This window comes from Lucilia cuprina, chromosome 4 (genome assembly GCF_022045245.1).
Source record: "Lucilia cuprina isolate Lc7/37 chromosome 4, ASM2204524v1, whole genome shotgun sequence".
In the NCBI taxonomy this organism is placed as follows: domain Eukaryota; kingdom Metazoa; phylum Arthropoda; class Insecta; order Diptera; family Calliphoridae; genus Lucilia; species Lucilia cuprina.
This window is the reverse complement of record NC_060952.1, coordinates 98435519-98507607: the sequence shown is the minus strand read 5'-3', so window position 1 is coordinate 98507607 and position 72089 is coordinate 98435519. Positions and strand designations below refer to the sequence as shown.

The 72089-nt window shown below is 28.7% G+C and overlaps 1 protein-coding gene across 4 annotated transcripts; it reads left to right on the top strand.

The window, feature by feature from the left end:
- The first annotated feature begins 21766 nt into the window (after positions 1-21766).
- Positions 21767-63902, top strand: LOC111677709 (insulin-like receptor). 4 transcript variants are annotated; one of them, XM_046949194.1, is made up of 18 exons: positions 21767-22332; positions 30921-31486; positions 52220-53580; positions 55868-56283; positions 56351-56492; positions 56554-56720; positions 56789-57068; positions 57139-57286; positions 57346-57566; positions 57712-57889; positions 57968-58290; positions 58461-58641; positions 58706-59145; positions 59212-59531; positions 59604-60479; positions 60558-60798; positions 60864-61047; positions 61194-63902. In XM_046949194.1, exons 3-18 carry the CDS (start codon positions 52260-52262, stop codon positions 62938-62940), a joined length of 7185 nt encoding a protein of 2394 aa, XP_046805150.1. In that variant the 5' UTR covers positions 21767-22332; positions 30921-31486; positions 52220-52259; the 3' UTR covers positions 62941-63902. The 4 variants fall into 4 exon arrangements, with proteins under 4 accessions (XP_046805150.1, XP_046805149.1, XP_046805148.1 ...); XM_046949193.1 differs by having other exon boundaries at positions 30918-31486; XM_046949192.1 differs by having other exon boundaries at positions 21767-22442; positions 30918-31486.
- Positions 63903-72089: the final 8187 nt, after the last annotated feature.

Genomic DNA, 72089 nt, shown 5'->3' with positions numbered 1-72089 from the left:
ATATTAAAACTCAGCTTTTCCACAAAAACACAATTATTAAACAAATACAGTTTTTAAAAAACTTATTTTTAACACTATAATTTTGTTTTACACCAAATTCAGGTTTTGCACAAGTGCTTTGTTTTGTACACAAAATCACAGCGTTTTAGACAAAATCTCATTTTTTACATAAAAACTTAGTTTTTACAAAAATATTCTGTTCCTTTACACAAATGTTGTTCTTACTCAAACTCAATTTAAACACAAAAACTCAATTATACTTAAAAATTCACAAATACTTAGTTACTACCTAAAATTCCAGTTTTTATACAAAAACTATTTTTCACACAAAATCTCAGTTTTAACACAAAATCACAGTTTTTACACAAATTCACACTTTTTCATAAAAACCCCGTTTCTAAAGCATATAAACAATAGAATACAACAATAGTCAATATTACCCCTTTTTTAGGTACTTTTTAAAAACTCTAATTGTACCAAAAACTATCCCAGATTGTTATGCCTGATTTACACAACAGCTATTAAAAGTTTAACAAACATACTCTCACTTCTACTTACATACATATATACATACATACGTTTTTGTATGAGTTAGTATGTGTTTATGTATTTGTATCACTTTTATGAATGTGAGTATGTATGTGTGATTGTGTGCATTTGTATATATGTATGTATAAGTGGTATGTTTATATGCATTTATACTTAATATAGATAATTTATATCACATGTACATTTGTTTATATGAATCAATGTATTGTTCTACATAACTGTCATTTACAGTATTAACGATGCTTTCCTATCATACTGTGTAGATACATATTTACTCATGTATGTATATATGTATGTACATATATTTGTACAAAATAATACACATAATCAATACATATATACACATATACATATATATGTATATGAACATAGGCCACACACTTCTATACATATGTATGTACAAAAGGATATACATATTTATAGTTATAAATAAATATAATACATTTTTACTTGTATGTATATGTATATACAAACCTACATACATATACATTTTAACATAAATACAAAAATAATATACACATACATACGTTTTTATGTTTAATATGTAATATATTAAAAGTTTTTCCAACTTTTTTTTATATTTTTTCTTACTTGGAACTTTACTTCTTTTTGTTCCTTCCTTTTATTCACTCACTTAATACTCATTCGTTCGTTTATTGTAAAAGTACTTTTTGGTTATGTGTTGTGTAAGTTCATATGTACATGCATAACTATATACATATGTATGAAGTTTTTTTTAAATTTGTCTTTTTTTTTCTTCATATGTATGTATTTATGTATATGGATATGATTGTAATTGTGTTATCATAGTTAATTCTTATAACTATAACTTTAACTTATTCTTATACATACAATAACGCCTTACACAAAAAGGTTATACAAAAAAAAGAACAATACATACAAACAAACTTACATACATACATACATACATATAACTATATGTGTAGTTTGTTTATATAGTTTCCTTTGTAAATGTATGTCTATTTGTTAAGTTAAGTTTATGTTATTTTTTCTTCTTTATTCGAGAAAACAATTGCGAATAGTTTATTGCATATTTATGCATACACATATAAAATTTGTATCTGACTAGTTTTGCATTACACTTGGGCACAGTGTTTAGAATCTTTTCATCTCTTACATATGTACACACATACATACATATGTATGCATATAATTTGTATGTTATGTTAGGTATATTTCAAGTATATAAACACCAGTTTTTTAATTATGAAATATTGTTTAAAAATTATTTAAATCCTTTTTTAAAATTATGTTTATATTCTAGAGAGTTATAAAGATAAATAAATATAAATAAATGCTATCTTACTTTGGTTTTATTAAAAAAAAACATGTAACTATTATAGAGTAGAACTTAAGCTTTTAGAGACTTAAAATAGTTAACTTCAGGTTTGTTTGAAAATGGACCACTGGTGATAAATGATGATAAACTCTTTGGTGATGAAGAGACAATAAATATTTAAGAAAACAAAATATCATGTCTTATGAGTATGAGTCTTGTGTTAAAACTATTTTTTTTTTTAATTGTCAATTTCAAAAAATATAGGGGAACTGTTCATATAGAAAACGTGAAACGGTTATCGTAACGGTTATAGAAAATGAGATCCTTTTTGTAAAGAAAAAGTTTTCTCAAGAGAGACAGCATTCATATGAAAATGTTCTTTTTGGAGATTATGTTATCGTAAAGAAAAAGTTCAAGAGAGACTGCTCTCTCTAGAGAGTCTCAAGAGAGACTGTCTCCTATAGAAAAATTTCTTTCAGTAGAGACAGTTTTCGTATAGAAAAAGTTCTCTTAAGAGATATTGTTTTTGTATAGAAAAAAGTTCTGTCTACAAAAACAGTTATCGTATAGAAAAAGTTCTCCCTAGAGAGACTGTTGACGTACAGAAAAAGTACTTTGTGGAGAGGCTGTTTACGTGTAGAAAAAGTAGAGAAACTGTTTTCGTATGGAAAAAGTTCTCTCTAGAGAGACTGTTTACGTATAGAGAAAGTTCTCTCAGGAGAGGCCGTTTTCTTATAGAATAAGTTCAATCTGGGGAGACTGTTTTGGTATAGAAAATGCACTCTCTACAGAGTCTGTTATCGTAAAGAAAAAGTTCTCTCAAGAGAGACTGTTTTTGTTTAGAAAAAGTTATCTTTAGGGAGACAGTTTTTATATAGTGAAAGTTTTTCTAAAGATACTTTTTTCGTTTAGAAAAAGTAATCTCTACAGAGTCTATATTTGTAAAGAAAAAGTTTTCTGAAGGGAGAGCTTTCATATGAAAATGTTCTCTCTGGATACACTGTTACTTGTTGTTGTTCAAAGATCTTTCTCTTAAGAGAGCAATCTCTAAAGAGACTTTTTTCTTTTAGAAAAAGTTATCTCTACAGAGTCTGTATTTGTAAAGAAAAAGTTTTCTGAACGGAGAGCTTTCATATAAAAATGTTCTCTCTGAATACACTGATACTTGTTGTTGTTCAAAGATCTCTCTCTTGAGAGAGCTATCTCTTAGACAGACTTTTTTCAAATAAAAAAGATCTTTCATGAGATTATAAAAATGTAGTTTCAATCTCTTAAAGAGAAATTTTCTTATAGAGAAATTCTCCCTATCATTTTTATTGCTTGAAAGCTCTTTTTCTTTTAGAAAAAGTTCTTACAATGAAAGCCGCTTTATCGAATTCTTTCTCTCACTTAAATTTAATTTTCTATAGTATTTCTACAAAAACTGTAAAAAATGTGTTATCTTAATTTCACTCCACATAAATATTTTCCTACAAGTTAATTTTCATGACATATTGATTTATTTTCACAAAATTTAACTGCTGGAAACTTATTAAAATTTAAATACAATTCACACAATAAACTTTAAGAATAAAACCAACTCTTGCATAAGTTTTTGTGAAAATTAATCACTACTGTTGTATATGAAACAACAACAAGTAATTAATTGAAATCTTTATTAATCTGTAACACTGTGCTCAGATCATTGAGTGAAAATGTACAGACATACACGCATACAGACACTTGTATATTATAATGATATTGTTGGATTTTTGTATGTCAGTTTGATTATGTGCTCAGGCATACAAATGTAATCCTTGCATGTAATTTATAGATCGGCAAGCAGAGTAAGCAGGAGTCGAGTGCGATTAAACAGACATAAGGCAAATGTTAATAAAGAGTTAACAATATATGTGCCCAAGTTTGTTTTTGTTTTCATTAAATGTGATTTTTAAGAACTCATTAAGTCTATCACAGCTGTAAATGTTTCTAGATATAAATGGGATTATTGCATGTGTGTATGTAGGAATGTATTTCTTCTATATATGTATATTCTCACTTACTTTTAACATTTAAACACAAGAAGAATAATACATACAATCATATTGTGCTCATCGCTGTTATCAGTTTCAGGTGTCAGTTACATACAAATACATACATGCTACACTCATATTTTCTTTTTTTATATATGAATGTTTAAATGTTCAAATATATGTTTTAAGTATAAATTCTTTACAACAATTCTCAATGCATAACCATGGATTTGCGTGAAAGAGCGTATGTGTGTGTATGTGTATGTATGTTTGTCTATATCTATCTATTATATTTTATACACATAAAGTAAACGTATTAAGATTTAAGCGAACTTTGCATGTGGAATCTTATTAAACTCTAGCTAAAAGAACTTTATAAATTGTACCTATCATCGCCCTAAGTTTTATTTCTTTTGTTTTCTTCACCAGGTTTCAGTTTTTTTTTTTGTTCTTTGACGCTTTAGATTTCTTTTGTTTTAACACTTTCTGACACATTTGTGTGTCAGTTTGTGGCGCTTAGGTTGTTTCGTTGTTGTAGTTTCTTTGCCAAACTCTAGTCATTTTTGCCAGCATAACAAAGGGTTAACTACAAATTATACAACCAGAAGGGAACAACTACGAAAAAAAAAAATGAAACGAAAACAAACACATACTCAAGCTCCTTGATCTACTTATTTGCTAGAAAATTTACCACGATTTATTGTGTGCAATTAATTTGTTAAAATTTCACGAAAAAGGAAACAATGCTTGTCTAGAACCTCCCATACACATACATACACATAGTTATGTATATAAATTTTAAGTGAAAGACACTTAAAGAAATTGTCTTGCTCTCATTAAGAGGGATTTTCTTCGTTAAGAAGAAAGTTTTCCCTTTAACGGACACTTTTTTCGTACAGAATAAAGTTCTCTTTTTATAGTTATTCGTAAAGAAGAGAATTTTCTCTTAAACTGACTTTTTGTACCAAAAGGAGAGATATATAGATAATATATAGTTTTTTTTATATAGAAGAGTATTTTTTGCCTATCTAAGAGAGATTTTTTTCGTATAGAAAATGATTCTTCTAGTATAAGAGAATATTTTCATATAGAAAAGAGTTCTTTCTAGTAGATAGATATTAAAATTAGTTCTCTCTAAGAGAGATTTATCTATTTAGATAAAAGTTTTCTCTAAGAGAAATTTTTTCATATAGATCTTTCTTGGTATCAATAAAGTTTTCTCTAAGTATGACTTTTTTCGTAATGAAAAACTTCTCTCAAAGAGAGACCTTTTTATATAGAAAAACTTCTCTCTAATATAGACTTTCTCACATAGAAAAACATATCTCTAAGAGAAATCTTTTTGTCCAAGACAGTATAGAAAAAGTCTCTTTTAAAGGATCTTTTTTCGATTCTCTTAGAAAATATTCTCTCCATTGATACTTTTTTAGTTAAAATTTTTTCAAATTAACAAGAAATTTTTGTTATAGAAAATAATACTCTCATTCTAATAAATACCTTTATATAAAAGTATGAGAGTAAGATACTTTTATATTTCTCTAAGAGGGACTTCATTCATATAAAAAAGCTATATCTCAATTCGTATGAAAGAAATTTGTTTTTCTTTTAGAAAAAACTTTCTGACTTTAAGACGTTTCGTATAATTTCTCGTTTAAAAATAAAGTAATTTCTTAAAGTGTGTCATATCTTCCCCTATATATCTCTAAATCTATTGTTTTACTTCAAACACTCACTGGTATTTATTCATTCTCTTGTATATCACTTGGTATTTAAAATGTATCTATGACTTCAATTGCCTCGCTGTAGCAGAAAGTGAGTAAGTCAGTGTTTCTTTGTGTGTGTTGTTGTGTAGCAAACAAACACATGCATTTAAGCTAAAAGATAGTATAATCAATTTCAATTGAAAATTGAATTAAATTTTTGTGCAAAAATAAAAAAACTCATATAAAAAACATTAATTGATCCATTTGTTTTGGTAAAAACCCACGATTTTTTCAAAAAAAAAAACATAAAATAAACTAGAAATAAATACAAGAAAAATTTAGCTACAACAACAGCAATAACAATCATACAGCTCTAAAAAATTAAGAATTAGAAATACACGTGTGAAAAACTAATAAATAAAACACGTTAAGAGTGGTGAGAGTTGTTGCTGTTGTAGATGTTGGTTTTTTTCCTCCTCCTACTACAAGAGGAATCTAAAGTAGTTGATGTTGGAATTTGTTAAGGGAATGTATGTATGTATGTATGTATGTATGTATGTATGTGTTTATGTACCTACATTCTTATACACACAGATGTACAAATATTTAGATATACATGTCTGCACATACATACATATTTCTAAACAAACTTTACCACAACATAACTTATGCCACAAAACACATATATACAACGTACACACACACAACTTATGTACTAGTAAATTTTACAAAAACTACAAAAAAACAAGAACAACAAATTAACTAAGTGGGCTAAAGATCAAATATCAGGTTAAATTATTATATTTTGAATTTTCTAAAAATATTTATTTCATAGTTTCAAAGTTTTAACAGCTTAAAATGTTAAAAAAAGAACCTTTAATATATGTTAACAAAATTTAAATGCGGGTGAAAATTTATGACTTATTTAAATAAATAATAAACATATTTGACAAAAATAGTGTCAAAAAATAACATTTATTTATAAGATTAAATAAAAACTAATAAAAAATATTTAAAATATATAATAATAATGAAAACAACTACCAAATGCACTAGAGCGTATGAGTGTTTTTATTGTTATGTGGTGGTTAAAATATCACTCATATGTCTAGGGGAGACAAAATTTGACTGTAGATGGAAAAACTAAAACTTTTCTATTACTAGTCTGATGAAACCTTTATCTACAAGGGAATTAAAGTGCAGTCGTTAAACTTTGAGAAAATTTCCTTTATAAAAAAATCTTAAATTTTATTTTATTATTAACTTTTCATCCTTAATAAATTATGTTGTTTATAGCTCTATTTTCTCTAATTAAATATTAAATTTAAACATTTATTTTTGGGGTAAAAATTAAAAAAAATAAAGATTAATTCTTTCTTATTACACAAAAAGATGTCTAAAATTTCTTACCCACATGTCAAATAAATGGCAACAAACTTAAACTCATGCGTAAAATTGGACTTGTCATTTATACTAGATATATGAATGTATGTGGAAAAAAGAATGAAAATTTAATATACTTTTCCAAAAAAAAAAATATATAAATTAACTTTAAACGTTTTACTTTATTTATATTAACGAGTAGAAGTGATTTTAATCGTAGACAATTTCGGAAAAAAATATTTTATTTTTACAAAGGTTAGGTAAAGTTTAAACTTTATTTCAAAGGATGGATAAGATTTTAAATTGTTTTATTGTACTATTGATCAATCTATGAACATGTTTATTGATTAACCAATTTATTAGTTCATTTTTAGTCTATTGTCTAGTTCATTACCTAGTTCACATATTGCCTTAACTATTGGATAATGCACTAGCCTATTGATTAATCTATAGTCCATTCTCTTGCCTGGCATATTGTATAGTCTACAGTATCGACTACTGTCTACCCTTTTGTCTATAGTCTTGACTATTGTCTAACCTGTTGTCTAGTTATTGACTATGCACTTGTACATTGATTAGCCAAAGGACTGCTGTATTGACTAGCCAATAGACTAGTCTATTGATTATTTAATAGACTACTCTATTGTGTAGCCAGTAGTCTAGTTCATTGACTATCCTATTGATTAATATATGGACTAGCTTATTGAATATTATATAGGCTAGTATATTGTCTATTCTTTTCTCTAGTCTATTGTCCAGGATATTTTTTATCCTAATCTATTTAATCTATTGACTAGCCCATTGACTAATCTCTTCACTAGCCAATAGATAAGTTTATGAACTTGTCTCTTCTGTTGTGTAGTGTTTTGTCTAGTCTCTTGTCTGGTCTCTTGCTTTAGTCCTTTATCTAGTCTCTTGTCCAGTACTCTAGTATATTTTCTGTCCTATGAATTAATGTATTGACTAGACCACTGACTAATCTATTCACTAGCCTATAGATAAGTTTATAAACTTGTCTCTTTATTTGCCAAGTCTCTTGTCTGGTCTCTTGTTTTAGTCTATATTTAGTCTCATGTCCAGTACTGGTCTATTACCTAATCTATCGTCCTGACTATTGTCTTATCTATCTAGACTAGTTTATTGACAATCCTAAGTACTAGTGGACTAGGCAATTGATTAGTTTATAGACTAGTCTATTTTCTCTTATATTGTCCAGTCTGTTGTTTAGTCTTTTGTCTTATATATTGCCAGTCTATTATCTAGTTCATTAACTATTATCCAATGGACTAGTCTATTGCTAGATTATTGACTAATGTATTTACCATCTTATTGACTTGTTTATTTACTATTCTATTATTTTGTCTAATTTTTTATTTATTCTCTCCTATACTGACTAGTATATGAACTAGTCTATTGACAAGCCTATGAAATAAGAGAACAATCTATTAAATAGTCTCTTGACTGGTTTATGGACTAGTCTATTATCTGGCCAATTTACTAGTCAATTGAATTGACTCTAAACTAGTCTATTTACTACTTCATTAACTAACCTATAGACTAGTCTATTGACAAACCTTTAGAGAAGTCTATTGACTAGCTTATACACATAGGGAAACAAGATATTTAAAAATTTAACATGCTTGGTGCCAAATTGACACTAAAATGTTTATGATTTTTAATTTACAAAGTGTTATCAAAGTGACAACGCTATGTTGTCAAACAGATCATTGCTGTTTTCGAAATTATGTGAAACGCAGTAACAATGATGCATTATCAAAATTGTGGTTGTCAAAAATGTCAAAATGATAACTGGTTGTTATTCAAAATGTATACACATCCCTTATCTTAATATTAACAAATGTGAAATGCTCACTTTTGACAACGAATTGTATCAATTACGTTACTTTTCTATCGATTTTTCACCCTTTTGTAGACATGTTTATTGTTTAGTTTATTGACTAGCCTATTAAGTATTCAATAAACAAGTCTATGGGTTAGCCTATTGATTAGTCTTTTGACTAGACTCTAGAATAATAAATAGACTAGAAATTTTAAAAAAAATTACTTAAATCAAACCAAAAATTAAAAAAATTGTTTAATGAAGTATAAAATTTTCAATTCATTTAACAAATTATCACTAAAATTTTTTAATATTAAAGTATAAATTTAGCAAAATGTAATAATTTTCTGTAAGTACTTACAATAATTTAAATGCTAAATTCTAAAAATTTATTAAGTGAAAAAAAGAAATTGATTATAACAATTTTGACATTTGCACATTGTTTAAAATCCCTCACCCAACTATAACATCACACATAACTAATACATATATATTATATATATTTTTTTTATAAATTTTATTTTAACAAAACAGCAACATGTCAATTCAATTATTTGACCGTTTATTGTTTTTCATAAAACATACGTAAAAATATAAAATAAAAGTCGTCATCATATGAAAACATAAATGTCAGGGTTTGTATATGTTAGTGAGTGATTGAGTTAGTGTATGTCGTTTTTTTCTTGTTTCCAACAACAGAGTAACACAAAAATTTGAAAACATTTCACATTATGGCAAAACATACAAAACACATTTAAAATTACGAGTTCGGCCACAATCACCTTTATTTTACTCATGAATAGTCAACCACTTTTGTGGTTTGACTCCCACTTTAGTTTGTAAATTTAATGTTTAAAATGTTTTGTTGTTTTATAACATTTGTGGCATAAACACTCTAATTGACACACACATGGAATTTTTATGTATGTATGTATGTGTGTGTGCAACAGCAATATCAAATCCGCCACACAATACCATACAAGTCAAATCATATTATGTCAATCATGACTTTTTATGATTCGCACTTTAATGTTTTTATTATATCATTTACTAACTAACTACTCTGGTTACTAGTGGGTGCCGATTTTTTTCCACGTTTTTTTTTGCGCTTTATAATGTTTTTATACCCTTTTAGAAGTGTGTGTGTATGGTTAGTATGTGTTGTGTGCGTTTTATCAGAAAAAAAGTCTACAAGGTGCGAATATGTGTCATAATCCAGTTAAATTTCTATTTGAAGGACGTTTATGATCCCCGGTTGACATTTATTGTTATAAATGTTAAAAAAGATTTTAACTGACAAAATAAGAAACATTAAAATTGCGTTTACAGGGTATTTAATGAATTATATTTTTCTTGTAATTTTATTAAGATTAATTAAATTTTAGGATTTCTTTTAAAGAAGGTCTTAATAAATTTAAAAAGGCTTTCTGACAAAATAACACTTGTAACTTTTAGCAAAATATAAAATGTAATAACTTTCACTTAACTGAAAAAAAGCTTTGTCTGTACATAATACATTCCTTGATTTAGAGAAAACTTTTCACCTAAACAAAATTCACACATATATAGATAGTTTCTCTATTTAGAAGAAACTAAAATAAAAGAGTTTTTCAATAAATGAAACGTTATTTGCTAAAGAAGTTTATTTGCTAAAGAAGTTTTAGCTCATAAAAATATTCTTTGTAAACAAGTTTTTAAAAACTTTTTTTAATTAAGGGTTTTGTTTTTATTTTTATTGAAAAAGAACCATTTTCTCTTAAAAACGATTTCCTTAAATAAATATCTCTAAATATATCTTTATTTATATTGAAATCGCTTTTCTGGAAAGATTTTTTGGATTAACAAGCTTTTTTTACTAAAAACAGCTTTTCCAAATAAATTTTTTTAAAAAAGTTTTTGCAAAAAAAATCTTTTATAAATTCATTAAAAAAAAGCTTTTATTAAAGAAAATAAAAATAGCTTTCATTAAAAAAATATGAAAAACACTTTTCCAACTTTCCTTAAAAAAAGTTTTTGTTTGTTTTGTTTAACAAAAATGCATTTCTTAGAAAGCTTTTTTTCTAATACAAGCTTTTCTCAAAAAAAAAACTTTTTTTACAAAAAAAGTTCACAAAAGCTAATTGCAAAAACGTTCTTATAATTTCTTGAAAAGAGGACTTTTTTACAAAAGAAAAATTAAACTCATTTGTTCATCAAAAAGCACAAAAAGCTTTAAATAAAATATTTTAAAAAAAAATCTTTAGAAAAAATATGTAGCTTTGTAAGTTTTTGCACAAAACATTTGCTTTGTATGAAATACGAATTTTTAATATAAAAATAGATTTTTTAAAACCTATTTTTACTACAAAAAAGCTTTTCTAAAAAAAGCTTTTTTTATACAAAAAAAGTTTTTTAAACAAATTTCTACAAAAGTAAAAATTAAAGCTTTTTTCATAAATGAGTCGATTTTAACAATGGAAGAAATTTTATTAAATTAATTTGGAATCTAGCGGATAGTAAGACTTATATATCTTAAACGACACAGCCGATCTTTATAGTGGGTGAATGACGAAGTGTTTCAGCACTGGGTGAGCTTCTGTGACAACTCACCACCACTGTGCTTCTTACCCGCAGGTCGCAATTTACCATGACCATTGCTGTCCCGTTGCTTAACTTCCGAAATGCAAAAACATCACTTCCGTTTACAACCACTCAGATGGATGGCCTCTGTAAAGTCGGCAATAACACCTAGAGATGTAACCGCTAGACCAAGGTACGAATCCATCAAATAAGCCGAAGACATTGTATGAATTCAGAGAGCACACATTAAGATAATTCTGGTATAAACAGAGTTTACTCTGAACACACCTGAACAAGAAAAGACAATTTTTTGGCATCACTAGCAACGTAATTCAATCAGTACACTTCTCATTTATCCGACACTTATATAGAGAAAAGCATCCGACACACTCACACTAGGTAACGAGCTGGCAAGACCCCTTTATTGATCCTGTATCATATACATTTAACATGAACTCATCTCAGTCGCCCAGTAACTTCTCTATGGAGTACCGAACTTATTCAGAAATATAAACATTAGTATTTTAACCGCAACATACTTCCCGAATTTGAGTTTAAACCACAGCCACTGCGTAGATACCGAAGAAACCTTAACCAGGACAAGTCCTGCGACAACTGGCCACAGGTTCTCTGGTTCGACTCCAGAGATTCTAAGGAATATCCGAGTAGTAAACGCACAACACCTGTGCTGTTAGAATCTCTTTACCCCGGAATTGCAATATACCAAAATGAAGGTTTTTTATCAAGGAAAGTGGAACTAAAAAATTATAAAATTGTTTATTGAATGAATTTTTGAATCAACAGCTACAACAATTTTTCCTTGAAATATTCAATTAAGTTCGCTGAAGTATGATTAATAACTAATTTCAACAACTAAAAAATATTACTCATGCGTTCCAATTTAAAATGGTGAAAATTTTATTGTTTTCATTAGATTATGCTATTTTTCAAAAATAAAAATTGTAACATTTTTTTATATATACACAAGAAAATGAACTAAAGCAACCTTTTTGCTGTGTTTTAAAACCCCTGCATAACAACCACTTATAAAATCCAATATCCCTGTGGAATTTCTTCCGTTCGTCCTTTGTTCTAGCATTACGTTTAAGTGAGAAATAGAGTTTTGCAGTTTTGTTGTTGTTGTTTTTCAGTTTTTTTTTTTCATAAATATTCTTATTTAGTGTAAATTTGTTGTAGTGCTGTGCAATTGTTAACTTGAGTTGAGCACTTAACCCCACAATTTTACTTTCAAACTTTAGTTGCAGTGTACAAGTGAAAGCCGTTCAGGTTTTTTCTTTTTTATTTCAATTTTAGTAGTGGCAGTTTTTTTTTTTGTAGAGTTTTGCTCTTTTTTACCCTGGTAGTTTTTTTCCGAATATGGCCCCTAGTCATAAAGTTTTACACCCTGTATTTAACACTGTATCATATTGTATTGTAGTCGTAGTCGCACTTGTGTTTGTGTTTGTGGATTTGTATAAAAAAATGTTTAAAACAAAAAGTTACTTTTGTTTAATGCAAACCAATATTGTATTGCTGTTGTTATTGTTCTAGTTGTTGTTGTTGTTGCTGTGTTCTAACAACATTTTTGTTGCTGTTGTTGTATGTATGTTTGTTTTTTCTGACTTTTTTTTTTGAAAACAATTAAAACAGTTTTACATTCTTTCTTTGTGTTTGTTGTAGTTGTAGCTGATTTTCCCCTTGTTTATACGAACAGCAACAACAACAATAAGAAAAATTATATATTTTTTTCTACTTTACTTTTCACTCTATGTATTTTTTTTTTAATTGTTTTATTTTTGTTCTTTTTGTTTCCGCTTTTGCAATTGTCTAGTGAAAAGCAAAGACTTTTCATCGTTAGCCAGTTTAGCTTAATGTTAAATGTGAAAATTAGTTTTGTGTAACTGTATGGGTTACTATTTTATCTATGTAGTATAAATGAATGTTAATTGTATGTGTGTGTATGTTTGTGTTTGTTAGAATAAATCGCTACAATAGTAATCTATGTCTGTACGCGCTCAGTTCCTTAATGGACGCCTATTACAACCAGAAACGGAAGTAAAATGTAAAGCAACGTCAACAACACGAAATTAAATCACTTTGTTTTTTTTTTTGTTTGCCACTCTCCTTTTATTTATTTTTGTGGGTTTTTGTTGTTGCCATTTTTTTGTTGTTTCTCTTTTATTATTGTCGTTGTTGTTGCTGGATTTTTTTTTGCCATTCTTACAGCTGTTAATTAGAAGAACTCACGCAAACAAATGGTAGATTTTATGCTTCATTTTACCTTTACACGTTACCACTACAAATGTTTTACGTTTTACAAATACACCCATTAGAAAAACTTAGTGGAAATGGCTTCGTTTAATATAAAATCTCTGTCTTTAGTTCAATTTTATGTTTTTGCTGTTTTCATACTCCCTATTCAAAGAAGTAACAATTAATAATAACAGTTTATGACATATTTAATAAATGATCTTTGAAGTGCACACAGGCAAATGTAATTAGTGAGATGATCCATGTATGTATGTTTTTGAAACACAGTGGGAGATAAATAAGGGATATTGTATTACTATTAAAAAGTACTTGACTTAAAGTTTTAGATTTTTAAAGTACATACATTTGTATTTAGAAAATACATTTTTATATCAGAAACTTCTGGTACTATTCTTGGTTTAAATTAAAAAAACTACAAAGAAAGAATCAAAGTGAGAGAAAATTCCAATAATTACATATACAAAAGTCTTTTGTTTACATTCTATTCTATAGTCTTGTCAATAGACTAGACTATAGTCTAGTCTAAAGTCTAGTCTACAGTGTAGACTAGACTATGGACTCGATTATAGTGAATAGTCTAGTCTGAGGTCTAGTCTATAGTGTAGTCTAAATTCTAGTCGATAGTTTAGTTTAGTTTTTAGGCTCGATTATAGTCTATAGTCTAGTCTATAGTCTAGTCTATAGTCTAGTCTATAGTCTAGTCTATAGTCTAGTCTAGTCTATAGTCTAGTCTAGTCTATAGTCTAGTCTAGTCTAGTTTATAGTCTAGTCTATAGTCTAGTCTATAGTCTATAGTCTAGTCTATAGTCTAAAGTCTAGTCTATAGTCTAGTCTATAGTCTAGTCTATAGTCTAGTCTATAGTCTAGTCTATAGTCTAGTCTATAGTCTAGTCTATAGTCTAGTCTATAGTCTATAGTCTAATCTATAGTCTATAGTCTAGTCTATAGTCTAGTCTATAGTCTAGTCTATAGTCTAGTCTATAGTCTATAGTCTAGTCTATAGTCTAGTCTATAGTCTAGTCTATAGTCTAGTCTATAGTCTAGTCTATAGTCTAGTCTATAGTCTAGTCTATAGTCTAATCTATAGTCTAGTCTATAGTTTCGTCTATAGTCTAGTCTATAGTTTAGTCTATAGTCTAGTCTATAGTGTAGTCTTTTATGGTGTGGTTTAATTGGAAATGATTGACAACAGTTCCTTAGTATGAGTAATAATTAATAAGAACAACAGATATATATTACTCATACGTCCCAAAATAACTAAAATTTTTGTGTAACTTTGTTTTTAAAATAAATTTAAGCTAAATTTGTGATCACTTATGAAGTTATTGAAGAATCTAAACAGCTATTTATTAAATTTAAACAAAAAATAATAATTTCAAAAGTTTTTAATCGACTATAATATTTCGTTGAGTGTAATCTACATACTACCTTTACAAACGTAAGAATACCTTAAAATAAATCTAAAATATAAATAAAATGAAAAAATGGGATAACAAAAAAAACTTTTAAATGTTTCCAACATACGCTTTATTTTCAGCTCAATAGAAATAAAGTAAGAAGTAGTATTTTGTAGTGAATGCATTTAATTCTTTTATACGTTTTCACTCACGTACATATACTTTAAATGATAATGAGAATTTAATTAAATTAAATTTAAACAAAACAACAACACCAGCTACACCAGTAACTACCAAACAACGAAAATATATTTAAACAGGAATACATTGATATAAAACTAATTAAATTAAAATAAAATTTAAAAAAAAATAAAATAAAGTGAGAAAACAACATGGAAAAAATGTTATATTTAATTGCATTTAATTTTTCTGTAATTATACAATAAAATATATGTCAATGTATAACATGTACAATCTCATTGCTGTTGCCACAGATAGACAAACGTATAACAGCCTCTTAGTTTTAATGTAACTTTTACAAGCAAATAGACACGAGTAAATATACATACATATGTATGTATATATGTATGTATGTAGGTATGTATGTGAACAATTTGTATGGTTATTGAAATTGTAAAGGGTTCTAACAAACAAAACAACAATATTTCAAAAGAAAGTGATTAAATGTCTTGATAAAATGTCAAAAAAATTATTAATTACATTTTGTATAACTACAAATACATATGTATATCTATGTATGTTTCGTTAATGTCCTTTTAATTAACATATTATTATAAAGAAAGCTTTTATACTAATTAAAAGCTTTTTACTTGTTAAGTGTCTATATTTATGACGACATTACAAATGCATAGAATACCGTTAAATTCAAAAAAAACACACACATACTCAACTTAACTTACGCACTCAAATGCGTGCATTGTATGTGAATATATGTATGTATGTATGAATGAATACATCCGTGTAAGTTACATTATTAATATATTCGTACATTCTACGAATAACTTCATCTAATTACACATACATAATTAATAATCAGCCACCATGTGTGTGTGTGTGTAAATGTATGTATGTAGATTTAAATATCTAGGTACATATGGATGTAATAATTTTGTATTTATGTGAATGTTGAGGGAGTGTAGCTGTTACGATAAGTAGTGGTAGTAGTAGTAGTAGAGCAGCAAATGAAGTCTTACAATATAATTTCGCTGTCATTTGTATAATAATTTACCAGAAAAGAAAATAAAGACATATTTATGAATATGTATTATAATAAATATACATATGTATGTGTATATGTTGCTTACACTAGCAATAGAAATGAGGGAAATTTCATATTAAATATTCGATATTTTTCTTTAATTTTCATTCATTTTAAGTACTTGCTTCCTATTGATAAGGATGCGTTCGAAAAGTGTTGCATACTTTAAAGAAAAACTTATTTAGTTTTTTTTTATAAAATTGATTTATTGTGGAAAAATTATCAAAATTTTATAAATTTGAACCTTTTTTTCGATAATCTACCGCCACTTTTAGTTTGTTTATTCAAAATTAAATTTTTAATGAAAGATCACAGATTATTGCTATTTTCTCCTGATTGAAACATTATTGAAGGATCTTCAACGGAGTATTTAACAGAGTATTCTATTTTCCTAAGAAAATATAAGTGATCAGAGCTTTAGAGAAAATTTTAAGTTTTTCAAACAAAACTCTATTTTTATAGGAAAATTTTTGTGATCAATGATTTTAGAGTTTTTCTTAATTGGATCGTTATATTCTTAACTACAGCCAACTAGATTTCTTATACAGAAATCGATTTTTGATGGTAAATATAAACTATCACAAATTTTCGTGGCTCGATCGTTTTTTAATGATCTATAGGCAATTTTTAATTTTTTATATTTGGATTATTTTGATCTATAATTGATCTATAATTGATTTAAAGGTTTTCACTCAAAAATCTATATTTTAGAAAAATGTGACAGATCATAGATTAGGGAATGTTGTTTCTAAATTGGGTCTACAGCCGATATCTATGTATATTTGTATAAAAATCAATGTATGTTTGTTTGTTTTTTGTACCTTATAGGAGGCTAAACTACTGAACCGATCTTTTTGAAATTTTCACTGTGTATTCCTCTATAGCTGGAAGGAACAATGGGCTAAGTGGGCGTGATTCCACGCCTATATTAAGAAAATATTAAATCCGTATATTAAATCCGTATATAAGAGTAAATTTTGTCGGAGCGACTTTAGTGTCAATATGATTATTTAGGGCAAAAAGTGGGCGGAATACCATTAGGGGGCATTCATGTGAACATTTAGAGAAAAACGGGAGGACCATCGTTTATCTGCGTAACTAATAGAACATGATTCTTAAAATTTTGCAAGAAAAACTTTATTATATATCTGAACATTTTAGGTGGAGTGTGAGTCCACATATGAATTAATCAGAAAAATTCCTATATCTGGGAAGCTATAAGTGCTAAAATTCTACATGGAGAACATTGACATTCATATGAACATTTAGAGAATAATGGTCGGACTTTCAAATGATTCTTGGCACTTTCTATATGAATTAAATACAAAATTTTGTTTATCTGAAAAACTATAAGATTTTTTAAAATTTTTCATCGATTACATTAAAGTTTTAATAAACATCATAAAAATCTAATTTTTGTTATTTTTAACATACTGACTGGTGTAGGGTATCATATGGTCTGCCATGCTTTTAAATACTTTCCTATTTGTTTTTATACAAAAATCGATTTTAAATGAAAAACGTGAATGATCATAGTTTTTCGCTATTCTCGTAACTAGAAAGTTATTTTCAGATCTACATACGATTTTAGAATTTTTATATTAAAATTTTTTTGAAAAGAAAATATTTAAATACATATTTTCTTTACAACGATTTTCATGTTTAGATTACAAAACTTAGTTTTTTAGGAAAATACAAGTGATCACAGATTATTACCATTTTCTGAGCCGAGCGCTATTTAAAGATCTTTCCAAATCCGGTGTTTAATGGAAAATATGATTTGTTACATATATTTCCCTATTTTATTGAAATAACGGGAAATATACATAAGTGATCACAGAATGAATGATCTACAAAACGATTTTTTTGAAAAAATGAAAATAGTGAATACTGATTTTTAAATTTTTTTCATACAAAATTCGATTTTAATGGAATTTTGCATCGTGAAGAAGTGATCGTAGATTTCATATCACTAATTTATATTCTATACATTCAAAAGATTACCAGCTTTATTGGACTGCATAGTTTTAGGCTGCTAAATTTTAAACCATATTAAAGTAAAAAATTGAAATGTTACACTTAAATAATGCTCCATAATTTCCTCCCTTTCATTAATGAAAGTTTTAATATTGTTTATCCTTTAAAATCCTTGTTCTTAAATCCTTTATAAAACTTGTCATACGTATAATTAAATGTTCTACAAATGCATACCGGCAATGTATGTATGTATGTATGTATGTTTGTATGTATGTGTGTATGTATGTATGTATGTATGTATGTATGTATGTATGTATGTATGTATGTATGTATGTATGTATGTATGTATGTATGTATGTATGTATGTATGGATATATGTTTAGCTGTAAATGTAATTAATTGTATATGAATCAAAATAGCTCTGCAAGTAAAACATGTAAATATGTACATATGCATGTATGTTTGTATGTATGTATTCAGCTATAATATTATCAGAATATACTACCTTGAAACAATTTTCATAGCTTATTAATATTAGGTTCTTTTATCTAGCTTTTTGGTGATGTCTTCTGGTGCTTCTTTCTCTTTTTCGTTGTTATCGTTGTCATTAAATATGTACATATGTATGTATGCGAGCTTATGCATGTTCATAAATAAATGTATGTATGTTTAGGTATGTCTATATGTTTGTATATAAGTTAGCAAGAATATTCATTTATTTAAGTATATTTCGTATATTTTATGCATGCAAAAGTATTTTCATTTGTTTATTTGTATTTATGTATGTACATGTGTAAGAAATCTGTTAAAGGAGTTACAATGTAACACAATTTCTAGTCGCTACTCTAACCCACCTCGACCCACTCTTACACTTAATGACCACCATTTTAGTAAATGTCCCCCTTCTCGTAAACTATATGATACTCTTTCACTTTTGTATTTTATTGTGTGTTCATTTAAGTGGAGATTTATGAGCAGGTCACACTATAGGAAAATTAATTATTTTTGAGAAAATATGCATGTTTACGTGATGAGAGAACAAAATTGTTATAATTCTTTTGTCATTAGTTATACACACAATTTTACATTACATACCTACAATTACACTTACACATGTATGTATGTAGTAGGTAGGTAGTTAAGTATGTATTCTACTTACAATATTACTTTTATGAGTGAATATTTGTGTTTATTCATTCATGTACCACTCGTTTACCTTTTAAATGCCAACTATTACAACAACCACAAGCACAACAACGACAACTATTAGCAATAACAATAACATTACCTATAATTATAATAATAAAGGAAGTAAATAAATGAATAAATTTTTCTTCAAGCCTCTATTAACTCCCCCTGTTAGGCAGAGTTTTATGCAAAAAAAATAAAACAGTTAAACTATTTTTTTCCTATTTGAGACTTTAAAATGTAAACAAGGTGTTAATAAAGTAGAATTTCCGTTTCCGTTATTCAAAACGGAAGTTATTTCTTTTTTCTTATCGTTTTTTCCTGTCCTACGCACTATAATGAAAAAAACTAACATTGTTTAAAGTTATTTTAACAATAGATTTGGAGTTTCTTTAGTATAAAATAGAGTTAATTTTTCTAGAAAAATATGAGTGGTCAAGGATTTTTAAATGATCTACAGATAATTTTATGTTTTATATGATGGTAGTTTGAAATTTACACTTAATTGCAGCATAGTTTAAGCAGTTGTTTATAGGTTTTTCATATAAAAATTTGACAAACAGTTTTTCGTTTATTTATTCCTTGGCTGATTTTCTGCTTTTTCAGTATAATAGGAGTGAACACAGATTTCGATTATGTTCTTTAAATATTAACTAGTTTCTTAATTGTATGAATTTTTCAAATTTACAGCCGTTTTAACATAATTATTAAGTTAACGTGACGCGCCCTCTGTTAATCAGTAGTTGAAACAATTTAACACAAACAAAATATTGCCGGCAAACTGTAAAACGAATAAACAACAAATCAATTATTGTGCTGCCACACTTACGAAAAAATATACAATTATTAAATACAACTCTAAAAGGAGGATAATGCAGTGTGTTGATAATGAAGTACAATTTTAAATAACGGATAATAATAAAATATTGCGTTGCAGGAGAACTTTCTATATTATTCCTAAACAACTGGCTAAACTGCGCTTTAAGACTACATTTTATCCAAATTATATGATGACATTCAATGAAATTAAATTGCCAAAGAAAGCCTCATTAACGTGTCGCCACGGTGGATATACTGACTATATGCTCCTGTTCTCGCTCACGACCAAATGCTTATTTCTAAGAATATCTCGGTTATATCATGTTGTTCTTTATAAGTATGGGTTTTATATTCCACTAGCAAATTTTTAAAGTCATTATTAAAATCTTGTCTAAATATCTTAATATAAACGCCAACAAAATGATTTCCAGAAAAGGATTTATTATCGGGTCATGGGTCAATTACTTTTATAAATTTATGAAACATTTCTACTAAAAAACTGATAATACTGTTATAAGTAGGGTTCTTCTATAGTTCTAGGTTCGATTTTTCGACTTTTTTCATGTAATTAAAAGTCGACTTTTAGACTTTTCGACTTTTAGTATTTTATAAATTGTCGACTTTTCGACTTTTTCCGACTTTACGACTTTTTTCGATTATTTTCGACCTTTTTCCGAATATTTTCAACTCTTTCCGACTTAGACAGAAAGTCGATTGTTCGATTATTCGAAAGTCGATTTATGGAACCCTAGTTATAAGGAGACACATCCTCATAAAATTTATTGAAAGATTTTGGTTCATTTTGGTTTATTTCGCATTTCATCGCCTAGAGGTTCATAAGCCATTTATGAGCGTAGAAAGATTTTTTAGAATGGACCTTATATAGGAGTTTGGCATTTTTAAGCTAAGCTTTGATCGTAAGAGTAATTTTCTGTATGGGTTATTATATGGGGATTACTGACCGCTTCGATTTTTATTCGTATAAAACTTGTGTGAGCCTCTATCGTTATAATATTATTTTAAAACTAGTTGTGAGCTCTTTTCTATAAGGTACCTTTTATGGTGGGAAGGGTCAAATAAGAATTTAATAGAAATATTTTGTATCCTTCATAAAATGTGGCATCCAAAATATTTATATTTTATGGAAGCTTGTGTTAGATGTGGATCGATTTTAACAATCTAGTCAATGCAAATATATCATTTGTCATTATAGTCTAAAAAAAATTCAAATATTTTCATTAAAATAAATAATTAAAATTAATCCAAAATATTAAATAATAAAAAAACAAAACATCTATTTTATTCATCATCAATGTATTTATATATCACAACACTTCCCCTGTATTTATCACATGTTTTCACAAAAGTTTGGCAACACTATATTTGTTTTGGCAAAAGAAGCAAAACAAAACGGAGAATAAAAGAAAAATCAAATACGATATTAAATTAAAGTAACTCACTCTCTCACTCGCTCTGTCCTATCTACTTTTAGTATACGTTCTGTAGCGCGTTAGTAAACACATGTTGACTATTTCTGCGTTGTTTCGCCGGATACAATTGAAATCAAAAAATTTGTATAAATATAATAAAAAAAAGAAATATATCTGTGTGTATATATATATTTGTATAATAAATTTTGTTTATTAGTACAATAACAACGACAACCTTTTAGTAAAAACGTTGGCAAAGTGCATTTAAGAGTTTAATGAAATGAAAAAAATTATTAAATTTTAATCATTAACAAAATTAAAAAGAAAGTAATATAGAAACAAAGTGAGTGAATATATATTTGTAACAACAAAACAAAAATATAATAAAAATACTAATAAAAACAAAATATACGAAGAAGAAAAAAAGAGCATCGCATACGAAACGGAAAGTGAATGATTTTTATTTACGACTATCGTGTGATAGTTGAACGTACGGACGGACGGACACACGGTGTCGTCGTTTAAGCGGGTGTGTAAGTGTGTGTGTGCGTGCGTACGTAAGTTGTGTGTTTTTCTTAAAGAAAAACAACGTCGCTGTTAACGTCGTCGCCGCTGCTAATGTGAGGTGCGTAATAAAAACAAAACAAGCTGAAAATATAAAAAAAACGAAAAGAAAAGAAATGCACGCCAAGATGTGTGTGCCCGACAAAAACAGCGAAGTCTAAATATGCGAACGTAAGTTAGTGAGTGAATGTGCTCTCGTTAAAAGTAGAAAATAATAAAAAATCAAATGAAATGAGAGAGAAAAACGGTAAAAGTTGGGTGTTTACGAAAAAGAAGAATACCAAACATTTAGAAGAGCAGCAAATAATTTTTTATTGTGTGTTTTTCTGTTTTCTGTTTTTTTTTTTTAGAAGGCCAGTCTACTAACTAGAGTAGAGTTTAATAGTGAGTTATTTTTGCGTTCATATGCAATTCTAACTACAAATTGTTATTTTGTATTAACCGGAAATAAATAATAAATAGCTATTTGTTTGTAATAATAATAATAAAATATAAATACCCTTAACAATAACAACAAAAGAAACAAAAGTTATTAAAAAAATAAATGCAAATTTGATTTCTTTTCAAATAAACTTGGTGGGTTTAGAAAAATGTGAGAAATTCCCCAACAAAAAAGGAAAAAAATGTGAATAATGTGAAAATCTAAAAAAATAAGAAAAAAAGTGATTTAATCAATTGAGTTATTTTTAAATATATGGTTTTTTATTAAATTTTGTTTTTTATTTTTGTTACTTTTTTTCTTCTTTCAATTCATCAATAATGTTGCTCTGCTTATTTTATGACTAGACACCTAAACGAAGTGATAGTTTTTCTATAGTCACCTACAAAAACAAAAAAAAATTGAACCAAATAAAAAAAAGAATTGTAGGTATTTGTTATTTTTCTACGCATTCAAAAAAAAATATTTAATTAAAACAAAAAGCAAAAAATATATAAAAATAAATAAATAAAAATAGCAAAAATAAATGTATACAAATATATAAGTGTGTGTGTGTGTATCAATTGATTAATTAGTTAATTAAACGTCATATTAGTTTAATAATAAGAATAACGACAATAATAGAGTGAATGAACAGTGATACATTAAATACAAAAACAAATAAAACTAAAACTAAATAAATAACAACAACAAAAAAACATGTAATAATGAATTATCATGATGAAATTCATTAAATTATAATAATAATAATTAAACTAAAACTAATAATTGTTACTACTAAATCATCTTATCTACTTAATAATGATAATAATAACATTATAAATTACATTGTTACATTTTGTTTAAATTAATAGAAATTTATCTTTTTTTATTTTGTAGTGTATTTCAAAGATATTTTGCTAAAAATTCCTTAAAGCAACAACAGCAAAATTTAAAGAAAAAAAAAGAATAAATATGTAACTAAGAAATAAAACTACAAAATACTACGCAGCAAATTAAGCCATATTATTATTGTTGTTCTTGTTGCTGTTTTTGTTGTACATGTGTATAGAGAATCACAACGTCTCTTTTCCTCGCACTCATACTCCTCTCTCTCTAGCCCATCAACATCATCACTGTCTGTCATTTAGTTCGTCAGAGATGCCACATGATTCTTGCCTATAAGAATATCATAAATTTTTATTACAAATTCTGCAAAATTTATGTTGAAATATGTGCATATTTTCGAAATCGTTCTTTAAAATATGAACAAATGAAAAATAAAAGGTTTCTAAGCAATACTAGTTCCTAATTGATCTCCCGAAATATATATATGTATATACCCGATATGGAAAATTTAAATTTTGAAATAGTACAGACTAGATTGGACTGTATGCTAGACCAGAGTCTAGTCTAGGCCTAAGACAATGTACTAGACTATAGACTACACTATTGTCGAGACAAAAGACCAGACTTTACACAACTAAAAACTGGACCTTCGAATATATTATAGACAGGAATACAAAGTGATGTTTTTTTACTACTATTTTTAAGTAAGAAAAAGTACCGAAAATATCGTGGGGATACCGCGATAAAAGGTTCTAAAGTATTTTTCATGATTCATGAATGAAGGGAGAATTTTCGGTTTCTGTTGAAAGTTGTATTTTTTATATAAAAAAGGTGTGCAAATAGTAATTAATTCCATTGTCAAAGTGAAATATGGCTAAAATAATACTACAAAATCGAAAACTGATGCTGAAATTCTATTGGAATCTAAATCATATGTGATAACTTTGAAAGAATAGTGTTGAGAAATTTACTTACAAATACAATTAGAAAAAGTATTTGATGATATTCTAGTAAAGTGAGCTCGCTTCCAAAGATATAGGCATTTAAATAAGATACTTCTTTAACCTCACCAGGAAAGTGAGAATCATTTAATGAACTTGGACTTGGTTCTTTTCACAATTAAAAAAGTGTTGAGAAATTAACTTTAATTAACTCGATTGGAAAAAGTATTTGATGAGATTCTAAAGTGAGATCGATTCAGAAGATCTTTAACCTCGCCATGAAAGTAAAGAGTTGAAAAGAAATGTAGATTTTTTATAATCTATTCAGGTTCTAATAATATCGCAGACTTTTTCCTTTCTGAAATTAAGCAAGTTGTATCATACATAATGGACAAAGAATGTGATAAGATGCAAAAATGTTGGGATTGGGTAATGATGCAAAATTTAACACAGAATCATTCGCTTTGAACGCATAGTATTGGAAAACAAACAATAGAAACGTGTAACAGTTTGTATAAGAAACAACTGTGTTGTGACATTTTATGATTGCTTCATATTAAAGATCTAATTTAAGTGCTATTAATCTACAAAGTTAGCAGCCAATCGATCTTTAATTATATCTAATTACACAACACTAACTACATATCATTAAACTATATCAACAATCTGGTAACATTGCGCTTATTTTGTATCAACACAACATAAAAATAACAAGAGAGCGGCTTTTACATATCGTGTCTCTAGTGTTCTCTCATAAACTCCTCTATTTAGCGCTAGTGTAAACACAAATGGGAAAAATTGTTCAAAACAAGTAAAATTCCAAAACACTACTGAAATGAAATTGAAAAAAAAAAAAAAAAAATAAATGAAAACAACATGAAAAAATAGAGTGTTGTTTTGTTACTCCCCGTTTGTATCACAACTCGTGTCGTCGTGTGTTTGTATGTTGTTGGTGATTGTTTTTCTTCAGTGCTCGCTGTGTGTTTGTGTACGTTTTTAACATCACCATACATAGATTGTTTTGTTTTATTATATTTTTTTCTTCTTCTTAATTTTTTTTATTTTTATTTCTTTTTCGATATGTATGTTTGTCGGTGGGTATTTGGTTCTCGGTCGTTTAATATCAGGCTTGACAGTTTACAAATATTTTTCGTTATTTTGGGAATTTTCTGTTGTTATATGAAAATTTTTATTCGTTTTTATTTTGTTTCCTTCTTATTTATAAGACAACTGGCAAGTCTAGTTGTCTCGGTGTCGTGAGTTCTTAGCTTTTTTTTTTGGGGTTAGAGCCCCAAAGAGAGATGCCACGCTCTTAATAATATTTATTAAATCCTAAGAGTTTATCAGCAATTCATAGAAATGACGAATACAAACATATGTATATGGGAATATGTGTAGTTTAATATCCCATTTTATTGTACCTTACTTCCCCAGTATAGAAATTATGGTCCCCTCCAAATATGCTTCGATACTCTTAACAATTTCATTCAAAGAAAAACTTTGATGAGTTGAATACCAGCTAATTTCTTTTTAATGGAACAATATGTTTGGAGTTATATGTTAGATGTTCAGAGATTGCTTTTAAGATCAATAATCTCGGAGTTCCATTGTTGGTGGCTTACTATTTCCAAACGAAATCTTGCTATTCTTTAATAATTTCATTCAAGAAAAACCTTAATGAGGAGGATGCAACACCAGCTAATTTGTTTGTACTGAAACGATTAGTTTGGAGCTATCTGTTGAATGTTCAGAGGTAGCTTTCAAGATCAATATTCTTGGAGTTCAATTGTCAGTTGGTGGCTTACTATTTCCAAGCAAAAGCTTCAAAATCTTTAATAATATTGGTGGTTATAATATATAAAATGTTGGACTTTGACAATAGATATCGGTCGGGTGAATTTTGAATATCAGTGATTCTACATATAGTACGGTTGACCACGTTGGTTAATGGAATACTGCTTTATTGTTAATAAAGTAATATTATTAAAAACAGTTTACCACGATGTGATCTCTTAGCTATCTAATCTCTGATTATAGCCGTCCTATTGTGTAAGCTACGAAATTCTCCAGCTTACAACTGCACCGTGGGACGTAATCGGGAGATAGATTCAAGAATAATCAAACAAACTAAAGACAAATTCTTCACAGATAATACGTTGGAAAGTCTAATATATTTATACCCATATAAAGAGGGAATTTCATCCATAACACTTGAATATATATATCCAACACCATGCAACCTTATCAGAGTCATTTATTGTTAAGAAATATTGAAAAAGAGATTTTGTTTCAGTATGAAAAAATATTTTAGAGAGTACTTTATTGGATCTCAAAGTACTTAGGTTAGATTGATAGGAGGATGTGTACTACATCAAATCCGAAGAAATGCACCTAGGCCACAATCGGGCCTGTTGTGAGCTCTTTATCTTGAAAAAAGGAACTGAATGAATTATTCCAATCAGTGTTAGTCAGAAATGTTATTTCCGGAATAACATCACTTCCAAGATACTTGGATCTATCTTCGACGAATGCCTGGCAGTGGAAAAGAAAGTGCTCCAGAGTTTCACAGAGTTTTACAGGTTCAACTCACTGTTTCATTATTCCAAGAGGTCTTATGGGATTCTCTCACCCATATTTTTAGTTCAGCTTTTGTTGCGTCGAATGGTTTTGCGTTTGTCAGTTTAACTGCCTTGAGCTCCCTTCCCTTAAAGCTATTACATTTGCTCTTTCGTTACCGAACCTTGCCTCTGGTAGAGTATTTCTTACAATCCAAAGTAGCTTTTTATCGATATACAGTTATATTTAACATAATTATGAGCTCTTCTGAGCTTTCTGATTTTATCCATTTTCAATAGGCTTCGTCCTTGGGTCAAAAGAGCGTGTGTGTGCCAAATTTCAACCAATTATCTTGAAAATTGCGACCTGTACCTTGCGCACAAGGCTTACATGGACAGCCAGCCGGTCAGACGGACGAGCAAAATCGACTCAGAAAACGATTCTAAGCCGATTGGTATACATACATACCTACATACATACTACAAATTATTTTAACAGACAGATTTACTACCGGTTTAGATTGTAGCCTTGAAAGTATCAAATAAGACTCGGGAGTATCACGGTACTTTTGCACATAAAATAGTATCAAAAAAAGTACCATCGTACCAATTTTGCCATCCCTGACTTTGCCTTATGGTTAAAACAACATTATCTACCTAAACGGGATTTGGTTTCAACCACATGTATAAAATAACGGGTACTAAAAAGAGTACAGACTCGGACTAGAGGGTCGCCGATTCCAGTTTATTGTTCCGGCTGACTAGAGGACTGTGGGATTGCAATAACACTAATATAAAGGAAGATTCAACAAAATAACATGTCCCAAGGGGAAATAAGCTTCTAATAAAAGACCATCTCACAGTAATTTCTCTTTCTCTAGAAATCAATAAATTTTCACCTTCTTTTAAAGTTATCTATTTAAATCCGCCTTATTCCTATCATCAATTTGTAGATATTTTGGGTAATATAAATCTAGTTAATTGGGCATTACATGGCAAATTTTTTAATTGGCAAGTCTATTTATTTGTTGTATTATTTATTTTGTGCTTCGGCATGTAAATATGTATGAGTTTCTGTTTTTGTTATTGCTTTAGTAGTGTGTGGTGGAGAACAATAAATACGGCGACGACGACAACAACGACTACGACGATGATGAAAACAAAAACAACAACAAATAATAATAAAAATAGCGACAAAATAACATAGGCGTAAATACACAAATAGATAAGCGACGGACAAGTCTAATAGGCTGATGCGGAAGCCCACAGAGAGACGGGTGTTGTTTTTAATACGTTCCTAAATAAAACAAAAATAAAATAAAAACAAATCGTAATAAATAAAATAATAGAAAAAAATATACATATATAAATAAATGTAAAGAGTAAAAGTGCTAAATCACTTTTCAAGTGATTCTTTTTTTTTATTTGTGTTAAAGCAGCAAAAAGGCAGTTGACAAAATAACTAACAGATAAATAAAAACATGAGTTTAAAAATCAGATGATTCGAATGATGCTTATAAATATTTCACATAAAATTCACAAATATTTATTTTGACTTGTCCCAATAGACAAATACCACGACCACCTTACAATTATCATAAAATGAAATAAATACATATTTAAAAAAAAAAATAAATACTACTGCAACAACAACTAAAAGAAAAATAAAAGTAAACTTATGATAAACAGAAATACTAGTCGACTGTGTGTTATATGGACAAAAAGAAAGGCAAAGCCAGACGAAAAAATAGACAGACACTATAGATAGACGGACAGACAGACAGTCAAACAGACAATAATAAAAAAATGCATACATGAAAACGTGTTGTGTTCAAGTGAGACGTATAAAAATTGCATGACGAACACACAACACACATACAGAACAACCTAAATAATAAATTTATTAAAAATAACAACAACAACACCAATAACAATAAATATGTGCATAGATATGTATGTATGTACCATTAAAAATATTTTGTAAATTGAGCTCAGCCGCTACTCTATTCTCTATACTCTAGTTAGTTATAAATTGAATTGTGCAAAGAATAGAATAAGAAATAAATACAACAATACAATAAAAATAATAATAATAATAATAATCATAATAACAATAATAAAATATATATAACAATAACAAAGTTTACTACGAGAGCAGTTTAAAAAAAATTAAATTTACAATCTGTGGTTAAATGATTGTCAAAAGTAAATTTTGATTTTATCACTGATCATAAAATCCATTACAAAGTCCGCTAGAAACGTAATGCTTTCTTAAATCAGGATAAAGTTCGGACATGCTGAATTCAATAAGAATTATAGCAGTATAGCAGAAAAGTGATAATCTTCAAAACACAGATTCTGGTTCGGAAGTGGAATCTGAAGGGTTTGAAACACTTGGTCTATCTTTACCGACTACTCGCAAAGAAAATTCGAGAAAAAAAAGCCAAGAAGTTGATTCATGATATAAACTGCATGTTAGGTTAGGTTGATAGGAGGATGTATACTATCAAATCCGAAGAAATACACCTAGGCCACTATAGGGCCTCTTGTGCGCTCCAATTCATAAAAAAATGTTTACTGAATCTATTATTTTTTTTCATTATTTCCTGAACGAAATTCCTCAGAATCTTCTAATCATTGTTGGTTAAGAATGTTATTTCCGGAATAACATCACTTCCAAGATATTTGGATCTAACTTCGACGAATACCTGACAGTGGCAAAGAAAGTGCTAAATCCATCAGGGATGGAAAATGTGATTTGGTTTCAGTATCAAAATATATTTTAGAGAGTACTTTTTTGGGTCTCAAAGTACTTAGGTTAGGTTAGGTTGATAGGAGTGTGTACTACATCAAATCTGAAAAAATACACCAAGGCCACAATCGGGCCTGTTGCTCTTAATCGTGAAAAAAAGAACTGAATGAATTATTTTCAGTGTTCAGAAACTCAGTTTCCTGAAGGTAGATCCTAAGAATCTTCCAGTCAGTGTTTAGCAGGAATGTTATTTTTGGAATAACATCACTTCCAAGATACTTGGATGTAACTTCGACGAATGGCGGGCAGTGGCAAAGAAAGTGCTCCAGAGTTCCACTGTCTGAATCTGCACGTCCAATTTTGCATGTGCCCGTAGTCGTGTTTGTCCACGACTACGAGCTGGTACCCATATGATGTGGGCTGGTACCCATATGATGTGAAACCTACCTCTGGGAGAGTATTCAGTTAAAGCTTTCTTACAATCCAAAGTACAAAATATATATATATATATATTATATATTATAATATATATATATATATATATATATATATATATATATATATATAATTATATATATATATATATTATATATATATATTATATTATATATATTATATATATAATATATATATATATATATATATATATATATATTATATATATTTTTTTTTTTTTTTTTTTTTTGCTAAAAGTTTGTAGTTTCTGCAATATATTTATACATTTTTAAATTAGAATGGGCGTTATATGTAGCCCTGAAAGTTGCAAATAAGACTCGGGAGTATCACGGTACTTTTGCACATTAAATAGTATCAAAAAAATTTTTTGCCATCCCTGAAATCCATAGATTCATTAAGACTAGTATAACAAGAGTATACAACCTTTTGTGAGAGCCAAAAAATAGAAAAATTATACTTTTGTAAAATGTTCAAACTAACCTCGTACATACCCATATACTTGAAATGATGCAAAAATTTATGAAAACAAAATCTTGAAGCATCTACAAAATAAAAAAAAATACAAAAATATTTATTTTTATTTATTAATGTTTGTATTGTAAATGTGTGTCTGTATGTGAATGTATTTAAATTGGTTATAAATAATTAATTATTAAAACAAAAAATATACAACAGCAGCAACAACAACATAAACATAAAAAGCAGAAGGGAAAATACAAAAACAACAAAAAGAAAAATAAGAATAATAAAAATCAAAACAAGTGTATGTAAAAAAAGTAAAATCTACAGTTAAGAAATTCATGAAATCAATAATAAATGAATGGATATAGAATAAAATAATAATATAATAAAAAACACAAATAAACAACATTAAACTGTAAAGAAATACACAAATTGAATCATATAATTTATATGTGAAAAAAAGCAGGAGTGTGTGTGTGATGTGATGTTTGTGTCTGTGGCAAAACCCAAAACAAAACAAAACAAAAAAAAAGAAGCAAAGAAAATATTTTAATGAAGTTCAATTATTTTAAAGTGTAATAAATGTGAGAAGTGTGAAGTTAACAACATCATAAAATCAACAACCACAACACAACCAACAGATACAACAACACCACACAGAAAAAGTGAACAACAAAAGATATACAGACATCATCATCACATTCTTAAAAAAAGTTGAGTTAAGGACCAAACAGAAACCAAATATTTCGTCATCATTCAAGAAAAAAAAAAGAAAAACAAAGGTACGTAAGTAAATTTAACTACCCAAACAAAATTTATATTTATGCGATATCTGTTTGTTTTGCCACTCACTACTCAGTTCGACAGTTAGTCAGTCAATCAGTCAATTTTATGTTTTACTACTCTTTTTTTTTTCTTTGTTTTTTTTTCTTCTCCTGTGCGAGTAACTCTTAAATGTCTTAATACGAATACAATAACAGGCAGTCACAGGGACAGACGGACGGGGAGCCAACCCAACCTTAGTTTATTACGTTTTAAGTTGAAAGTAGGAAAAAAGAATTTTATAACGTAGTTTTACAATGGCCCTTTTTTTACTTCCTTTATATTGCCCCATAAATCTTGACGTATTAAGAAATTAGTGTTAATGTCCAGATAAATGGTTCATAAAGTCATTAATTTACGCCTGCCCTTAGTATATGTTTATTTCTTTTAATGTTCCTTTAAGGTTTTAAAATAATTTTTATGTTTTAGTTTTATATTTAACTCTCATTGGAAGCTGTCAATGAATTAATTTTCTTGTTGGTTTTTGTGGAAAAAAAAACAAAAGTCGGAGAAACATTTCACATATCAATATTTGTGTATTATGATTTTTGAAACCTTATGTACACTGAAAATAATCCATGCTCAACTTTACGAAAAAAAAAATTTCGTAACTTCTGTTTTCATAATATTTACGAAAGTACGAAAACCTTTCGTAATAATTTTTTCTTAAAATTTAGCGAAATTAAACGTAATGATATTAATTAAATTATGATTAAATAAAACTACAACATTTTTATAAAATTTAAGAAAATGTATTATATTATTCACGAATTATTTTCATAAAAAAATTGATAATTCGTGTGGAGAATAATTTTGAACTAAAATTAGAAAATTTATTTTAAAATGAACAAGAATTTTTGAATAAATTAATATTTCGTAAATTTTACCATATTTATTCAAAATTCACTTTTTTTCAATTTATGTAAATTGACTTTTTTCAAGAATATTTTCCATTATAATAAAATATTTCATACAATTTCGTATATATATTACGAAAGAATTTCGTGGTGCGAAACAACGTACGATTCGTACAATGTACGACATTTTTCATATATATTAGGCACGGATTTTTTCAGTGTACATATATGTTAAAATCAATATCATTTCCCTACAAGAGGAGAAGCATACGGTTCTCAGTTTTGACTATATTACCCACACATGAAGGTGCCTCCGACTAACTAACATTTTAACCTAAAGTTAATATTTTTTAATCATTCAATACGAAAGTCGTAGGATCGATTCTTTCCAGAGACTCTTGTAAAACACAACAGGCTCGATAGCATCTATTACATAAGATTCTCCTCCTTTTAAACTAACTAAGATAGGTTTTAGATTTTCTTACAGAAATGAGTTGTTTACGAGTGACTTACTGAATGAATATTTAATCTGCGGATTTACTCTCGATTCCAACAGAAAAATGCTAAAAAAATTTATCTTAAAAACAGAAGCATTTTCAAAAGTTGTGTCACCAGGTTTTACCATTAAAAGGTTAAAAATAAATGGAATTATCTAGACTCATGTGAAGGGCACAATTTAATATAGGTTTCTTTTAATGAAACTCAATCATTGGACACTTAGTGCAAGGTAGTCATTAGCTGCGTTTGGTGAATTATCTCGTTCCATAATCACAAGCTATTGAGTTATTTTACAGATGTATCTAATGCCAAATTGTCCGGATCGAGTGTGGTTCTTATGTCTACTTGACACTTTGCTCTTTGTAAACTATCATATTTTCCAACCAACAACCATTGAAGCTGGAGTATTCGATCATTTTTATGCTCCATCCATTCATCTTGCATCCAATTCATTTCGCTTTGGATGTCATTGAGACATGAGTAATAAAAGAGTGAAAGTTCTTGTAAAGAACATTTGTAAAGTTTAAAGGTTACATGCATTTTAACCTGATCGCACTTTTTCTTACGAGCAAACAATGTATGAAGAACTTTAGACCAACATTGAATGCGATTAAAGCACAATTAGAATGAAAATCAAGTAATATTTCCATATTCGGCTGTGCCGAATCTTTTATACCCTTCACCAAGTATGTTTTAAAAAACAGTTTTTATTTATTTTGTATCTCTGCACACATGTAACACATAACATACACACACACACGAATATAAACTATAGCCGAAAGAAATATTAACCGTTGTACTGTAATACCACCGTCAAACTGTATTACCACCCTCAAACAAATATCAGCTGTATTACCAACATATTACTGCGTTATCTTCTTGTTCTTATTATACTCACTTATCTTCGTGAGAAATGAACAGCATGCAAACATAAAAAATACACAGCTGAATAAAACCAAATACATCTCCACACGCACATCTTTATCTAATTCACAGTGTTGTTGTTGCTTTTTTAACAAAGCATGAAAAAAATGTGGCTTTTTTGATGAAATTTTCAGAGGTTGTCTCGGATTTTTGCTCACGATTTTGCTGATTTTAAATAGCGATCTTCTCGAAAGCATGTCTAACAGAATTATTAAAGATTCGGATCTCGCCGATATCTGGGGACCTCTAAAAACTGATTTCAACAGACGGACATGGCTTAATCGACTCCGCTATCTATAAGGATCCAGAATATATATACTTTATAGGGCCCGAAAATTATATTATAGAAATTACAAACGGAATGACAAACTTATATATACCCTTCTCACGAAGGTGAAGGGTATAATTACTCAACAAAGAATATAAACTATTCCTTGAATCGTACATCTTTCATGACTTTTGAACTCTCCTTCTTGGACTTAAGGAATATGTATAAAATTATCTGGCAAAGTACATATTTCATGACTTTTGAACTCTCCTTCTTGGACTTAAGGAATATGTATAAAATTATCTGGCAAAGTTCGGAAGGGTTTTAGATAATACAACAACAGATTTTTAATGGCTTTCATAAACTCTTGGATACATTAAACTTTTTTTTTCAATTCCCTAAAGATATTTACGAATTTTGAATAAATATTTTGTTAATATTTAAATTTATAGATTTTTTAAATAACCCAAAAAAAATCTGTTTTTATTTTTATGACTTTATATCTCTTTATACCAATTCCATAAAAACGGATACACAAAAACAAATAATAAAATGAAATAATTTTAATAATATCCGCGTACGAGTTGACTGTGATGTGATGATGACTGTTTTTTTGTTTTGATTAAACGTTTTTAATTGTTGTTTGTCATTTTGAGAGTGAAGTTGAAGAAAATATAAAAAGAAAAAAATAAATCGTAAATAAAAACCGGAAACCGGTTAAAAATACCAATGTTAAATAATTTGAAACACTTGTTGTTAATGTAAATTACTTCTATCGATAATAATTTGTTTCGATGATGTAAGAATTCTAATATCGATAAACAAATGCATGTAGGTACCTACATTAGGAAACTTTAAATTTGCCATCACTATTTGCAATGTGGTGGTCATAAACATGAACCAATATTTTTTAATGTGGGCGTTATACAGTGCAATAAAAATGAATTATTATAAGTTATATGATTTGTAGGCGTGTCCTAATTAAAAAAACACAACAAAATAAATCGGATTAAGTAAGCAGTTCTTATGACAACTAAAACAACAAGTTCATCATAATAGTTATTACTGAAAATATAATAATAAAAAAGAAATAAAACATTCATACAAACATACAATGTGTGTAAATTTGAATGTTTGTACATCGTGACTCAAATAGGATCTAATTTTTCGTCGTTTAGCCCTCTTTCTCGAGTCTGTATATTTGTTTTTGTTGTTATTTTTACAAGTTATACATATTATTCTTATTTCATATCTAAAAAATGCGTCATTGATTACGCACGCACGCAAACAGCAATACAAAAAAAATAATAATAAAAATAAGAAAACAAAAACAAAAAATCGACAAAAATAATAATATTCCTCCACATTTGTTTTGTTGTTTTTTTCGCAAATCCAACGAGCGAGACGAATAAGTAGTGAGCGAATGAATAACCAAACGATGGTTGGAACTAAGAAAATAAGCGTACGAAAAAATTAATAGTAATCGAAGTGCTGCCAGATTAATCATACCTTAAAGTCGGAGTACTAGTTTTAAGATGACCTTTAGTCAATTGCAATAACTTATGTAAATAACGTCTATAAAACTAGATGTTTTTTATTAATGTATCAATTCGTCAATATTTTAAATCCTAAAGGAATAAAGTTGAAATACCTTAGCTTGTTAAATTATGTTATACCTGCATAATGAACAATTTTGGGAATATATCTATTATAACTTTGTGGAATATCCGACATGATAATAAAAAGCTGATGTACGAGATTAAATTCTAATGTTGTAACAATAGTTAGGACATCGAAATAAGTATGACCAGTCCCTAGTATTAAAGTCGTAGCGTAGACCATGTTTCCAGTTTAGGATCATGGGTCTTTGTATCTAAATGACGCAATTCAGGTAGTATCCTGCATGTTATTCTCCATTTCTATTCTATGCTTCGTCAATAAAATAGCCACTTACAAAAACAGGTGGTAAGTCCACTAAACCAAAACCCCTATTCACAAATTTCTTCGAAAAACATATAATGCTATCGTTGCTATTGGTCAAAAGTGGTGAGTATCGACGAGAATGCTGCTTCTCAACTTCTGAGAAGTACAATTTATCCAAATTGGTACGATGGTACTTTTTTTTGATAATATTTGATGTGCAAAAGTACCGTGATACTCCCGAGTCTTATTTGATACTTTCAAGGCTACAATCTCAATATCAGATTATCGTTTAACCGGTAGTAAATCTGTCTGTTAAAATAATTTTTTTTTGTATGGGAACTTTCAATATATCGTTTTGAAATAACAAGAGAATTAGAAAATGGGGATAAAAGTTTCTTTAAAATATGAAATACTTTTTAAATTTTTTTGGCACTTATTCTCGAAAATGCATCAAATAAAAGTTGTAGGAAACAGCTACTAAAGTACTCTATAATTTTAGTAGCTGTTTCTCTTCAATTTTATCAGACAAAATGTAAAAATAGTTGAAACCCTGAGACTATGTTAGACGCTTCTATAAGATTATTCGCTGAGTTCGAATGTTACTTCATATTTTCTCCATCACATCTGGAATCTGAGATATTATGTAATGAGTTTTAAGAAATCGCAATTTTTGTCACTTTTCGAGACTTATAACTTTATAACATCATATGGGTACCAGTCCACTCGGGAGTAGTCGGTAACGAAAGAGCGAATGTAATAGCTTTAAAGGGAAGGGAGCTTAAGGCAGTTAAACTGACGAACGCAAAACCATTCGACGCAACAAAAGCTGAACTAAAAATATGGGTGAGAGAATCCCATAAGACCTCTTGGAATAATGAAACAGTGAGATGATGAGAGCAAACGAAAAATATCCTCAAAATGGGTAAGTCTGAAGTTAGTATGATAGTACGTATTCTGAGTGGACACACTCAGAACATTTATGCAAAATTGGACGTTCGGATTCAGACGTATGTAGAGCATGTGGAGAGGACAGTGAAACTCTGGAGCACTTTCTTTGCCACTGCCAGGCATTCGCCGAAGTTAAATCCAAGTATCTTGGAAGTGATGTTATTCCGGAAATAACATTCCTGACTAATGTTATTTATGTTATAATGTTACTTAGGAATTACCTTCAAGGAACTGAAAAATAATTCATTCAGTTCCTTTTTTCATGATAAAGAGCGCACAACAGGCCCGATTGTGGCTTAGGTGCATTTCTTCGGATTTGATGTAGTACACATCCTTCTATCAATCTAACCTAACCTAAATACTTTGAGATCCAAAAAAGTACTCCCTGAAATATTTTTGATACTGAAACAAAATCTCTTTTTCCATCCCTGATGAACATCGATTCGTTTTATAGATATATGTATATGTAGATCGTGCCATGTTTTTATAGACTAAACATGATATTACAATCTTGACGATGTCTGTTTATCTCGTGAAGTATTTTTAAAGACGGATTCTACGTATAAGGTCTAAATGAATTATGTTTTCGGGAGTTAATTGTGGAAATTTTATTTAGATAGTTTAAATGAAAATACAATCATTATTATATTTGGAATCTATCAGTCGAGGAAGTGCAAGCACGAGTTAATATCCTCCGATCCAATTTTTATGACTCGAGCACACAAAACGTTCGAAATTCTAGTAATTTCGCGAACCAAGCTCTGTTAGCTTGATATAACCCCAAACTAATAAGCATACACTAACATAAAGTATAGAGGGACAATTTCACTTTTAATTTGTTGCAAGTTGCGTTTGATTCTGACAAAAACCCTTCTGTGTATAAGGAGAGCTATTCAAATGTCTGTAAAGTGTAATTAAATTTTAAGTTAAACTCTTCTATCTCTGGCAGCCCTATTTTAAACGAAGTGTTTTATAGTGGTAAATAAGTCCAGTCATTTTTGTGATTTTATTTTCTTTTTGCTCTCACTCACTTGGCGGCTCTATTTTTTGGTTATACTTGTGCTGTGTGTGCCCCACTTTACCGTCCTCCACCTCGTCTAAGTGAACCCAAAATGTGCTTCAATTCTTGTCGTTTACTCACTGTACACTATTGTTTGTTTTTCTTGTACAGTTTTCAGCATTCCTCTTCACATCGTCATTTGTTTTTTTCATTTTTTGGTATTTTCTTTTGATAACCATATTCGCATTTGGGACTCTCGTGAGCGTGCGTGTTTTTAAGTTGGTATGAGTTTTGAGTGTGTGTGTGTGTTTTGAGAGAATATGTTTTTTTTTCTTTTTCAAAAGACAAGTTTAGAAACACGAAAATAAAAACAAAAACAAAAGGCATCGGCTGCGTCTACAGCGAAGTCGACGTTTATGTCTGCGCCAAAATTAACTGAAATTCTTACACTTCTTAATATTTGAATTGTTTTTGTTGTTGTTGTTTTAGTATCAAGATTTTGTTTTGCTTCTTTTTAAATAGATACCTATTTGTTGTTTGTTTGTTCATCTGTCTGTTAGTTTGACATTCCATTCATATGTCCGTCCATCTGGTTTGGTGGCTGGCTGTCTGTCTATCTAGCCGTGTGTATGTGTATGATTTAGGAGCGTGTGTCGGTTGTTAGTCCGCTTGCATTTAGTTGATGAATACTTTCGTACCTATCTTGTAAGCATGATAAGCGTTGTTTGAAATGCGATAATCGTTGGCTTTTTTCTCACCTTAAGCAATCGCATCGGCCGCAAAAGCAAAGCACATTTCTCTATTTGATTCACTATGAAATTTTGTCATTTATCATTCATTCATATATTTTAACGCTACTCTCTCCATCTCGCTTTCACTCACTCACTCTCTCTGTCTGTTTAATATTGAATGACACTCTATTCCACATTTAGGAATGTGCAATTGAATGTTTTTATTATTTTTCCACCCGTCTAAAAATATGTGTGTTCGTGTGTGTGTGGTTTTTCTTCATCCACAACAATAACAATAACACATTTATCCATGTACATTCATCTACAAACTATCGTATCTGTATCTGTCTATTGTATCGCCTCATCGTATCGTATCTGTAAACAGTTCATTCATAGACTCGTCTCGTTTGTAGCGAAGTGTACGTTTTGTAAAACTTATAGTGACTGTATAGTAAAGTGAAATGAGGTTCGATGTTCACGTGTGTGTGTGTGTGTGTTTGTGTGTTATTCACACTCATAACGTACGTATTCAATATGAATATTATTGCTGTAATTCATCAATCCATGTAAAATATACTATATTGGTATTTATCTATCAATCTCTTTAGCTTTACATCCATCCATCTTTTTACAACCAAGTATTTTCAATCCATTGAGCAAAAACCTTTAACTTTAAGTTGCATTTTATGTTGTTTGTGTTTTGTTTTTCTAGTTTCCGCCCTTAATTTACTCGTATGTATTTTTTAAGTTGTTTTAATAATTTTGTTTTTTCTTGTTATGTTTTTTTTTTTAATTTCATACATTTTTTTTAGATTTTAAGAATTCTCATAAGAGCAATAAACTAAATTGAAGTGTTGCCATATGATTTTTTCTATTTTGAATCCAGTCTTTAAAACATCATTAATACAAGGTATTTTTTAGAACCACACATGTGACAGGAAATAAGTGCGTGCATAACTTTAATTTCACATACCTACAATTTCGAACTTTTGCTCAATCTTATAGGTACAATAAGAACTATAGCATAAATATTATTCATAAATTGTTTACATCCTTAACTTTAGTTGTTAACATCAATCTATGTTGTTGTGTTCACAAAGTATACAGAGGAGTCACCTATGACGTTTAAAAAAGTCTAAAATCAGATGGTGTGTAGCTTTTGTGAAGCTTGTGCATGAAGAGAACTACAGCCAAATAAACAATGTGAAACTTGTGTTGAAAGATATAGAAATAGTTTTTTTTTTGCTCGTGACGTCTCTGTATACCCTGTGGTTGTCAAAAGCGGGAGGTCCACACCAGAGATACAAGCCGAAACGGCTCAAATAGGCTGCGCCGCCGCCCACTTCTTTCTGCTCAAAAGCTAAGTCGGCTTAAACGTAGCCGCTGATAAAGATTGGAATGACACATGTATTTCGGAAAATAAGACCTGGTTCACACTGGGAAACTTTTTTTGGAAACTTTTGATTTTTGTGTGTGAGAGAAAGAGATCGCTGATATTTTTTTCTCTCACACACAAAAATCAAAAGTTTCTCAACAAAAGTTTCCCAGTGTGAACCAGGTCTAGTTTTACCAATTTAAACGGAGTTGCCACTATTTTAAATTCTTATTACAAATTAAAAAGAGTTGCCACACAATATTGTGCTAATATTAAAATAGTGAAAAATCTTATAAATGTATATTTTTGCAGAAAAAAACTTATATAGAGACAGACTATTATACATATATCTTTCAATATATTAAACACTTATAAGGTAAATTTCTGCAGAAAAAGTTAAATTGAGCCGACAATTTAGCCGCAGATATTTTCTATAAGCCGCCGTTGATCATTTTGCATAGGCTTGTATCTTCACACTAGAGTTCTATAAATGGACTTTCGGATAATCGAACAATTGACATTTTGTCGAAAAATGTAGAAATCGACTATTTTATTCCAAAAAAGTCAAAAACTCGACTATCGTCGACTTCGTAAATAAAAGTCGAAAAATGTCGTAAAAAGTCGAAATGTCGGAAAAAGTCGAAAACTCGAAAATAGTAGAAAAAGTCAAAAATAGTCGTAAATTTTAAAAAAGTGGAAAAAGTCAATAGTCGGAAAAAAGAAAAAAAAAATAGTCGAAAATAGTCAAAAAGTCGAAAAAAGTCAATAGTCGGAAAAAAGAAAAAAAAAATAGTCGAAAATAGTCTAAAAGCCGAGAACTCGAAAATAGTCGAAAAAAGTCGATTTTGAAAAATGTCGAAAAATCTTCTTTGCATAGTCGAAAGTCGACTTTTCGTTTCAACTATAGAACCCTACTCCACACCACGTGTTCTACAAATGGATTTGTATATTATGAAGTTATACTAGTCTTTAAAGAATGATGTGAACTAGTGCCGGTCTTTTACCCCAACACTTTTCTAACGAAATGTTAAGCTAGTTTATTATCAATAAATATAATATATTTATTTCTCTATTTCCTATTAAAATTGACTGATTCACCTAACGTTCAGGGAAATTTATAATAACTTTTGATTAAAACATAATTTCCGAGAAATTTTTTTATTTCTTCATAGATTACAAGAGAAACTTGTATAAGTAAAAACTTTGTTTACTTAAATAATAGCATTTAAACCAGTGACTTAGTTGTTGTAATAGGTAAATAATTGTAATAGCTATGTTTTTGTCGGAAGTTCTTTTCTTGGGAAAAGCTTAAAAGATTTATAGATAACAATTTTAATTATTTAAGAATTAGAGGTCCGTAGCTAACATTGATGTGTTGTGGAAAGATTTAGCTCTTTGATCTAATTTAATATCCTAACCATATAAATCTACTAGAATGATATCATCGAATTCTTGAAATATTTATTGACGAAAGAATCTAAACTCTGAAGGAATTCACTTTAGAACTTTATTTTTTTTGAAGAAAGAACGAATCAATCCAATTTTGGATACCAAACGGTATGTAAGGCGAAACTTTTCTAAATAGTTTTTAATAGCTATTATGGCCGATCTTTGTCATAATGAAATATTAAACATTTATGTCTGTCCACATGATATTCTGATCAGATTACATTAGCTAACAGATATAAACCACGGAATATTACAATTTCGCTATGGAAATTGTAATGTTCCTTCGTTTTATCGTAATAGATCGATTTATCATCGAATGTTTTGATTCAGTGTTAAAATGAGTTTTTTTTATAATATTTCGGATTTCCAATTCTTCAATGTCTCTTGACTTCTACTTGTGAGGTACCCAGTCTACCTGGTTTTAGAAAAATCCTGCTGCTAAAATAGCTTTCAATAAATTGAGAGTTCTTGGTGAATTTGAAAACAATATTTATGGAGTAATGCCTCTAATTGTTTGTCATAAACATATTGTCTTTTGGAAAGTTCTATTTCCACCAGAACACAAAATGGCCAATGAAGGCTTTCTTCGGGTGTGATGTATCATATATCATCCTTCTTTTAAACTATGTACTTAACTAACTACTAAAGACAGGAGCCGCATCCATCTGTTATAAATCCTGCTTATGTTCCCAGTACATAGTAGATATATACATATATGTTTTTCATTATACAGTGAATCAACTAAGTTTTTTGCCTACCTTAAAAAAAATTAACAAAAAACCTAAAAAAAGTATTTTACTTTATTGACCCAAAAAATTAACAATACGTTCACATTTTATCAAAAATCTCGTTAATTAATATAACGATTTTACTTTTTATAGTAAAAAATTAAAAAATACAACAAACAAATTGCTTTATTTTGCTAAAAATAATTGTTCAGATAAAGTTTTTTCTTAAAATTTATAAAATTTTACATAGGCAAATTACTTAATTGATTCACTGTATTCACATATTATTATCGTTCGGAGTTTGGCAGTGTTTGGTCCCGATAATGTAAAAAAATGTCAAAAGAAAAAATTAAATTGTAATATTTTTATATTCATTATTCTAAAATACTTTATCTTTTCTATGATCAATTTCTTTGGTGGTGGTTTAATAAATGCACTTTTTTAAACCCCTTTGACTTTAACCATCTGAGGAAAATTGGCGGTTCTAATGCATCACTAACGAGACAGTCAACGTTTTAAAAAACGTTAACTCTGGTATTTTATTTTCTAAATGAATTTTTGTGTCTCGTCTCGCACATGCGCTTTTTGTTGCAATTGAATTGTTTTTAGTTTTTAAAGCAAATCGTTAGTTCGAAAGAAAACAACTTTAGTTTTTATTTTTTTTTACTCTTTTGCTTCTTCTTCCTGCAGTTGTTTTTGTAGTCGTCCACGTTTTATTGTTATTTTTGTTATTTTCCTACTACATAGCTGTTTTTACGGTTGAATGTCTGTCTGCTCTGCTTTTTAGCTGAATGTTTTCATTCTTTCGTTCGTTCTTCCTTTCTTGCTGTTTGTGTAAGAGGGTTTGTTGTGAGTGAGCGAGTGTGCTCGAGTATGTATGTATGTTTGTGTGTATTATTTTGGCTATTACGCTTTTGCATATTTTCGGGGTCAACGTCATCTTGAGGGTTGTTTTCGTAATATATTTTTTTTCGTTCTGTTTTTCAAATTTTATTTTTATTTTTCTTCCATCACATCATGACTGATATTGGCGAATAGTCGACACCGGTATCTTCTTCTTTACAGTCGTGTTCTTCGTCGTTGTTTGTTTTGATTTTTGTATAAAAGTGTTGTTTTGAAAACAAAATAGAACCGATAAAATTAAGGAAAAAAAAATTGTGCTAAACTAAATACATACAAACAGATAGACTAATACAACATAAACATAATACGAGCCTTAGAAATGCGTTCTTCTTCGTTCGTATTTTGTTATTATTATTGTTGGTATTTCTTTTCTATTTATTCGCCCAATACTAAGTAACTACTACAACAACCACATACATACATATTTGCACGAATATGGTATGAAGGTGTTTCACAGTGAATCTAATTAGAAATCATTTAATCAATTAGATATTTTTGACTATAAACAATAGAACATTTTCATTTAAGACAAGATTCATCCTAAAATACTTATAAGAATGTATGTACTTAAAATGGAACAAGTACCCTATTGCTCATTAGAAAATTCCATAATATCCTTATCGAACCCATACTACTCGTATCTGTTTTTTTGTTGTTTTTTTCTTTTTGCGTTGTTTTATAAATACTTACTACGCAGTATTCTCGTCTCGTAAAAATACAGACATAAAAGGATATCACAAAAAAAAAAGTTTAATACCTATTTTGTGAGGTTAGATTGGTCTTGGTAAGCAAGAGGACGTTTTTTTAAAGTCATAGTCATTAATTCAAACTAGAATTTGCTTTTAAATTTAAAACATCTTATAGGTTCCTTTATGGTTGTAAACAATTTGTTATTAAATACCCTTGTGAGCCAAAGAATAGGTGCGAATTTCTATTGTTTAAACCTTGTCGAAAGACAAAATTCGCACCTTTATTCATGTCTAATTGTCTAGTCAATAGCCTATTCTTTTGTATATAGCGTAAATTTGTATGTACTAGTTTATTACTACCAATCACACCTTTTTATACCCTACACCACTATAGTGTTGTAGTATACCAATCAGCTCTAAATTTGTCCGTTTTGTCCGCCGGCTTAAACGTAGCCGCTGATAAAAATTGCGATCACACTTGTATTTCGGAAAATAAATTCACCAATTTGAACGGAGTTGGCACTATTTCAAATTATTATTGCAAATTGAAAATTCTTGCCACACAATATTGGGCTAATATTAAAATAGTGAAAACTCTTATAAATGTAAATTTTTCTGCAGAAAAAACTTATATAGAGACAGGTTTCTATATAACAGACTTTTATACAGAGATTTTTTAATATAATAAACGCTTATAAGGTCAATTTCTGAAGAAAAGTTGAAATTGAGCCGACAATTTAGCCGCCGCCGACCAAAAATGAGTACGCCGCCGCCGATCATTTTACATCGGCTTGTATCTCTGATATCTTAGGCTCATAATTACGTTTGATGTTCTATTATATTAACCAAAGTCAGCAAAACTATGTTTTATATAACTTTTAACGACACTACCGATTTACGACCTCTGAAACATATATTTGAAATTTGGTCCTATGAGGTGCCGTGGTTCCTGAGTTCATCGATTACGATAGGTAGATAGATAAATAGATAGATAGATAGATAGATAGATAGATAGATAGATAGATAGATAGATAGATAGATAGATAGATAGATAGATAGAATCTTAGAATCTAAGAAAAGTTTTATCCGCGTTCATGAGCTTCCACTAGCATCTACATCTATATTAAAGAAGCAAACAGAAAAGGTGATTATAGGAAAAGTTATTGCAAAAAAACATTTCCGCTGAAGTTTGAGAGACTCACGGTATGCAATTAAGGGTTAAAGCTTAACGAAATAGAACTTTAAATATTTATATGAATTTAGAGAAATTTGCAAGTTCTTTCGATTCGGGGATAAAGCAAATCGATTTAAACCAAGCTGATAAATGCTTCGTTTAAAAATTTAATAATTTTGTTTTAGAGAAATTATTTTGGATTTTTATTTAATGAAATGTATTTTCATAATTATTTCCTTAATACATAACGTTTGAAAGTAGTCAAAAAAAATGTCCTAGGGAACCCACTAATACACATATGGTGTGTTTTCTCACAAATACATACTTCTTTTTGTAAAACCTAATAAATGTTTTATGTTTTAATGATAGTGTTGGTTACGCCTATTTCGTCATACAAACATTAACTTCTTTTAAAGAGCCAAACTTTTTTTTAAAGAAATTTCTTATTAATTAAAAAAATCCATCAACAGATCGGCAGTTCGTAAAATGTCTAAATTGTTTTTTTGTTTTTCAAATGAAAAACAAATTCCAGATATTGTTGTAAAAAAAAATACCAGACAACAACCATAAAAATGTTCCCATAGTTTGTTTTGTTTGTTTTCCATCAACCTTGACATTATTTTTGTTGTTTCACTTCATTTTACTTTCTTTTTCCATTAAAATAAATGTCTGTCTTCTACATTTTAACCTTAAAATACATTAAAAAAAAGAGAAAATTACAAGATTTAACGATCGACAATGAGCTAAAAGAGCGACTGATCTTTTTCTTTACGTTTTTCTTGTTGTACCTAGTTACTTTTATAATTTTATTATAAATAGTTTTAGTTTGTTTTATATGAGTGTTGTGTTGTTTATATTTTCTTTTGTTTTAATAATCCAACCAAACAACCAATCGACCAACCAACCAACCAACCAATCCACCAGCCAACCATCCGTCCAAGCAATTCATTCTTAGATATTTGTGTCTTGTTTTATGTTCATATACATATATTTTTTAGTTGTTGTTGTTGTTGTTATTGGTAGGTGAGTGTGTTTTTGTTTTTATTTTTGTTGTTCGCGTTCATTGTGTGAGCAAGCGGTTAATTATTTTTAGTGTGTTGTTTTGTTAGTTTTTCTAAATTTAGTAGCTTAGTGCAAATATTTTTAAAATTTATTTTTTTTTTTTCATCTGAAAATTTGTGGCACGCTATTTTTACCAAAATTTAAAAAAAGCAAAAAATTAAAAATAAAAACAATAAGTAAAAGCAAAATGCGAGTGTGTGTTTTTTGTTGTTGTTGTAAAAAAAAATAAATACACATTCAAATACGATTCTTTTAATATAAATAAAATATGATCAATAAAACTAACGAACGCAGCTATTTATGTCGACAATGATTTATTTATTATTCGCAAAAAATGATCCTAAATTGATCATATTTTTCTAACAAAACTGTTAGTCTTCAAATAGTGAACAGACATACATATAGATATATGTATGTGTGTGTATGGCCCAAAAATCGTTCTTTTCGGTAAAAATTCCGTTTTTGTTTAAAGCTTATTGGAACTGGTGTTAGAATTTCAAACTAATATTGGGATTTCTCTTATCCAAACGAAAGTGGAATTATAACTTGTAAATAAATCGATAAAAGCTTACAGAAATAATAACTTAAAGCTGTTGTCAATTTCACGTTGAAAATGTAAAATTATTTCATTCTAGTATAACGAAATTGTTCTTCTAGGTCACTTCTAAGTCTTAAGTATCGTTTGGCAAATAAAATTGTCAAGATCTGTTGATAGATTCTAATAAAATCTATTACATAAACATATAAATAAATATATAGAGTCCGACCGAACTCAAAATTTCGTTCGGTACCGAACACCGAACCCGAACTTCGGTAAAGTTTAAAGTTCGGCCGAACTATATTCGGTTTTCAAAGTTCGGTGAACACTAAATTTTTTCTTAAATGATAAACGCATTTATGATTAAAAAGTAATAAATTTATAACATTTAAAACCAAAATATGAACATCCGGAAGATTTTTTGAAAAGGGTCTTTAATTAGCAATTGGGTCAATTATCAACTAGTTCCGAATCCCAGAGAGTGATAAATTTCTAATAACAAACTATTTTTGTTAAATGCATATATCTTAATACCTTTATTTTTGGTTTTTAAACGATTCATTGACAATGATATAATTCTCTGTAATAGCACGCAGAGAAAAAACATGGTTGTGGTTAAAATTATGATTGTAGTCTAAACATATTATCGTTATTGTAACAATTTTAAAATATCATATTATGATTAAATACCGTCAAATCATGATATTTTTGTATTTATCAAAATATTGTTATACATGATCATATTATGAAATCAAAATAAATTTTATCAAATCAGTAAAATTACAGTTTCTAAAAAAATAAAAAATATAGGTATATAATATAAAGATAATATACTTACAATACTTAACACATTTCGCAAATTTCAATTTGCCAAATTATATGAAATTTTGGTTCATAAAAAAATTTAAGTATAATTTCATAAAAATACTAGTATTTTTAAGCCTGTTATGAACGTTAGTCATTTTCTAAAGCGAACCTTATATGGAGGCCATGTCAAAATGTAAACCAATTTTGTCCATTTTGAAAACCAATCAATCTGCAACAATAGTTTAGGTCCTATCGTTCTTTTAAGAGACTGACTGACTGACAGACATATCTAGACCGTTTGAGAATAAGGACCTAAAAAATTTCAATGTTACAAATGAGATCAAAGATGTATAGTCGAAATTAGATAATTCAAATTTAACGAACGTTCGGTCGGACACTATAAATATATAATTGGAAAGGCCTCATCTATTACTTTCTAAATTCGTCGACAAGATTCAATTGCCAGACCTAGAGGAAGTCAAAGTTGGTTATTTTAGACTTAAAGACGTTTAACCACTACGCTCTCTTAGTTCGACACGAAACTGTCTATATGTGTGTACATTTGTAATAACATATATTAACCTTCAAAGCATTTAAACAATTTACTACGAAAGTGGATAAATCCTTAAGTGTGATAACACACATGTTAGAAAAAAATTTAATTCTTAATTTTCAGCTCTATCGGTCAAGAACTGCCGAAGTTAGAGAAGGCCTAAGTTAGACATTTTGGTCATAAAGAGTTTTAAACACAACGCTCTCTAAGTCCGACAGCTCTTGATCGATATAGCTAGAAATTTGAGTATGCTAAACTATCCCATAGTTTTTAACTTGTTGCATATTTTATTCAAATCGATTTTTGCTCAAATTTTATTCAAATTGTTACAAATTTCATTCAAATCGGAAGACATCGGAAGACATTTTAAAAGTTATGTATGTATTATGGATGTACATTTGTAATATAATTTTGATTAAAATTTCTTCACTTGCATACAAAAAAAAAAAAGAAAAGAAAAACAAATATATATGTATCATCATCAAGCGAACTATTCCACTTTATACCACCATTCCATTCATTCATTCATTCATTCATTCATTCATTCATATCTAACGAACACGTATTTCTATTTAGTGTTGGTTCGTTAATAAATTGTAACTGTAAACAAACAACAATCGTCATAGGCATAATATACACAAACATTTTTTAACCGACTGACTCTCCATTCAATCAACCAAACCAAACCAACGAACGAACGAACGACCGAACCATCCGTCCATCTATTCACATTACTACACATTCCACATGAACATTACGAAATTTTTGAAATTCTTTTGTTAATCTATCGTTAAAAATTATTATTGTTATTGGACCTGTGGTATTTTTTATTATTATTATTTATTTTTTTCCTATTTTGAGTGTGATAAAATTTTTCCAAAGATAAGAGCCCAAATAACTACGTAAAAAGTAAATAAATAACAAAATTAAAGTAGTTTTTATTTCTTTGTTGACTTCAAATAGCCACCAAAATGAAAAACAAACGATTTTAATAAATACATTTACATATTTATTAAAGAATGTATTGTTTTGTCTTTTATTGTAAAATAGATCACTATATCTAGTTTTGGTAAAGATCAAAACTAGATTTTTTTTACTAAAAACTATATTTAAAAAAATAATAATTTTCAACAAAATACTGCCGCCGAATCAACGACAACATGATCGAAATGAGTTTCGTTATTGAAATTTAAAAAAAATGCACTTGGTTTTTTGGTTTCTTTTTAACAAAAAAAAAACTAATCTTTTTATCAGACTATAACCTAAAAATGATCGATATAAATTTTCGAAAAAAAACTTCACGTTCCCGACTTTTATCTATATATATAAATTTCAAACGTTACTGACTGAAGAGAATCTATAAAAGGGAACTTTTTGGTACTGTTTCGTTCTACAAAAGGTACTTTTTGAGTTTTCTATAAAATTTAACCTAGAAATATGAAATTAAGCATGTAGAGCCCGTAGTAAATGAGAATCTATAAAAGGGGATTTTTTGGTACTTTTTCGCTTTTCAAAGGGTATATTTTGAATTTCTTATAATATTGAACCTAGAAACATGAAATTAAGTATGTAGAGCATGGATTAAATGAGAACCTATAAAAGGGGACATTTTGGTACTTTTTCGTTCTTCACAGGGTACTTTTTGGATTTTTGTTTAATATGGAACCTAGACGCGTGAAATTAAGCATGAAGAGCCCGGAGTAAATGAGAATCTATAAAAGGGGACTTTTTGGTACTTTTTCGTCCTTCGACTGGTACTTTTTGAGTTTTCTATAAAATTTAACCTAGAAACATGAAATTAAGCATGTAGAGCCCGGAGTAAATGAGAATATATAAAAGGGGACTTTTTGGTACTTTTTTGTTCTTCAAAAGGAACTTTTTGTGTTTTTATAATATTGATCCTTTGGTAGACATAAAACTAAGCAATCAGGGATTTGAGTTAATGAAAATTTAAACTGGAATATTTTCTGGTACTTTTTCGTTCTTTAATTGGAATTTTCTATAATATTGAACTTAGGAATATGAAATTAAATAAAATAGGTCTTTTGGTACTTTTTCGTACTTAACTGGCACTGGTACTTTTAGAGCTTTCTAAAATATTGAATATATCAACATAAAATTAAACACGCAGTATCCTAATTGTTCTTTTACTAATACTTTTCTATAATATTGAACATAAAAACATAAAATTGTATAAAAATCTGTATGCGATTTTTTTGGTTTCTGGTTGAAAATTAAACATGCGTCATGTTGATTTAATGAAAATATATAAAAAGGCACTGTCTGGTACTTTTTCGTTTTTCAACTGTTTTTTTTTAATTTTCTGTAATATTGAGACTAGAATCATAAAATCAAAATTAAAGAGTTCTCTAAAAGGGGAATTTTTGATATTGCAGATATATATACATTTACAATAATGATATTTATTTTATTCCATTACCATCAGGGTAGCGAAGCACACTGGGTATAGCTAGTTTTACATAAATTTATTTTCAATTTGAAATGTGTGAGCGGTTTACCGCTTTAATTATTTTGTAAAACATTTTAACTTTAATCATACAAATATTTATTTAAACAATTTACAAGTTTTAAAACAAAAACAAAAAAATCATTTCATTAAAATTAATTCCAAGAATTTCATATTGAAACTTATGATTTGAATTTGTAATTACAAAACAAAAAAAACCCAAAGCACAATACTCTTACATGTACAATAAAGTCTTTAGAAGCTCTGGATATGCATGAAATTTGTTTTGATTTTGTTTTCTAGTTTCTGGACATGATAAGTGCAGGTTTATTTTCACGTCTCTTACTATTTATATATGAAATATTTTCTGTTGATCAAAGTCGTTTGGCGTTGTTGTTATTATTATTACAATGATATTTGTGGCTGTATGTTTGACGTCGCCGTCAAACATTGTGTAACTATAATATTTACAAAGCTATTTGAATTATATTTTCATTAATTTATCTTGTGAATGAATTTTTAGAAATACCATACTTTATTTGTAAGAAGTAGAAGAAGCAGTAGAAAAAAAAAAAAATACAAAAATACTTACATGTTTACAGGCCGAATAACTTATAAATGCGTCAGTCGTCTATATACATAGTAAGTCAAAATGTCTTACCGCCAGTCAATAAACAATATGAGAGTACAAAAACATCAGCCCCATACTCAGTCATACCAGCCAATTATAATTATTTCATTCATGAAAATATTTTTTCTTCTTTAAAGGCTTTTTTACTCATACTCTCCGCACACATTATTATTAGATTGGCGCTAATTTAAACGGAGAAGGAAAAACAGTAGAATTTGCCTAAAACTTATGACAAACTTCAAAAATTAATTTTTCATAAACATTTTATTAAAAGCTCGAAATTTAGTTTTTTTTTCATCAGGTGGGAATTGAAATTACGATCTACCAAACGAACCTAGTTCTACCTGAAGTGGGTGTTTGTTATAGGTTTCCTGGTAATAGACTATTCTATAGACTAGACTATAGACAAGACTATAGATTAATCTATATACTAATCTGTAGACTAGACTATAGACTGGACTGACTATAGACTAGACTATAGACTAGACTATAGACTAGACTATAGACTAGACTATAGACTAGACTATAGACTAGACTATAGACTAGACTATAGACTAGACTATAGACTAGACTATAGACTAGACTATAGACTAGACTATAGACTAGACTATAGACTAGACTATAGACTAGACTATAGACTAGACTATAGAATTTTTTTCAAATTTTTTTCAAAGAAATAAAACAAAACTTTCTCAAAGACATTTTTCAAAAATTCCCAAAATTAAAAACTTTCTAATAAAAAAACGAAACCGCCCTAATGTTCCATATATAAAAATATTTATATTCATTCTTAAAGTGAAAAAAAATATATTTATATTGTTATATCGTAATAATTGTAAATTTAAATTTGTGACTTTTACAGTTTATTTATTTTACACATTTCATAGCACTGAACTGTTGGCGTATATGACAGACAAGTGTTAGATTTTGAAATCTATTAAGAAAAGGTGGTCAAAAGTACATGATTTTTTAGAACAAAAAAAATCAAAAATTTTCCATAAAAATTTATAATAAAAATGAAGCAATTGAAATGAAGAAGTAGTATAAATATAACTATATCTTAACTAAAACCTTTTAATTCCAAAATTTTAATGAAAATTACAATAGAAAAATGTTTGAAAAATTTATACTACAATTTATTTATTTTTTCTCTTTACTTTTATTACAGATATTAAAATAACTTTAAATATAAAGAAAATGTTAATAAAATGACTGTCATCGGCGATAACTTGACAAAACTGGAAGTTCGATTTCAAACCATTAGTGAACTAATGGCAAAAAAGAGAAAATTATATTTGCATAAAAGAGTTAAATCAATGGATGACAATTCTAACGAGAACACTACTACTACCAATCCAACTTCGAATACATCGAAAGAAGATGTAAACCGAACATCACAACCAATAACATCATTAAATACTAAAACAAATTCGAATTCTTTAACGAAATGTTCATTTATACATTTGTGCTTTACTTCCTCTGCTGAAACAACATCTCCGGAATTGACCGATGAAAGATACAATTATGAATATAATCCAGAATTACGCATTTGCATGGAATGTAAACGACATAATGAGTTAAAAAATGTTAGTATATCAACAACAACAACAACAGAAGAGATATACAACAAAAATTGCTCATGTAAAAATAACTGCCACTGTAGTTGTAGACCAACAATATACCACCACAACAACGTACTCAAATATAAGCCTGCACAAGAATCTTTAGCGAGCCACAATAACAATAAATACAACTGTAACACCCACAATCAAGAGATTCATATGCAAGATTCCTATTATTTGTTAAGAACTCAAATGGACAAACTAAGAACATCCTGCGCCTCAACAACAACCACGTCTTCATCGACGTCAACGCCAACGGCGGCGACAATAATGTCAACAACAGCAGAATTTCAAACTTCATCTACTACACATCGAACTTATTTGTCCACGTCCTCTGATGTTACTAGCAACAAAAACTTTGTAAACAGACGATTTTCAACGAGTAAAGGCTGTAAAAGAAGATTTATTTTACACTTATATAACATTGTTATGATATTAAAAACGTTGTTAGTCCTAATTACCAGAACCGCGCCGTCTCTGCTACATCGTTCGTCTACAACTAGCGATGATAGCAGATTACATTTAAAAAACCCCAAATATTATCGAAGACGTCAAGCCTACCACCAATATTCTCAATTAAATATTCAATTAAAAAAAAGACTGACACACTCTAATGATCAATCGCCACAACAACATAATTATAATCATTATTATTACCACAAACAAAAATCATCATCATTACATTCTACACCAAATGTTTCATTTACCAAATTAATTTTAATGGGTTTATCGTTCCTTTCAATATTATTGCCATTATCACAAGCATTGTCCTCAGATTTTGAAACAACACTGCAATCATCAATAGCTGCCTTGGATAGATCACGAAGAGATGTTGTTGCATCGAATGATCTGCAATTAAAATCGTCTTCGCCAAATGAACAAGTTCGTCTAACGCGACCAGAACATGGTAAGTTATAATGTTGGAAAATATTTATCTTTATAGATCTTCAGGCGATACCAAATGAAATGTATTTGAAAAATGCGAGTTTTTGAAATAATTTCAATACATATCTTGAAATTCATATGACAGGCCTATTCCCTAATATCATGATTAGATAACTGGTTTAGTCCTCCGATATGAAAAGAAGTTTTGAAAGTATAAATTATTTGACAAAATTATCATATTTGTCTTTAAACTTTTCATAATTAATATATTTAAACACAATTTAGATAAACTCCGTTTAGTACCCAAACGTTAGTTTATATGAACTTTTAAACTCAAACCTATAAATTTCCTCACTACATGGTCTAGTCGTACATTTATTTATTCCAATACAAACCTGGCAGGGAGTCTAAATATTGTTTACTTATAATTGACAAATTATACATGAAAACTGTTAAATGTTCTTAGTAATTAATAAAATAATAAAGGATACTTATTAAATGTATTAATAACAAAAATTTATTGCGTATAAATGTTAATAATAATACGCAATAATTGAATAATTCATGGATCCTAATAATGAGAAAAAAACACAATCAAAATACTTACTTATGTATATTAAAAGAAATTACGTAATTATTGAATAAATTATTTTAGTATAAGATGAATTTGTGGAAGTCTTTTTATAATAATAAAACTAAACTTCGCAGCAGAAAAGAATTTCCCAAAAAGCTAAAGAAGTATTAGGTAAAAATACGGCACTCATAACAGATGATCATCGTTTAAAGTGGAGTTTTGTCTATAGTTTGTTAGAAAACAAAATCTTTTGAGAGCTAGACCTGGTCCACACTAGGAAACTTTTGTTGAGAAACTTTTTATTAATTCTCTTTTAAAGTTTCGTTAATGTCCACACATAGAAACTTTTGTTTCAGAAACTTCGTGTTAATTGCATTGAACAAAACAAGTTTCCGAGAACGGGAAACTCCGTACCGCGAGAGAGATGAATGATATTCTTTCTCTTTCTCTCTCACGCAAAATCAAAAGTTTCCCAAGAAAAGTTTCCTAGTGTGGATCGGCAGCTACTAATTGGGCAGCGGTAATTACTTAGAATCAGAAAATTGGATATCATTCGAATTTAACGCGTCTGTCAAAAAGTACAATGAATGTATTCGTATGCTGAAAGTTACAAGTACAGAAGCATTGAATGCTTAAGGTGGAAGTACGCAACACGCGTTGTGCGCGGCTACGCGTTATAGGCTTCTGTCAAAAAACAAAACTTAAAATAGTCGAAGTCGACTATTTTGTTCCAAAAATGTCAATAACTCGACTATCGTTTATGAAAAATGTCGAAAAGTCGATTTTGTAAATAAAAGTCGAAAAAGGTCGAAAACACGAAAATAGTAGAAACAAGTCAAAAATAGTAGAAAATTTTAAAAAGCAACACATTAGTTGTTGCTGGGGTCGACAGCCCTTGACCGGCTGTCGAGGTCCAATTTATTGACTTTGACCTATACAAATGCCAAATATAAACATCGTTTACATAAAGCTCTGTCCTAACAGAGGTCCTATTTATTATGAGTTGCTAAAATTTGGCCAAGATCATCACAGGGAATCTTTGAAATAAGTATTTCATCAACAGCTCTCAGCCACATGTTGGAATACATTTTAAATCTATGCTAGAAACAAGTAGGAAAGTATAGTCGGGCATGGCCGACCATATAATACCCTACACCATGAGTATATTAAAAAAAATGTATTTTTTATAAAGAAACTTTTATGTTGAATATTAGCATAATTCCAAAATATTTAAGCAATTTATTGATAAAAAAAACTAAAATTTCTAAATGATGCTTTATATAGGTCAAATATGGGCCGATCCTCGGTAAATTTGGGAAAAGGATATATTTTTAAATAACAGTTAGTTTTGTTGAGTTTCATTGCGATACAAATGGTTACAAGTCAATTTTAGACGTTTAAGACATTTTTGAAGGGGGGTTTGTATGGGGGCTAGGGTCAAATAAGGGCCGATCCTTACGAAAATCTGCAGTGTCATTTATACTTATATAAAACTTATTTGTGCCAATTTTTAGAGAGATAATAGAATATTGGACGTAATTATGGCTTCGTCCCTTATCTTGAAAATTGTGGCCTGTACCTTGCGCACAAGTTTTACACGGATAGCCAGCCAGCCGGACAGACGGACGGACACGTTTTAATCGACTCAAAAAATAAACCTAAAATACTGGGGATAATATCAATTAACTCTATAACATATTATTTATTAATATTTTTAAATTCTTTTTTTTTGCAGTTTGTAAATCTCTCGATATTCGAAACTCAGCATCACAATTTCGACAAGTGGAAAATTGTACGGTTATTGAAGGTTTTTTACTTATCACTCTCCTAAACGGTAACTCGCTAGAGGACTATAATGAAACGTTTCCCCTTTTAACGGAAGTTACGGATTATATAATTGTTTATCAAGTTCATTATTTACGATCAATTGGTCGTATATTTCCCAACTTGAGTGTTATAAGAGGACGGGTGTTATTTGAAGGTTACGCTCTAATAGTCTATTCAAATTCACATCTCGAAGAGCTAGGTCTTACCAATCTGACGACAATATCTCGGGGAGGTGTAAGAATCGAAAAGAATGTAATGTTGTGTTTTGTAAATTCCATCGATTGGACACAAATTGTATCGAATACTACGGACATAGTTATTGAGGTTTGAAAGAAACGAATTGTTATCTTAGAGTGTTTAGTTTTTATAAAATACAACTTGGTTTTTTTAGGATAACCGTGATACTATTGAATGCCCGGCTTGTCCTGGTGATCAGTGGAATGTGGGAGATTCTAATGCAGGAACAAAAGAGCTGGCTTGTAAGGAACATCATGGTCGTCGTCATTGCTGGAATAGTAAATCGTGCCAAAAAAGTAAATAATTAAGCAAAAAAGAAACATGGTTAGATTAAGCATTAAAAATGTCCTTTTACAGTTTGTCCCAAAAGATGTCAACATAATTGTGTTGATGAAAACACTTGCTGCAATGAAGCTTGTCTGGGTGGCTGTTCGCCTAATAACTTGAACGAATGTATTAGCTGTAGAAATTTTTCCATCTACAACACTACCTGCATTGACAAATGTCCAGACAATTTTTATAAAGTAAAAATATATAAATATTAAATAAAATTCAATGTTAATTAAAGGATAAATTTTAATATAATTTTTAGTACCTGGATCGTCGTTGCTTGACAGCTGAATCGTGCAGTATTATAGGAACAAAATATGAAAATAATCGTCAAGAGATATTAGTGGCTTATGAGGGAAGTTGTTCCACGGTTTGTCCGGAAGGTTATACAAAAGTTAATATGACGTGTGTGGAATGTGGTGACAAGTGCACTAAGAAGTGTCAAGGTAGTCTTATTGATAGTGCTGCACGTGCTAGAGAATTCCATGGTTGTACACACATTGTTCAATCTCCTTTAATGATTAACATCAAAAGAGGCGGTCGTAAGTGTTTGGGCGTTTTAATTATTAGTTTCTTATTTAATTTGTGTGTATGATTTTATGGTATTTTAAGGTCATTTGATGGAGGATTTGGCTTATGGTTTATCTTCGATTGTTACCATTGAAACGGCTTTAAAAGTTCAGGGCACCTATGGCGTTTTTGATTTGAAATTTTTTAAAAATTTACAAAATATAGAGGGTGAAAATCTCATTGAAGATAAGTAAGTTTTATACTTTCTAATTCTGAAGTAAGTTTTATTAAAAATTTCCAAAACTTTAGATATGCTCTTTATGTACTGGAAAATACTGATATCGAAACTATATGGAATCATAATCAAACTGTTCAAATATTAAGGGGTACCGTATATTTTCACTTTAATCCAAAACTATGTTTGTCGGAAATTAATGCTTTATTGCCCATGGTAAAACAAGCGAAAAAGAATGTAACAAGCTTTGATAAAATAGAAGTATCCGAAGATTCGAATGGTGTTAAGGGCTCATGTGAGTAAATAATCGTAAGCTTAATTAAACATAAAAGAGTTCGAGAAGTTAACAAATTCTCAGCTTTTTCTAAGTGTTTAAAATTTAGTATTACAACTGTTAAAATGGAAATTAATTTTTAAAACTTATTTCCAAACTAATCTAGGTAATACAACATTACTTAATATAACAATATCTAAAATTGGTTCACTTTTGGCCCTGGTTAAAATCAACAATCCTATGGTATACGGTGATCCCAGAACATTCATTGGTTATCAATTTTTACACATAGAAGATCCCTTTGGCAATGCTACAAAGCATGCTTTTCGTCCATGTGAAGACAAGTATGTATTGCTTCTTTCTTTGAATGTAATAATTTTTTTAATAAATTTTTATGTTTTTTTCTATCTTTCTTCCATTAGATGGGAAATAAGTGATCCTACTAAAGATAATTTCTATATTTTTCAAAGTCTTAAACCATATACGCGTTATTCATTTTATGTCAAGACCTTGACAATTTCAACTGAACGTCGTAATGGCCAGAGTGCAATACATAATTTTACTACGAAATCTGATCAACCCAAAAGTGTTAATAAGTTACAAGCCTATGCTAACTCGAGTTATAATATTGTTATGAGTTGGTTGCCTCCCACTGTGGCTAATGGAAAACTCATTAAGTATAAAATACGAGCTGTGTATGATAAACGTATTCAAAGAATAGAGTCTCGAAATTATTGCAAAGATCGTAAGTACATTTTGTTATAAAAATTGAGGGGGCTTAGAAGCAAAATCAACGAATATTATAGGAATGAATTCATTTGCATGATCATTCCTATAAGACTTTAGAACTAGAACAAAACTTTTAGAATTATTTAATAATTTTCTTATGCTTAATTATTTTCTTTAATTTTCTAGCTTTAAAGGAAATCAGTAAACCAGAAATTCCTGTTGTAACCATCACCGAAAAGCCAACGATACCAAAGAATTGCAACTGTAAAAAGATCAATTCTCAAATGTATGATGATGAAGAAATAGATGCGAGCATACATGCTAGCATTGAACTAGAAAATGCTCTACAAAATTTTGTATATGTTAAGTGAGTGAGCAAGCAAATTTGCATTTAATTTAAAAATAAAAAAAATTTCTTAAATCTTTCTTAGAAAAGAGAATAAAACCAGATCGAGTAGAAGGAACATGAATTCGTTAGAGGCGTTAGAAGCGAACAGTAGCCGTAATCGCCGTGCTATTGAGGGAGATCCTTTCGACAGTTTTCTATTGCGTCATATACGCGATGCACCGGCCGAGGGAAATGCCATACACGATACTACAACACCGACAACAACGACCACTACAACAATGGATCCTCAGGGTGATGGTACACTTTTATATAACGAAACACGAATGGATCCTGAGGGTACTTATTTCGAAGTTGTGGTTGATTCAGTAAATGCCTCGATGACTGAATTTGTTTTCTCAAATTTGAAACACTTTTCATGGTATATGTTGGGTGTGGAAGCTTGCAGAGAAAAAGATACTCCTAATGACACTTTACCCGATTGCAGTATAGAAGTAAAAACCCATGTACGCACACTTAAACTTGGTGAGTATGAATGATATTGAAACATTTTTCTTTTTGGCAATTTTTAAATTAAATTATAATTTGCAGAGAATGTCGATCGAGTGGAACACGTAAGGGGTGAAGTGGAAACAACAAATTCATCTAGAAGTAATATACGTGTTTTCTGGGTAAGTCCGAAACATCCAAATGGTGCCGTCGTATCATATACGATATTATATCTACTACAATCACCCGATGCTGTTGAAGAGAAAAAATGTATAACTGAATCGGATTATATAGAATTGGGTTATCATCAAAATGGTTATCCAATACCTAATCTTAATCCCGGTAACTATACAATTAGAATTAATACAAATACTTTAGCTGGCGAGGGACAGTTTTCGGATACCATTTGGGTTGTTATACCGGTAAGTAGTACATATTAAGTTATTTTAATTTTACGCTAAAAATTAAACAAAAATAATTTTGAAAACTTTTAGCCTGTTACCATGCCGACGAGTGTTATAATTGGCATAGTGGTTGGAGCACTTTCGGCTGTGACTTTAATAGGTGTTTTAATATATTGTCTGTGTAGAAAGCGTATTTTGGCTCCTTCTTCGGACTTGAAAATATTCCCCTCTGTAAATCCGCATTATATTAGTTTGCAGTACATACCGGATGAGTGGGAAGTTGCTCGAGACAAAGTAATACAACTCAATCCTTTGGGCCAAGGTTCATTTGGTATGGTTTACGAGGGTATTCTAAAAGGCTACAACAATAGCAGCGAAGATACACCCTGTGCCATTAAGACGGTTAATGAGAATGCCACCGATAGGGAGCGCATGAACTTTTTGAATGAAGCCTGCGTAATGAAACAATTCGACACTTTCCATGTAGTTCGTTTGTTGGGCGTTTGTTCGCGCGGTCAGCCTGCTTTGGTTGTTATGGAACTTATGAAGAATGGCGATTTAAAGTCTTATCTACGTGCTCATCGTCCCGATGATCGCAACGATATGCCATTATTGGGACGATCTGAAATGCCCGCTCAACCGCCTCCTATAAGTCGCATTTATCAAATGGCCATTGAAATTGCTGATGGTATGGCTTATTTGGCAGCGAAAAAATTTGTACATCGTGATTTAGCGGCTAGAAATTGTATGGTTGCCGCAGATCTAACAGTGAAAATAGGAGATTTTGGCATGACTAGAGATATTTATGAGAACGATTACTATCGTAAGGGTACAAAAGGTCTGCTACCAGTTCGTTGGATGCCTCCGGAAAGTTTAAGAGATGGTGTTTATTCCACTGCCAGTGATGTGTTCAGTTACGGTGTGGTCCTGTGGGAAATGGCAACATTGGCAGCACAGCCATATCAGGTAAGATAATACTTTACACTTATATATAAAATTAATGTAAAAAATGTGATTTTTAAATATTTTCATTACATTTTTAAGGGATTATCAAACGATCAAGTTTTAAGATATGTAATCGACGGAGGTGTAATGGAGCGACCAGAAAATTGTCCCGATAAATTGTATAGTTTAATGCAAAAATGTTGGCATCATAGACCTTCGGCTAGACCAACATTTCTGGAAATTATACGTTATCTACTCGATTCGGCAGATCCCTACTTCCGTGAAGTGTCATTCTATCATTCGGAAGAAGGTCAACAAATACTAGTAAAGGAAATAACAGGTATTAAGGATTAGCAAAATATTTAAAAATTTTATTTTAATGATGTTCTATTATTTTACTTAAAGAACGAAATCAACGTTCGGGAGATGTATTCGATGATCATGACAACGACATGGAAGATGTAACAACACCACTTCGTTTGGAAGAATATAGTGGATATAAATTAAATATGGACAATAATTCATCAGTTGAACATCGTGGAGATTCATCTATGGTCATAGACGACGATGCTCCTCATTCACCTTACAGGTATGTTGTTATTAGTGTAATACATTTAGCTTTAAGTTATTTAAAGATATGAAACTGCAAACAAATATTTGTTACCCTATATAAATTTCTTGCGTTACGAGCCTTAACATTGACTTGTACTATTTTACTGTATTATTATGTTACAGCCTAACAGGCTCACCCATAGTCGTTAGTAGTACGCCGGACGAACATGTTAGAAACAATTTTAATATGTCGCGTATTATCAATTCGCACAATCAAATACTTAATTCGGCGCCCTCAACATCGGCTGAACTGAGGAAGGCCGGTCCAGGCATCAGTTATTATCCACATCCCCATACACATCCGCATCATCGAAATCTCTATCAACCCACACGTTATGCCCAACAGCAGGCTCGTCAACAGCGCCCTGACGATGTTGATGCCTATGTCCCTCCAGACTTCGAAATGAAAGACTTGATGGAAATCAAAAGAGACTCGGATGAACAAGGTTATGAAATGTACGATCCTAGTCCGAACTATAGTGAAAAAGTTCCCACCAATGTTCATGGTGATGATGACGATGATGATTTGGGTGTTCATTCAACGGCGGGGCAAAATTTGTTGGCACATTCAAAACCACGTCAAAGGCAACCTACTATTATGCCTTTATCTAGCTCAATGCCCGATGAGGTAATAGGACAACCGACATCTTCCTCACTACATCCCTCCACAGCGTCGGCTGCTTCATCTAATGCCTCCTCTAAAACTGGTACCGGAAGGTATCCAAGTTTAAGGGCTGTGGCCGATTCATTGGGAAATAATGTGACGGCTAAATTTAGAAGCATCCTATTTAATACACACAAGCGTTCGGGTAGCAATGCCAGCTATAAGAGCACCAGCTCTAACCCTAATACGGCGGCCGTGGGAGGCGGAACTGGTGGCAGTAGTAATAATCTTACCAGGGGAGGACGCGGTAAAAGTATGAGCGGTCAAAATTTAGGAACAATAGAGAGTGGTGGAAGTGGTAGCGCTGGTAGCTATTGTGCTAATCCCCGTTTCTACACAACCAACAACACTAGTAGTACAAGTGAAAATCCAAACTACAAAAGACTTGAGAGCGGTAGTGGTGATACGCTCACAAATAAACCCAAAATGTCTTCATCCTCTGCCTTCTCCATGAGTTCAAATCCCAATTATCAGGTATTAGATGAATCACTCAATACAACCGGTGCATCAACTTCTACAAACAATCCAGCTGCCATGAGCAGCAGTTCCTTATTACACACATCCGATAATCCAAACTATCAGTTAATGCAAGCTCCCGGCGCCCCTCAGAAAACAGAAAACTTATCATCATATGTTATGATGAATGAACCAAAAGCTCCAGAACCTAGTGCCATCAGTATAAGCAACAATCCCAACTATCAAATGATGGGTCCACCACCACCTCCTTCAGCCTTAAGTGGTACAATGTCAACGACAGTATTACCAACATCACAACCGCCATTAGCTCTAAGTCGAGCTGGAGCTGGGACAGAGCGTTTTACAAAATATTCATCCTCATCTTCCGCACAATCAACCTCTTCCAGTCATGAGACAGATGAAGAAGATGATGATATACCCACCAGCAAGGGTATGAAATCTGATCGAATACCTTTAAGCCGGCGTAGCAGTAATGATCGTAACCAAAAGAAAAAACATCTTAACAATCGAAGTCGTAGCCAAAGTAGCAGTAGCAGCAGTCGAAGTAGCAATACTACAACTACCACATCACAACAGCAACCGTCAAAACCTAAAACATCATTGATAGCTACCACCACACTGCTAACAAAAGAGAACTGGCTGAAGCAACAACCCGCCCAACAACAACATCACCAGCAAACACAACCCCCTCCGCCGCCCAATGGTTTTGTAGGACGTGAAACTACGTAAGCTTAACGAAAAAATTAAAAAAAATAAGAAAAATTAAAAAAATTAACAAAATCATTAACCAATTATGTATTTATATGTAAGAGAAAAATAATATTTACCTACTGACTGAGTTGGATTAATACACAACTGCGTTTGTAAATAATATTTAAATAATTCTAATTAATAATAATAATAATAATAATATTAAACGAAACCACAACAATAATAATAATAATAATAATAATAGTAGCATTAGAAATCATATATTTATTGAATGTACATATTATTAAGTATAAAGTATGTAGTACTAATATTAGTTAGTTAGTACACTATTATTATTTTTATTTTAATTTTGTACAACAACTAAAACAAATAACGGTGTTGATAAAGTCCTTGTTTTTATTTTGTTAATGGACAGAAATATTTCTAATCTACAAATACTTAATTATAACAAAATATTATTTATAACTTTACAACATCCCAGCAAAAAAAAAATCCGGAAAAAGATGTAGTATTTTCATCAGAACCCAGCAAAAGAAGTGAGGAAAAAGAAGTAGAATTTTCACCACAAATAACATACTTGAAGTACTTCCAATTTTGGTGAAAAACCTATGAATTTTACATTAGCTAAACTACATCTTAATCTTAGTTTTAGAAGCAGTAAAAAACCGATATTTGGATCTTCATGACACTCTTATGAAAATTTCACTGTTTTTTTTAGATGTGATTAAGATGTAGTTTGTAAAGTATTACATCAATTATTTTTTGCTGGGATATATAAAACATCCGTTAAAATGTTTCCATATATGCGATGGCTATTTTAGAAATGAATCTGAATTGTTAAGAAACAAATCCAAATCTCATTTTACGAATATTGTCATTTTTATAGCTCAATTTTGTTGAATTATAAAAATGATACAATTTGTATTTCTTAATTTCAAATTCGCTTGAAAAAGTCATTAATAATACTGACCAACGAGTTTTTTAAAAAAAATCGAAACCCAGAGACTTATTTATACTTTATTAAAGAATTGAACAACTCAGAATTCAAATCTGATTAAAGAATTTGTCCATCACATCAGATTATCTAGATATCGTGTCGTTAAATTGGCAAAACCCTTGTTTTTGCCATATTTAGAAAGTTGATTTAACGAAGACTGCTGTATTTATAAAGTTGGTTTTTTTTATTTGAAACTTTAAAATAAAGGTTTAAACTGTTTCATATAATCCCTTCTCCCTTCTGCAAGATTTTTTATATATAAGTTTAAAACTTAATTTGAAATATCTTAGAAAAAAACAATTCAAAAAGTATTTTTATAGTAATTTTTTTTAGAAATTGTGATATATAACTTTAATTAAGCTGAAATGTGGTTAAAAATTCAGGCTTTTATCAATTTCCAGTTGTTTTAAGCTTAAATTTAAAATATTTTGAAAAAGAAAGTCTGTAAAAGTGGTTAAACCTTTATTTAAATTTCAAAAGATTATGGCTTTTAAACGATTTAACAAATTTTCTAAATAAAAATGTCTTCAATATGATTAAAAACTGGATTTTCTTCAATTTAAACGAGGTGATATCTCGAAAACTTTGTACGAGGAACAATTTTTGTGGCTCGACAGTACAATGCTTTAAAAAAGTACACTTAGGACTCTGGCTAAAAAAAAAATTTGTCGGCCAGTGTTATTTCAAAAATGTTTTATTAAAAGTTAAATTTTTGTATTTTTATGATTTTGAATATTTCTTTCCAACGGTGAAGATAAAATTTATGATTTTCAACATTGTTCTTTTTTATGTTTATAGAAAATGTAAATAGAGAATTACGCTTAAAAATAAGAAAACAAGAAAAAAAATATATATTATAATAATAAAAGAATGTCGCCTAGAGAATTAAACAAATTCAATTATTTAAAAAAAAAATTATTGATGAGAAAAAGAGGAAGCAAATGAACTATATATGTATGTGTATAAATAATTATTTAATTATTTAAATACATGATTAATATAAAGATGGTATGCCAAAAAGAAAAATAAAAAAAAACAACAATAGAATTTTAAAATTCAACAATAACAACATAAACATCACTTATACAAAATCTTTCACACACTATATACTATACACAACATAGTTACCGATTTTCTAACGACTCTTAAAGATAATTACAACGAAACGAATAGAGTTATGTTATTAAAACACATTTACATAACTAAAACTAAAACTAACAAAAACCAACAACTCATTTTTTTCTACTTATTTCTATGTCTCATTATGTATTTCCACTTTTTGTTCATGGCATTTTAAATGCAATTTTAGTTAGGATACAATATTTTTTTTCTTTTATTTTAGTAGCCCATAGTGATTATTACAATTATTATTTTAATAACATTATTATGATTTTAGTTCAATGTTGCAAACACAACCCCTACCAAATTCAAAAAAAAATCTGCCTTAAGGACCCATCAAATAGCATTTTTTATATTATTTCAAATAAGAATAAATCGTTTTAAAAATCTCTTAAATCTCATTATCTCCTATTCGAAGTTTGAATTTTCTTCTTTGAAAGTTTCGTGGGGATTTTAGGTGATTTGGTTATACATTATTCAAATGTTTTCTGTTAAGTTTTAAAAAATTAAAAAAAAAATCAAAGAAAATTCTTTAAAGTCTAATTCATTCATAATCTAAATAGTGAACAATTATTGCATTGTTTTGTAGTAAAAACAAAAAAATTTTTTGTATTGTTTTGTGCTTTTTGGTAAAATGTTTCCAACTAAAGTTTGAACCAGTTTGCGTAGACCAAAAACGCTGAAATTTAACAATTATACAGACATCTGATGACATTGCAAGATTATGTTTGAAAATTCGAGGTTAATTAAAAATCTATATAATAACCAGGTTATTCTTGAAGATTTTTCGAAAATTGAACCTTAAACTTTAAATTAATCAAATAACTTTAAAGTGTTAATTTTATATGTTTTTGTAAAATCATGTTAGAGTTGCATTAAACAGAATTCTTTAATAAATTTTAACTTTTATCTGCCGTTAATAAAAGTGAAAATGGTTACTACAAGTGTGTTCTCAATAATATTTTTTAAAATTAATTAATTTACACTAGAAATATAGCTTTTATGGGGATCATTGTTAGAACCGTTTTATATCTTAATTTTAAAACTAATTATGTTTTAAATGATCCCACAAATTGCTTAATTTGCGACGGCCAGTCAAATTTTGTTATATACATTTTGAAAAAAAGTTTTTAAAAGATTTTTTTTTTAAATTCTAAATAAAATTTTAGAGATATTAAGAATATTATATAGTAGAATCATATTAATTATATGATAGTTTATAGATGTTTAGAAAACCACGAAAAGATCTCTTGAATTCCAATGTTATAGTATTTTCGAACATAATTTTGTATTGACATCGGTTGAATTTATTAACTGCAATGAGAACCCAGCAAAAAAAAAAGTGTGGAAAAAGATTTAGTATTTTCATCACAACTAGTAACCCGAAGTGCTTCATATTCGGGTGAAAATCCTATCTATTTTACATTAGCGTGTCATTGGAGGGATGTTGTTCATTTTTGGCAACTCTGAACTATATCAAATCTCAATTTTAGAAGCGGTAAAAATCCGATGTTTGGATGTCATTTGTCATATGTAAATTTCACTGGTTTTTCACCAAACCTTGATGTACTTCAAAAATGTTATTTGGAAAATAGTTCAAAATAAGCACGGAAAGTTTTAATTGTTTTATAAAAGTAAGTTCTTTTATAAAAAAAGAGTACTAAATTTTTTATTTATTAATTTACTGACTTTTATTAGAACCAGTTTTTGAAAAGTCTATGTCTAGCCTATTGACTAGTTTATACACTATTCTATTGACTAGTCTACATAAATCTATGGACTAGTCGATTTCCTATTCTATTTACTAGTCTATTCACTCTCTCTCTAAAGACCTTTAAAGAAAAATGTAAATGATTGTCTATAAACGAATAACAGAATGTATGAAAAAAAAAGAAAACGATTAAGAGCTTTATAGGTCGATGAGGTTTAGCTCTCATCGTAGACTTTTAAAGAAAGATTTAGATATGTCCGAATAACAAAATGTAATTTGGACATATTTATAGAAAAAAAAAGAAAACGATACAAAAGCTTTATGGGGTTGTCAAAAAATATTAAAGAAAATTACAAACGTATGGTAAAGGGTATAAAAAAATATTCAAATGTTTAATTTTTTGTAACTTAGTTTTTAATTTTAAATAATTTTTATATAAAGCACCTATATGCGAATTTGGTAGGTATCTTTAATCTATTATGTTTAATAAGAACTACTATAACGAAAAACATAACCATAAAATTGCTTTATTGCTGAGCCATGTTTAAACCGACAGGATTTTATTAGAAATAGTAAATTAACCCGTTCAATTAAATAAAACAAACAAAAAACTGTAGATATTAAAATTTATACTTTTTTTTACAAATTTTATATTAACAAAAAAAAAAACTAAAAAATAACAAACACACACTAAATAAATAAAAAATATCCATAAATATATAAAGAAAAAATATTTAAAAATAAATTACTATATATTAAAAATAAAATATAATAAATTTACCTACAAACTCACATAAATAAATACATACATAGCCACATACACACACACATATATATACATATGTTTACTATGCAAACAATAGATATTTTTTTATACTAAAAAGACTGAAATATATAGTTCCTTTGTTTTTATGTAAATCTATATATATATATATATATATATATATATATATATATATATATATATATATTATATATATATATATATATATATATATATATATATATATATATATATATATATATATATATATATATATATATATATATATATATATATAATAAAAATATATATATACAAACCAACATATATATAATAATATAATGATAACAAGAAAATAATTTATATATATATTTGTAGTAGTATTATACATACATACTTATGTATGTATATCGAAATCTAAATGTTTCTTTTTGTTTTAAAAATATGCATGCATCTTAAGAAATCAAAAATTTAACAAATATTTTTGTTGACATTATTTCTTTATTCTTCTCCTTATTCTTCTTCTATTAATAGTAAATTTTAATTATTGGTTAATTTAACAGCAGAAATTTGTATTTTGTTTATTTGATTGATTGTTTTGTTTTTAAAATTGAAAATATTATTTTTAATTATGTAATTGTATAAATTAGCTTTGTATTCAATAGATTTGCAGTTTTAACCTAGATTCTTACTTAAAATTTCAATATATTTTATTGGGGTTTCAAATTAGTTCTGTTTGGAAACTTTACATCTGTAGTTCTGTAATAAATTGTTTATAATCCCCTAGTAATTTACTAGTCTGTTAAATTAACCAACCAAATCATTATAGGTCCAATTAGAAACTAATTTGAAATACTTATTTTTAAGTCCCAAAATTTTGGTAACTATTTTCATACTATTTTAGTCCCCTGTAGGCAATTTCAGATAATTTTCCTTTTTTATAAAAAATCTTGAAAAAAAACCCGTATTTTACCATAATTGAGACTTTATAACGACGCTTGTAAAGTCTGAAAGTCCAATGTTTTAGGATATCGCGAAAAAATAAGAAGATATAACGAAAGTTAAACCTCTTTTTTTAAAGTTGAATAAATGGACTTTTATATAAAATAACAGATTATATAAATAGTTGTGTCTTCTTGCTGTTCGTCTGGAATATGATAAAAAACGACATTTTCTGAATTTTTAGGACATAATTTCTCGAAAAACTAATTAAAAACAAATTCTGAGAATTCTGTTTCAGTTTTAGTGTAGGTTAATACTTTAGAAAAGTGTAACATCAGAAAAGTGATCTGTGGATTATACTTTATAGAAAGCAGACAACTGAATCAGAGGTCACACGTTAAAATTAATCTTAAATAAATTTCGAGATGTTTTGTACGACTTTACATATATTCATAACGATAATCTAACGATTTCGAGCAATAATTTAACTGTTATCGGAAGTTTAAAAGGAAATTAAATGTCAAAATATGTTGACGAAAAGTTAGAAAATTAAATAATAATTTCAACTATAATATTTAAACTAATGTTATATCTTCTCATTTCTAATTTAAATGACGTTTAAAAATTTAGGGTTAGAACTAATGTTTACCTAAACAGCTGTTTATGTCTTTTGACTAAAGAGAAATGGTAACAAAAATAAGCTGATATTCAAAAAAACCGGGTAAATTTCTGCCAATATTAATTTAACAACGCCTAACTAAGGGCGGGTTTTTTAGATAAAGATTATTTGCATTCTTTGTTTAAAGATAGTTTAACCTTTGTTTTGTGTTTTTCAATAATCAGTAAAGTTACTTATTGTATTACTCTAACTGAGGGTAATTGACCAATTAAACTTAAGTTATAAGTGAGAACACATAATCAACAAAAACAATAAAATAATGAATTCGGAAGAAGAAAAATTTAATATTTTAAGTACATAGCAAGTTTCTGATTTGTTTTATAAATATTATTATTGTTTTTAATGTTTATTTAAATTTTTTCTGTTATTTTTTATTTTACAAAGATAATATTTGTAAAAAACAGCTGTTTATTGTTTATGTTTTTGGCTGAAAAGTTGGCAATACTAATAATGTTTACTGATCTTAGAACCATAACTAAAAACACAATCATTAATTAAATTTCGCCTTAATTTGTTCCATGTTTAATTTAACTGAGTAGTAAGAAACCCGCCCTAAGGGCTTAACTTGCTGTTAGTTTAAACTTGGGACAAATTTAGGCGGACTTTAACCAATGATATAAATAAACATTTAAAACAATAATAAATAAAACAAGACAAATCCAAAAATTGCAATTTACTTAAAATATTAAGTTTTTGTTCTTCATTCAGTGTTTTAGTGTTTTTGTTTATTGTGTTTTCTCACTTATAACTTTAATTGGCCAATAACACTCAGTTAAACTAAGGTAATAAATAATGTTACTGTTAACTGAAAAATACAAAACATATGTTAAACTAGGTTTAAACAAAGAATGTATGTTATCTTTATCTGAAAAACCCGGCCTAAAAAGCATAATTTAAAGTTCGAAACTTAACTCAAGTTTAAGTGATGTTTCGAGTTTGAAAACATAAACCTTCTAAGACTAAAGTTAAAGTTAAGTAATATTTTCTGTTTATGTTTATAAAAAAACTTTCATATTAAACAATCACTGTCAATGGTCAAAAGAAGAACAAAAAAAATGTCTGCCATTAGTATGTATATTGCTAAAGTATTTTTTAAAAATTAAAAAAAAAATCCTCTATATAATTTGTTACACATTGCGTAAAATCTATAAGTTTTAATATTGTTTTTTATTTTCTTAATTTATATCGTTTAGCAAAATATTAACCTTTACCTATAGGGCATCATTCCCTTAATTTGTTTATTTAAAGTGCAATAAATAATGAGAAATTATTCCAATAACTAGTAGTTGTTTTAAATATTTAAGTTTAAATAGCTTAGAAAATTTATTTAAAAACAAAATATTATTTCGTTAATAAATCCCTGTTTTTAATTTTGTGTACAAATTTTAATTGCGAACGTCCTTTTGTGAATAGAAAACAAAAATTAAATGAAAATATTTGTTCTAAGATATGCAAAAGTTTACATATTTTTGTTTGGTTTTGTACAGAAGTTATTAATTACATAATTTGCCAATTCACACAAGGTGTTGTAAAGTTGTAAAGTAGTTTGTGGTAATTTCCTATTATTATTGTATTATTTTTGTTTTGAAAAGTTGTATTTAACAAAAATGTTTAAAATATACAACGATACAACATCTATTGTGAATTGCACAATTTTATTGTTATTTTTGTAGTAGTTTTTGAAACAACAATAATAACTGCCTGATACAATAAAATATTTTTTAAATATAAATTTATAAATTTTATTTCTTTTAGTTTTAAACTTCTGTACTTTTGTAAATGTGTAAAAATATTTTGCATTTGTTTTTAACTTTTTTGATTTCTAGATTATGTATGTATGTGTATTTTAAGAAACGTGTTGTATATACATATTTAGATTTGTATATAACAAATAAATATAAGCTTATGTTGTGAAAATAATAATTTAATTTTAAATAAAATATATATATTTTTTTAATTTAATAAACATAATTGAATAACAAATATACTATATATAAAAAAAAACATATTTAAACTAAATCAAATTTATAACTCGTAACATAAATAAAAACTAAGGACTTAGGCAAATAAATAAAATTAAAATAAATGGAAGTAAAGCAGAATAAAATATTTGTAGTAAAATAATAATAATAATATTAATAATAAAGAAAATATTTTTTAATTAACAAAACTTGAAAGTAATTTAACGAAAAGCCACATAACGTAAGAAAACGTTGTAATATAATCTAATGTAACACAAATATTTAAGAAAAATTTTAAACGATAACCTAAAATGACGTTTTCAAAAAAAAAAAATAATAATAATAAATTATAAAAATAAACGATATATTAATAATAAATACCTTAATACATATTTATTAGTATGTATTTTGTATGTATTAAACTAAACGAAACAAAATTAAGCACAATTGTTCGATTTGGCAATTTAACAATTAGTTTTTTTTTACTAAAATTTATATAAGAATTTTGTTGTTTTACAATAAAGTAAAAAAATTATTATAGAAAATCAAGATAATGTGTACGTTACTTAAAATGTTTTTTTTTTTATAAATTTATAATTTTTTGTTTTATTTTATTATTTTTTTTTTTTTAAATACTTAATAACAAATATACCTATACTAACATATAAAATCATTAAACATTACATTTTTTTTATATAATAAAATAAGAAAGAAAGAAACCTGCATCAACATACGTATACAAAACCTAAGAAATAAAATATATACAAACATTAACTAAATATTTAGTAATTTTTAAAATTACATCATAAAGTTGTTAAGTTATTAAATATGCATATTTTTTTGTAACCAAAAATTATTACAAAACAATTTCTTATTAAATACTCTAATTTTAAAAGTAACACAAGCCAACGTAATTATAAAAAAAGTATAAAGAAATGATCTGCTCTAAAACCCCCCTCCTGAACTCAAGCAATCTTTTATACAACAGTTTTTAT

Excerpts from the sequence above, each read along its gene's own strand:
- LOC111677709 (XM_046949194.1), top strand. The coding sequence starts at position 52,260 with ATGACTGTCATCGGCGATAACTTGACAAAACTGGAAGTTCGATTTCAA. Across the intron at positions 56,284-56,350 it reads CTACGGACATAGTTATTGAG|GATAACCGTGATACTATTGA; the intron begins GTTTGAAAGAAA and ends TGGTTTTTTTAG. Across the intron at positions 60,480-60,557 it reads TGGCAGCACAGCCATATCAG|GGATTATCAAACGATCAAGT; the intron begins GTAAGATAATAC and ends TACATTTTTAAG.